At 43.3% G+C, this 71,747-nt stretch overlaps 4 protein-coding genes across 4 annotated transcripts in view; 2 read left to right on the plus strand and 2 right to left on the minus strand.

The window, feature by feature from the left end:
* Positions 1-3,417, minus strand: part of tes (testis derived transcript (3 LIM domains)) — an 11,561-nt gene extending 8,144 nt beyond the window's left edge. Inside the window, exon 1 of the mRNA XM_079163668.1 lies at positions 3,228-3,417. Coding sequence (XP_079019794.1) covers positions 3,228-3,254 — 27 coding nt within the window. The 5' untranslated portion in view covers positions 3,255-3,417. The remainder of the gene's footprint in view (positions 1-3,227) is intronic.
* Positions 3,418-7,634: 4,217 nt separating this feature from the next.
* cpa5 (carboxypeptidase A5) lies at positions 7,635-11,974 on the plus strand. The gene is made up of 11 exons (XM_079163648.1): positions 7,635-7,719; positions 7,970-8,051; positions 8,158-8,292; positions 8,397-8,501; positions 9,208-9,309; positions 9,536-9,637; positions 9,736-9,846; positions 10,049-10,139; positions 10,703-10,902; positions 11,113-11,197; positions 11,634-11,974. Exons 1-11 carry the CDS (start codon positions 7,655-7,657, stop codon positions 11,819-11,821), a joined length of 1,266 nt encoding a protein of 421 aa, XP_079019774.1. The 5' UTR covers positions 7,635-7,654; the 3' UTR covers positions 11,822-11,974.
* On the minus strand, positions 11,637-18,652 carry cep41 (centrosomal protein 41). Its single transcript, XM_079163649.1, has 11 exons — positions 18,596-18,652; positions 18,234-18,297; positions 18,076-18,123; positions 16,749-16,810; positions 16,397-16,466; positions 16,086-16,230; positions 14,483-14,649; positions 14,318-14,385; positions 14,096-14,210; positions 13,777-13,989; positions 11,637-13,472 (listed from the first exon to the last, which is right to left on the minus strand). The coding sequence occupies exons 1-11, from the start codon at positions 18,626-18,628 to the stop codon at positions 13,339-13,341; spliced, it is 1,119 nt and encodes a 372-aa protein (XP_079019775.1). The 5' UTR covers positions 18,629-18,652; the 3' UTR covers positions 11,637-13,338.
* Positions 18,653-19,221: 569 nt separating this feature from the next.
* On the plus strand, positions 19,222-59,542 carry poc1b (POC1 centriolar protein B; the record flags this gene model as incomplete). The annotated part of the gene is made up of 12 exons (XM_079163748.1): positions 19,222-19,245; positions 19,890-19,974; positions 20,260-20,431; positions 20,918-21,097; positions 21,428-21,535; positions 21,923-22,038; positions 22,191-22,324; positions 22,924-22,992; positions 23,118-23,273; positions 23,778-23,855; positions 57,418-57,744; positions 58,774-59,542. The coding sequence occupies 12 exons, from the start codon at positions 19,222-19,224 to the stop codon at positions 58,930-58,932; spliced, it is 1,608 nt and encodes a 535-aa protein (XP_079019874.1). The 3' UTR covers positions 58,933-59,542.
* Between the last annotated feature and the right edge of the window lie 12,205 nt (positions 59,543-71,747).

Below are 71,747 nucleotides of genomic sequence, written 5' to 3' on the forward strand. Positions count from 1 at the left end.
TGAGGCACGTCGTGGTTTTGTATGTATACACACACATATCGATAGATAGATAGATAGATAGATAGATAGATAGATAGATAGATAGATGTAAGAAACAGAACAGGCAGAAATGGTTGGATACTAGTTTCTGTGCCAAGAGGTTAAAACAGATCATTTCACTAAATCTAATTACGTGTATTGTTTGAACTAGGATGTGCAAAGTACATCCAGTGTAATTTATCAGAAATATGATCAAGTCTTATTCTAGTTCATCTTAAAAAATGTACTGCAAGTCATTTATAAACAGGCAATGTTTGGCCACCCCAGACAATACATTCTCAGGCGACAACGGAGGAAATAATTCCTCTGAACTGACGACCAGCGACAACAAAAGTCAGGAAAATAAAGGAAACGACTGCGATCAGGAATTCTATCCTCTCCTCTCCTCCTCTCTCTCTAACGTCTGCATCCTTTTCCTCGTCTTCAGGGTCAAACAACGCTCATGTCCCCCGTAAGCCTTCACCGCTGCTTATGACCTTATATGGTCAACTGTTCCACGCTGTTTAACAGCCTGGTTGAGTCTCAGCAGGAAGCTCCTCCAGTCAGAGAGACGTTTTGACCCAAAAGACGCTCACAGCTGAGGAATGCAGGCAGACTCCTGGTTCAACATGATGTCAGTGTTTAGCTTCTCTCCTCTGGAGCTCAGCAGCGAGGTTTGTTTTAACAACATGTCGGTGTGTCTGATGCTCTTTAGGATTATTCATCTTTCACTGCAGCAGGAAGCAGAAACACAGTTAGTCAGTAGATTCTCCTCAAGAGAGTGAAAGAGCTGGAAACACAAACAACACGCTCACTATGATTCAACTAAATACAGTTCTCCAGTTCTCCAGTTCTCCTCTGACTGTCACTGAACCTTAAACACCATCATGGCCAATCTGTGCAAGTCTTAAGATTTTAACTCTTCAATAGAGGTTTGAGATTTATTTTAAACCAGTTGAATCATTCTTCAACTCAAAATCAAGTCGCACCAAACTTTAAAACTATCTGAAAATGAAGTAAGTTAAACTTAAACTGAGATTAAATTGAATTCTGTTGCACCAAAACTTTGAACTCCAGTTTAAATGTGATCCAGTATTATCTTTAAACTTACACTTGAGGACATTTAACTATTAAAAAAAAAAGATGCCTTTTTGAGATGAATCGTTCAGTTAAAATCTAAAAAAGTACGAGTTTTAAAGCAAGACGAGCGAAGTGTTCGCTGCTTGTGGACGTCGAAATATTTGTCCGAGGTCAGTGTGTGTGTGTGTGTGTGTGTGTGTGTGTGTGTGTGTCTTTCCTTGGAACACAGTTACACAAAGTTGATGACAGGGTGAATGAGTTCAATAGAAACGCTCTGCATCAATGATCAGTGCAGGTCTGATGAGTCATGTTCATGAGTCACTGTCTGGCAGCAGGCCTGAGCCCAAGACTAGAACCCCGGTAGTCACCGGCTGTGCAGCCGTTTAGTTCCAGCCGCCTGCAATCAGACTTCCTGTTTCTGCAGCACCAATAAGAAGCCTTGTACAACTCTAGCTGTGCTGTTGTTTGAGTTGATAGACGTTACAGTAGCACCTTCCTGCTTCACACTGGAGTCAGTTTGGTTTCATTATAACAATACTTAATATCATGTAATATAACAGCACACACGAATATACCCAGCTGTTAAAAAAATGATGTTTTAGTTCCAGAAACATTTTGTTTTCATCTCCGATTTCTTTTTTTTAAAAATGTGTCTGCTTTCCAGAGAAAGTCCCACAATGCAACAGAGAACTCTAAATAATCTAATCTGACTCACACAACCTCAGTTTAACAAGAACTGCAGTGATGATGATGTCCCAGCCCGGTACAGAGTGTGTGTTCGCTGTCACAGCTCATTACCTCGGGGCTCCGTTTTTTCTCTGTTGGAAGTCGGCATGAGCTTAATTGAGCGTAACGTCACCTAAACACACAGGTCGTCCTGAAAAGAGCAGCTACAGCGACCTGCAGACAGCTGGGGACTCTCTAACAGCTGAAGGCAGGCCGGGTCGGTGGGGCTCATCCAGCTGCAGGAAGCTGCACACATGCAGGAAGCTGCACACATGCAGGAAGCTGCACACATGCAGGAAGCTCATGCAGTAAGCTGCACACATGCAGTAAGCGTAAGCTGCACACATGCAGTAAGCGTAAGCTGCACACATGCAGTAAGCATGCACACATGCAGGAAGCTGCACACATGCAGTAAGCTCATGCAGTAAGCTGCACACATGAGTTTTAATGGAGGAAACTAGTTCAGGTTACAAACTGGTCTCACTGACCATCATCTGTTTGGTGATCCTGCTCCAGTCACAGTGTCCAACAAACAACCAGGAAGTCAAAATAACAGCAACATCTGGAAGGATACGGACCTCCAGGCCTCCATGAGAAATGCTTTTAACTGCTCAGCTACTGGTTATATGTTCCCGATTAGATTTCAGTTCAAATAATGAACGGGGAGACTTTTTAAAAAGCACATTTCTAATTGGTCACACTGCGCTGACCCAGGGGTCATAAGTCGACTGAGCAGAAGGAAAATGTCTGCAAGACAATCCAAAGACTGCATCACATGAGGGTCATCCATAATGAACTATATGATCCTAACTGAACATACAACGGACACACTTTAGTTTATATTCTAAATATAATCCCTGTCTGGGTAGAAACACACACATCCTGAGAACCTGCAGAACATTTTAAGTCACAGAGCAGACTTTCTTTTCTTGCATGACCAAATCCCATTAAAAACTCCCTTAACTGTATTTACACTTGGTTAAAAGCTGAATAGGAATACATAACTTCACTATAGAGAGCAGCTCTACAATTCAGCAGCTGATTCATTTAAACAGCAACTCTTTGGTGAATTAGTTTGCATGATTTTGCATTCGGTGAACCAACACATCAGTATTATAATAACTAGAAGGCTTTGTTGCATGATATCCATGCGGCACTTTGCATCAGTTGTTTTGTTAAATAATTGCTAACACGTGAAAACCCTTTTTTTATGAGCATTGAATTCCTGTTTTTCTCAATGAACGTGACTCTTTCGAGATAAAAGCCTAAAAACAAAACATCATAGTCGGTGCTGACGCTACTTTTCCCTCCACCTGCCCCGGGTCTCTGCACACCTTCTCAGGGCGTTCCCCCAGTCTGAGGGACCGAGGACACTAGGAAAGGAGGGAGGGTGCGACGCTTACCTTCTTTACTTCCTTCTCTATCTCCATTTTTAATTTTGGTCCGTCGGCGCGAAGTTTACTCGGTGAAAAACAAAGCGACGAGATGAGCCGCTGCTAAAAACAAAGTGTCAAAACCCCGAAAGTGACAGAAAACGGACCGGAGAAATACTACAACAGCCCGGTTCACTCTCCGGTTCTTTTCCTCGGAGGTCCTGCTAAACACTGGTGTCAAGTTAAACAGATTCATCTAAATGGTTTCCGGTCAGCACTTTCAGAATAAGACGCTTGTACGCAAGGTTGACCTTTTGGAATATCGTTTTACAAACTGTTCTGTAACTAATTATCTAACAAACTATTTGACTAATAACATTATAAAAACCAAGAATCAAGAGATTTTATGTGGGGCAAAAGTAAAATGTACAAGAGACAGAGAGATCATTTTAAATATATAATAATATGTTAAATAATAATAAGTAAAGACTCCTCAAGGGAGTGGAAATCTAATGTAAATTAACAACATAGATAGATAGATAGATAGATAGATAGATAGATAGATAGATAGATAGATAGATACTTTATTATTCCAGCAAGCTACAGCAGCAATTATAGTACAGGTAAATGAAAATAACAGTCAAAATATTAAATACCAAATGCAAATATCAAATGCACAATATATACAAAAAGATAACAGAGTAAAATAGTAGATATAAAATGCACAGTATATACAATGAAATAGAATCATATTAAATAAACTAACTAGACATTAGTGCAAAGATTTAACCAAACAAAACAAACAAACAGTGTAATTGTGTTATAGCTATTTTATGTTAGTTATGCAGTCTCAATTAAAGATATTTTGATGGTCTAATAGTGGCAGATTGAATACATTTAATCCACAGAAAAATAGCTTTGATAAACCCATAAAATAAGAAAGAAAATATATTATATCAGGTTAAAATAAAAACACACAATACCACTAATAAAGATAAAATTGACATGAAACTGCCTACTAAACCACACGGTCGCTTTAGACCGTTATTAACTTGCATATCATGAAAACTGCACGTATGGTAAAGGAGTATCACAGTTTTGAGTCAGGCATTTTTCTTTCTTTTACTTTGAAAATACAGATTCCTTACTTCCGGAAACACGTTTACGTCTTCTCTCGAGCTTGATGCTGCTCTCACTTTGGAGGTCCCGTTCACTTTTCATTGATTTTAATGGGGGACTTCCGCTATGATAGAGCTTCATATTGACCAATAGGAATAGAGAAAGTGGGCAATAGAGCGAAGGACGACCAATCAGAGAGCAGAAGGGGCGTGTTCTTGTCACACAAAGGATATGATGGTGTTTAGACCTTTTTGACAGATTCAACCTGTTTTAGTGGGCTACTGATTCAAGCTGTTTTATCTACCGAAGTGTTTTCATTTTAATGTCCGTGTCATGATGTTGTCACGACAAAAAAAGAGAGCGAGAGAGAGAAAGATGTCAGCAAATGTGGTGATATGTGTGTGTTTTAAAAACATACATTTTTGAATGCAGTATGCACATTTGAATTTGAATTGGACACACACAGAGAGACATAAACGACACAACAACAGCTGTTTTGTTTTGTGATCTGATGTTTTGGTGGTTCTGAATGAAACTCCTGTCAAACAGCTGTTGCCTCTGCCACAGGAAACAATGTGGTTTGCAACTTCCTCTGTGAACTGTTGCTGGCCTTCTCTAAAGGAAGCAACGCTGTCACACCCTTACAGGTCAGATGGATATTATGTTGTTCTTTCACATTAAAGGAGGTTTCCTCCTTTTTTTTGTCCCAGTAAAATAATTTTTGGGAAGTTTGTCCTTTTCTGAAGCAAGGGTCCAAGGACAGAAGATGTCGTATTCTCTACACATCGTAAAGTCCTCTGTGGCAAATTTGTGATTTGTGCTAGACCAATACATTTAATTGAATTGAATAAAATAAGTGGACGTAGTCACCGTGACGTCACCCATTGTTTTTGTCCACTACGTTTTTTGAAGCCTTGAGGTTGTCGTTTGGCCGTCGCCATCTTGGTGTTTTGGAACCAGAAGTGACAAGAGAGGGCGGAGCTAAGGACAACCCAACGCTAAATAAGACATCTTTAGGCGGCCAAAAATGTTAAATTTAACATTCATGAAGTGAAAACACACTGTGAAAGGGTTAAAGTTGTAAGACGAAAACACAGACAACTCTTAGACCGAACAAGAATGTGGTAGCGACCTGTCAATCACTGTGTAGCCCCGCCCTAAAGCATACTCTGCTTTATGGTCTGTTTGACTCTAAATGGACCATCATTTACTAAATGAACATCATGCTGTATTGAAGAAGACTTGAAACTAGAGATTGAGACCATAAACTCATGTTTACAATGTTTACTGAGGTAATAAATCAAGAGAGAAGTAGAGTCATTTTCTCATAGACTTCTATACAACCAGAGGAGTCGCCCCCTGGTGGACATTAGAGAGAATGCAGCTTTAAGGCGGTTCATTGGCTTCACTTTTCAGACCCAAAGGTTGCTGACTGGGTGCGATGGTGACGGGATCCATCTTGTGGTAGCTAAACTGTAAATCAAATGGCCATGAGGTGGTCAGGGGGGTTATCTGCATATTTAAATCAAACAAACAAATTACAGTGAAGTGACAATTGTCCTGACACATAAAACCAGTGGAGCTTCCAGTTCCTAAACTGTCCCGCCCCTCCCATGTCACAAATATTTATTGACTACATGTTTCAGCAGAAAAGATTACATCAAAATAAGGAAGTTAAATATTCTCAAAATGCTGTTTCATTGTGACCAAAGCAGACTTTAGACAAGTCTGTGTTTTGTGCCCTTGGCCGATTCCCTCACTGAAGCCTAAAGCAGGCAGGGAGGAGATCGCCGTCCTGCTTCAAGGACACTTCAGCAGGACACATGGACGTGGACGGACACGCTGTCTGCTTTACCGTAAGTCTCTGTGAATCACAAACTCTCCCGCAGGTGTTTTCCACACACTGGCGGACTCTTGTCTCGGCTTCTGTCTCTTTACTTTTCCTCTGCAAAGTCCTTATCAGCTGGGTTGCATAACACGGACTGGACGTGTACAGCACAGGGACGTCTCATTAGTGAATAATGTCAAAGGGTCCTTCACGTCGCTATCATGTGATCTTAAATGAGTTCATGCTCAGGTGTGCGATGCATATTTTGTGACAAGGACAGAAGAAGGAATCGAGTAAAGAATAACATTTTTATGTAGTCATTTTTAAATGTTATCTGAAGTCCGTTGCTCGATGATAAACATGCTCGTGCCTTCTTGAATGCGGCTCTTTTTAGAAGTAGAAGGCACATATTTTGGCCGGATGTCAGATTTTGAAACAAAACCATGCGAACGCACCAGATGTGAATGGTTTGCACTCTCACATGTCCAGTTGTCTCATATCTGTCTTGTACCGCCAACATGTTGAGTTCACAGTACACACATATCCAAAAAGCTGGTTTCAATTCAGCTGCTGATTGCAGTCTCGCCCCCGACTGAAAACATCAAAGAGGAAGCTGCAACACCCGGTGGACGCCGGCGGCTTCCTGTTGAGCAGTGAGACTCCATCTCGAGCTGTCAATTTAGAACTAAGACAATTTCATTGGTTTTCTTTTCATATCTTCATTCTGTAGATATTCTCACATTTACAGGAAAAAAGTGACACAAGTGATAAAGACATATTCTGAAGGTCAGATGGCATAAAACAAAGAATCATTAAAACGTTACCATATTGGATACAAGGAAAGTAAAAGCTCTTAAAGTCTGACAACAACAAATAGAGCCACATTTATTGAGGAGGGCAAATCTATAAAACAATGTTCAAATATTACAGCGAGACATGTGTTGTGGTGTACAACTGGTAAAACATGTGTGAGGTAAAGTGTTGGTAATAGTTTTCTGTAAATCCTCTGAATGCCAATAAAGAAAAAACTACTTTATATATAAAATACATGAAATATTCTCTGGTTCCAGCTTCTGAAATGTGAGGTTTTGCCGCTTTTCTCTGTTTTGTATAATCATAAATAAATACATTTATAGTTTTAGACAAAGCACGCACTTTGTTCTGTAATCTTGTGAATTTTCTAACATTTTACAAACCAAAGGATAAAACAGCTCATCACAAAAATAATGAACCTCAATGGACTCTACAGACAGACAGAAGAAGAAACCAAAGCCGGGCGGACTCTGTAGACTGAACACCTACTTTATATGTCATAAACAAGCACGGTGCAACAACCGCGGTGCAGCTTGGGTTCTGCTATCTCCATGCTGGGCGTGGGAAACGCACCAGCCGTTGAAACACACCTCGGTCACCTTAAGCAAGGTTGTGGGTTTGAACACGTGACCCCGGTATACGCTCGGCCATAAAAGCCTGTGTTTGGGCCCCGCCAGGTTCACACCACTGGATCAGGATGAGGGGGCTGCTCGCACTCACCGCGCTGTTCGTGGCCGTTCTCGGCAAGGAGACGTTTGAGGGGTAAGTGGGACCTGCCAGAGACGTCATATTTATTATTTTAAACTAAAGGCCACGGTTGATAGCTGCCAATGTAAACTTGCTTCAGATAAAGTGATAGCTCCAGTTTTATAATAAATGCAGTGGCTTCTATTTTCTCTGAGGAAGTTTCAGCAGAGAATCTTACTTCACCCCATGTGAGCCAACTTCTCTCTGGGTCTGGGCGTCGTGAGTTGAGTCAAAGGATGTTAAAACGTTGTGGTTCTCTTTTCAGGCATCAGGTGCTTCGCATTACTGCAAAGGATGAAGCCCAGCTGGCTCTTATCAAGGACCTGGAGGACATGGTGGAGTTCGAGGTCAGTCATTTCCCACTAACACGAATTCTAAATAAAGACACACATCTTCAAATAAGTGACAGTTAAACCGTTGTATATGTTGTATGACATCTGTGTTCTCTTCCAGCTGGACTTCTGGAGGGGGGTGACCGATGTGGCGACTCCCGTGGATATCAGAGTTCCCTTCCACAGCCTGCAGTCCGTCAAAATCCACCTGGAGAGTCTGGAAATGGAGTACTCCATCATGATCGAAGACCTTCAGGTACGAGACCCGCAAACGTTTCGGGAGTCTGAAGCAGATTTTCGGGGCCAAAGCTATAAATACATGTTGTATGTGTGCTGTGCTTAAATGTTATTATCCTGCAGGCGATGCTGGATGAGGAGCAGGAGGAGATGGAGTCTGCTGCTCGTGACGCTGAGCCCAGAAACACGGACAGCTTTGACTTCTCCAGGTACCACCCCATCCACGAGGTCAGTACGCTCACTCAGTATTAACACCACAGACAGCTTTCATTAAATACATGTCGACCCAATTCTTGGTTCTAACGTATTCAAATAAAAACAAATCAGGAGGATGTTTGTAGCATTCATACATAAGACAATGATAATTCACTATATAGTCGTAATTAAGGATCTGTCTGTGGTTTGGTTGTTTTGTCTCTCTTTGTTGTCATTTTGTGTCTCTTCGTGGTTGTTTGGCACCTTGTCATAGTTGTTGCGAGTCTCTTTGTTTCTCTTTGCAGTTGTTTTGGTCTCTTTGCAGTCTTTTTGTTATTCTCTGTGGTCAGTAATCTCTTCCTGGTTGGCACGTGTCTCTTTGAGTGACATTTTGTCGGTGAAGCCAGGGGGCCCCTGGGCCTGTATGCCCGTTCATTAATCGGGGCCCCTGGGCCTGTATGCCCGTTCATTAATCGGGGCCCCTGGGCCTGTATGCCCGTTCATTAATCGGGGCCCCTGGGCCTGTATGCCCGCTCATTAATCGGGGCCCCTGGGCCTGTATGCCCGTTCATTAATCGGTCCATGCTCATAACAAAGGCTCCTCAGTGCAGCACCCCAACTGGATTTTTATGTTGCATCCCAAAGTGTTTCAACAACAGATATAAACTCACTCAGGAGCAAACAGTGCAAAACAGAATTATGTCACAACCCTAAACCGACTATGGTCTCTTTGGTTTAGATCTACAGCTTCCAGGACATGCTGGTGGCTGAGAATCCCAACCTGGTCAGCAAGATTGTGATCGGTCAGAGCTACCAGGGTCGTCCCCTGAATGTGCTCAAGGTAAATGAAACCACCTCGATGAAATCAATTAAAAAAAGTGAAATACAAAGTAAATGAACGACCACAAATGGAACAAACCATTGTTCTTCACAAAGGCTCGTGGATAAGTTGAGCACTTGCTCCACAAAATGAAGCGATGTGTTCACGCTGACATCATGAGATGTTAAATAATAACAATTTAGAAAGTGTACTCGTAGTTTGACTGCGACTTTCCTTTTTCCCGTAGTTCAGCACCGGTGGAACCAACCGTCCCGCCATCTGGATCGACACTGGAATCCATTCCAGAGAGTGGGTCACTCAGGCCAGCGGCACCTGGTTCGCCAAAAAGGTGCTTTTTTACAATTCTCCCAATATTTTAGATTTTCATCACAGTCTCCGCAGAGCTTTTCACCTCTAACCGGCGTTCTTGCCATTTTGTGTGAGTAGATTGTGACTGATTACGGACGTGACCCCGCTCTCACCGCCATTCTCAACAAGATGGACATCTTCGTGGAGATCGTGACCAACCCCGATGGCTTCTACTACACTCACAACTCAGTGAGTCTCTCAGCGCTGGGTTGTTTTCACTGACTGATTTAAAAATGATTTCCAGCCACTTTCAGATTTTTAATTGACAATAGTCATTCTTTTTAAGGCTCCGATAGGGTTTCTCGACCCTGTTGAGGTCCCAAAGTACACATACAACACATGCAGTGATTTAAAAGTGACAAATTGTGATGAGCTGCTCTGATGATTCCAGAACCGTATGTGGCGTAAGACCAGGAAGCCCAACCCCGGCACCAGCTGTGTGGGAGTCGACCCCAACAGGAACTGGGATGCTGGTTTTGGAGGTAAAGTCTGAAATTGACGTACATGTCGTCATCAATACTTATTTTTGAAACTATTAGCCTCTTCCTCTGGCTCTGTAATTATTATTATCATTATATTTTGTGTACACTGGCCCTAATATGTCATATTGATAAAAAGCCCTTAAAAATACAGATTTTTACTCATTTAAAAAAAACATCTGACCTGTATTTATTACTTTTTTTAGTGACATTCATTGCCGTCTGCCATTGCCGTGCTCGATGATCCCACTAGATGATCCCAAAGTACCAAATGTTTAATTCCTACACACAGTGGCTTTAAACAGAAGGGACTTCTTTTCAGAGAGCCCTGGCCAAAATGGCGGCACACTTACACAGATTTGCCTCAAATTGCTCACCAACACGCAGATGACACAATTAAAAAAACTTCAAAAATATAACAAATATACTTTGATTATCACAAGATGTCATGTTTTTGCCCCTTTGTATTTCATGGAGATGCTTGTGTCATGAGTATTAGTATCTAAGGCACCAAGTGTTCAGAGGGTATCTATAGACAGACTGACTGTTGTTATCTCTGTGTGTAGGACCCGGTGCCAGCAGCAGCCCCTGCACAGAGACCTACAGAGGACCCAGGGCTCACTCTGAGTCCGAGGTCAAGTCCATTGTGGACTTTGTGAAGTCCCACGGTAACCTCAAGGCCTTCGTCTCCATCCATTCCTACTCTCAGATGCTCCTGTACCCCTACGGCTACACCAGGACTCCAGCCAGGGACCAGACCGAGCTGGTAGAAATCACACTCTTTGCCTTTAATGACTTTATTTTTTACCCAGAACTTTTATTATTTTTCATGATCAAACTGGGAAAACCGATTTCTCTGGGCTCATTAGTTTGTTCTACTTTTGACTGTTATGTCAGAAATGTAAGAATATGCAGCAGCAGTATGATAAACTATAAATAGACGTTGATATGTGATTGTGGTGATCTCTTCCCACAGCACAATCTGGCTAAGAAGGCCATCACTGACCTGGCTTCTCTGTACGGTACCAGGTACAGATACGGCAGCATCATCAACACCATCTGTAAGTCGGAAGTATTTCAATTCCACAAACTGGTTTTAACGTTTCTTCACACAACTGTTCTTACGATATCTTACGGACAGTTAGCCCTCATTTTTCACTGGTTTTCCTTTGAAAGCCAGATGAAATGTGGGCTTTTCTGGTCTTTATACTTTTTATTTTTCGTGGTGGTGACGTGAAGTCATGCGACCCTGATTCCAGCCTAACGTTATCTTTTTACTGCTGACGATTGTATTTATGCTTCAAAAATCATAAAAGTTTTTTCATTTGTAAAAGAGTATCATAAACATTGTTTGCCAAAGACTACATTTTTTGCTAAAATCCCCTAAAAATGGAGAATCCCGTTGTGTTTTTGAACCAGTGCGATGCTAACTTCCTGGTTATTATGGCTGCCATCTCTATACAGAAATACCCTGAACAGTACCTGTTTCAATCGTAGATCAAGCCAGCGGCGGCACCATCGACTGGACCTACAACCAGGGCATCAAGTACTCCTACACCTTCGAGCTGAGGGACACTGGCCGTTACGGCTTCATCCTGCCGGCCAATCAGATCATCCCCACTGCCCGGGAGACTTGGCTGGCTCTGATGGCGATCATGGACCACACCGCCAAGAACGCCTACTAGTCTCTGTGTGTGTGTGTGTGTGTGTGTGTGTAATTGGAAGTCCCTGTGGAGAGGATATTGTTGGCAAATGTCAGGTGTAAATACGTCCGCATACGTCACGACTCTTTAGACGATGAAAATTACAGACGAATAAATAAGCACACTTGAGAACTTCATGATTTCAAATCGTTTTAATTGGGTGCACGTTGTCCATGTTCATGCACATAAGATATGTCCGCATTTCACACCTTTCTGTATTATTTCCACATCCTTTAAACCGCTCTCTACTCAGACCTGGTCAAAAACTAACTAAATACATATAAAGTATAAATCTCCCATCGTGTCACTTTTTGTGTCAATCTTATCTTATGCTTCTAGATTTTCGTTTTTTTTCTTGTTTACATTTGTTTTTACCCAGATGTGATCAGAGTAAGAGGAGGTTACATTCTTCATCCAGTAAACTACTGAATTACATCAGCCTCTCTCTCAACAGAAGACCTAATTATAAGCCACTGAATATAAATCATTGAGTTGCTTTTTCGATTTGCTGTCAACATTTCTGACTCATTAAGACGAGGAAACGATACAGCAAACAATTATACACTTTATTTGACATTCATTTACAAAGAACATATTGTGATCTGATTGTTAGTGTGAGTTAAGACTGTCGTCCATATCTTCAATAGATGCACTTATATGAGACTGTGTGAGTGAACCCAGAGAAAACTGATCAACGCAATAAGTCACCAACATGCCAACAAATCCAAAGGCCACACATCAGCAATACTGTGCGTCAATGCGTCCGTCACTGAAGTGCTGCTTGTGCTTCGGTTACGGCCCGTTTCCTTCCTTCAGTGACGCTGCGACGATAACGATCCGTCCGTCTGTCTGAAGGCGTCGGCTCATCGGTTAGTGTAACTTAGTTTAACACACACACACACACACACACACACACACACACAGTCACGTCACTGCATAAGCGGCTGAAAAGGCTGCACATGAAGGCCGTCGGATTAGGATTCACAACAATGACAATGTGGAGAAAAATTACAAAAATACAGAAGAGCTTTTCTTAATTTTACAAAATGGATCAAAGCTCTTTGACATTTTATAAATGACATCTCATGTAATACATAGTTTCCCAGCATGTCCTTCATTTCACGAACGCCATTTCTTTTTGTTGGCTGTCACACTGATGGAGTTAAGCTGGACCTTTTAGGACAAAATAATGTTTAAAAAAAAGAACAGAATGAAGTCATCATCTGTAATAGTGCGACATGAAAAATGTATTTGAGTGCAAAAAAAACTCGGTTCTCCGGTTCACAGACGAGGCACTGTGCAAACATTCACATGTCCAGCATTTATTAAATATAAGAGAAAAAAAAAGCTTCAAGGGGAAAATACTTCAGTCTGACGTAATATCTCCAGAGGTGACGGAGAGCGCAGTATTACAATGAAACTAAAAGTCGTGATGGACTTTGTGTTGGAGGTACGTTTGTTTGTGTACTTCTGCGTGGTTGGGGGGGGGGGGGGGGGGGTTATTTCCAGGGTCTGCTGCTCTGAACCCTGGCGCTGTCCGTCCCAGATGCAGAGGAACTCTGTCGACTCCGAGCGCTGGAGGCTTTAGACGTGGAGCTGCTGCTGCTGCTTGATGCGCGGCTGGACATGCGGCCTGCGATGAACACACACACACACACACACACACACACACACACACACACACACACACACACACACACACACACACGCAAACACTGAACGGGAAGTGGTAGACGGGGCAAACGTAGCTTTTGAGAGTGCAACTTTCTCTAGTTCTAGTGCTCATAAATGTTGATTCATGACTTCATGGAGCAAAGCAATCAGGAGGGAAGGGCCATACCGGGTCAATAGACACTTGAGTTCGTGGTTTCAATAATTGTGCCACAAACACCAGTTTTTGTGTCTTGGCAGCTGTAAAAAACAAACGGTGGTCTTACTGTTGGAGTTACTGGGGATGAGTATCTCCTCCAGCTGATCCTGGATCTTGGTGAGCTCGTCTGAGGTGAACCGCCACCTCTTCTCTGCTGGTAGCGACGGCGGCGGCACAGAGCTCCTCTTCGCCCTCAGCGGCGTGGGGGAGGACAGGCACGAGGTCGGGATGGAGCCCGTCGTCATCCCTTCTGGAAACCTCTGAGCGATTACCTTTAAACCTGGGAGACGACAACATCCGTCTATCCTCCAAGTACGACGCTCGAGATGAAATCTCTACAGTGGATTAGATTACTTTTAAAAAAGGAAGCAACAACAATACTTTACCTCCAGACAGCAGGAACAGGTTTTCAAACCCTCGTTCACACATGACGGTGGCAGCCTGGATGGCCATTCTCTCATCCTCATCGTACATGATGATGATCTTCCCTGCTGTATTTTTCTACAAAGTTTGTGGGTTAAGTTCAGTTCACTGAGTTTCAAAAAGCCCCCACATTGATTTTGCGAGATAAAAAGCCGGACAGGTGAATGTTTAGTGTGGCAGGATACGTATTCCAGCACGTCTTTGGTGTAGGGGTTCATTGTTCGAGACAGCGTGGCGATGGGGAAACTGTATGCTGTTGGAGAGAGAGAGAGACGATTAAAAACATCTTTTTTATCATGAGAAGCCTGATGATCTGGCTTCATGTTTTTTTTTTTTTTTTAATCACCTACCGCTGATAATGTGGCAGCACTCGTATTGGTCGCGGTCGCGCACGTCCAGCAGCAGGTAGGGGCTGTCGGGGTACGGCCTGTCAGCGAGCTCGGGGCGCGACACCGACTCGTTCTCCGTCTCCTGATGGTTCCTGTCCACGTTCAGCTCCCCCACGCCACTGATAACACTGTAACAGGCACAAAGTTAGAGGCTGCAACACCGGTGTCCGAAATACAGAAATGTGTTGATTAAAGCTACGAGGCGCTTTCATTCAGAGTTGGTTTTTGGCGGTTCCTTGTGGACAAAAGCAGTAGTGTTCCCGAGCACCAGAGTCCCTTTAGAAAACCTCTCGCTTTACTGCAGCAGGGTCTGACAGTCCGCCACGCTCAGTCCTGGTTCTCCCGTGTCCTCCCTTCCCTCCAGCGGGCTCAGCAATACGGCTGTTTCTGGTGAACCATTTCTATCACCACGGCGGATTTTACAGGGAATCGGATCAGACGACGAGCATTAATAAGAGCTATGAAGAAATAGACAATATTCTCTCTGATGGCCTCCTTATGTAGGTCATAAAGAGGCATAAGTATTAGAATGAGACTGTTTCATAACCCTTTTAAAGTTTCATGTAGTACCTTTTAAATTAATTTATTAATTCATTCTCATTTCTTTCCATTCTTCTTGTTTGTACAGGTTTGGCTTTTTTCCATGGCACCAATGGTGGACACACCCGTTCTATACCCTCTGGTACCATCCTACTGTCTGTAACAGTACTGATCTTGTAACATAAAGCGAGGGAGGGGTTGTTCTCCCAAGTGTCGAAGCCAGTGAACGTGAAACCGGAGCCTCGAGGAGAAAGACGTGATCCTGGAGCGGAGCCAAACACCACTTTCCCCTGGTGTAGGTTCACCCCAGCGCTGCACTACTCTCTCTTTCTCTCCATCTGTCCTCCCCACAAGGTGAAGGTGACCGAACAGCTCTGCCATTACAGAGACCACAGATAGAGTTACACTCTGGGGGGGGGGACGCAGGTGAGAGGAAGGGGCGCTGAGAACATCTTGAGCGAGGTGATTGTGTGACTAACAGCAGGGTGGACATGAGGGACTGGCAGATGTCTTCAGGGGGGAAGAAAGGTGGATGAACCGTGTGTTGAGTGTAGATCCAGACGTGGGGGGGTGGAGGGTTACAGGTGTGGTTCAGGGTTGTGATTGTTGGATGCTGGGTGTGACCGAGTATGACAGTGTGAATGTACGGAACACAGTTAAGACACAGAACAAGAAGTTAAAGGGCCAGTTCACAGAAAATGACAATGATCTCTTAGTAGCACTTAGCCATGCAGATAGTATTGGTTTGAGATTTTAAAAGACAACAGAAACCACTTTCTTGAGTTTCTATTTGGTTGTCAACATCAAGTTGGGCTGTGTTTTTGGAGAAGTGAACTTCATAGCCCACTACTACTGAAACTCTAGTACACAAACGTTAACCAGAGAGAGTTGCAGCTGCACCAACGCCAGGCACAGTGGCACAATTCGCATAAAAGGTTGACCACCAAACTAGGAGCGATACGGTGTGTTGTGTACAGTGCGAGGTACTCGGTAAGGCTTTAAAGGGTGCAGAGCTGTTCAGTACCTCAGCAGTGTCGACCTGGCGGAGTAGCAGACTTCCCCGGTGTCTCCTGCATCCTGCTGATCTGAACGAGGCGACGCCTGTGAGGAGCCATTGGTGTGTTCAGACAGGCTCTCTAGGTCGGCATCAGACACCACGGACAGACGGTCTGCAAAGCAACGGGGAGTAGGAAATACAAGTGTCATATAGTACATTTACATTTAGTATATCCAGTACAAATACCGTTAGTGACCCACGTTAAATGTGTTTTATAATGTGAATCACCCATTTGGTATCAAGCAGGAGGTGAATAAAGTTGTAATTCTGCTAGTTACCTTCTGGGCCGCGCGATTCGCCGTCAATCTCACTTTCATTCAGGTCCGATACGGAGGCTACCTGAAGCACCTGGTGTGAAAAAACAAGTCCAGAAACCTAAGATGCACGTACTTTGGAAGAACAAATGCAAAGTAAGAGTGCCAAGAGAATGATACCCTGGAGTCTGTAAATGAGTTGAGAGCCGTCTGTCCAGAACCATTCACACAAGCAGTATATTCATTATTAATCACTGCATTCTTTCCATCACCTCCTAAATACAGGCCACGGAAATAACTGCCGGCTGGAATTATCCACCGAGTACGACACATAACTCTCACAGCACGTTGCAGTAATAAATGCATTAATGCTCACCAGTTGTGCAAACGTTGTCACCTTTAACCGCTTGAAGATTTCATCTTTTCGATACCTGTAATCTGAAAGAAAGGGGGAAATATGGTTACATTTAGGTCGGGTTACAGGAGGAAGGGGGCCTCAAAGCCCCGATGACAGTCTTGACATATCTCATTCAGAATGGCCGCTGTAGCTGAAGATACCAGCTTTGCACTCCGGAGTAATCGTTCAGTTTGACAATTGCATAATCTAGTAAAACAACCGTGATGATTTCTCCATCTATCCCATGCAGCCGTGCTACAGACAGCTCACCCGGGCCTTGCAGGTCCTCCTTCCCCTCATGCCCCTCTAAAGCTTCACTAAAGCTCGGCTCCGCCCTGTTTGTTCCCATGCTACCTTCCAGCCAAGCCTCCCTACTACTGCACCCACATCAGGCTGCTCGGACAGTTTTATCTGCGCTGTTATTATCCACGGTGTGACCTCACTGGCTCGCATACCACTGCTGGCACCTGACCAGCATGTCCTCCACACAGTCACACAGAGGAACACTTGTGGACAGCAGTGCAAATCCTCCATTCACGAAGGAATTAGTGTCAATTAATCCCTGAGAAATCAGAGGACGGGTCGACACAAAACGACCACCGTCAACAAAGAAGCTCTTTAACTGGGAAATATCAGCGGCTCAGGGCTTCTCCAGTTTACCTCTTGAAGTACACGGGCAGACAGAGAAGAGGAAACCACGCATCTTTGGGGAAATGAAGGGCCAAATTGGCTAATCTTACAGCAACTAACACTGCTCTAAGAAACAGACCCGTAGGAGGGCTTATTTAGCTGTGATTGGATCATGTGTGAGATTTACTCAATTCTGCCAAACAGGAGAATTTGATCCACCCGTTCCACATTTTGGCAAAGTAGAAAGTGTGTAAAATGGACTCTACTAATGTCACGGGTCAAACAGTCTACAGCAGCCGTGTCCTGGTGGACAGAGGGAGTGTCCGGTCCTCGCTGAGTCAAAGCTGCTGTATGTCTCTGTGTGAAGTGACATTGAAGCTGTTCGTATCTATAGGGGACCCATTGTGAATCTCAGTCACAGAGGTTAAAGTTTGAGGACTCCATCTTTATGCACGTGCCAAATATATTCCATAATCAAACACCTCCTGCTGTTTCTGAGATTACACTTGAAACTAAGTATTTTTTCTTCAGATGCTGGATTTCCCCAATACATCAAACAACACAAAAACATCTGAGATGTATGAGTGCACCAAACAAAGTACATGTAGTTGGGAAGTAAAATAAAAACATGATATAACTAAACACTTGCCAATGATGATTCAAATGAGTTACTCACTTTTATTAATCTCCTCCAGTTTTTCCAGATATTTTGAAAGGCTGCATCCTATTATACAAAAATGACAGTAAAAAAAAAATGTATAAATCATTTATAAACCATTTATTAGCTTATCACACAGTAGTAAGTTAGTTACGTCTGTAAATGGACTAAGTTACCTGTGTCCAGCCTGGTTTTGACATGTTGAAACTTTGCGTTTTTCGGTGTCCTTTTTGTCATGTACTAGAAAGAGAAGACAACCATGGGTTCATGTTAGCTGTATGACCAAAAACAAAGACGCTAGTTACGTTAGCATGTAGCGTTAAGCTCTCAGAAAGAGATAGTTTAGCTCACGACGTGAGTTGTGCAGGTCCACTTGCGTTGATATGGTAACTCAACACTGACCACAGCTAACTAGCTAGCTTGCTATGATAGCTACATTTGTTGGCCCGCGCCGTACTGACAGTACATGCTAATATATCGATAGTGCAATACTAGCAGTTAGCGGGGAAATAAACTAAGTAATGCTATAAAACATTACCTGCACACTGCCGATGCCCCGATTGAGCGACATCTTTACACACCGAAATACCCAAACATCAACTTCCAAAAGGTTAATAACAATCTCGCTGCTGATTAGTCGGTGCTGTTCATACGGCCCAATCAGAAGAGCTGATGCTTCGGAGCATCATATGATATGAGCTGGCTAGTTGCTTAGCAGCGATAAACGCTCCAGGTTTAACGATATGCTGCGTTCAATGTCACATAGGAATAACCGGAATCATTTTTGTAATATTAATTTTTAAGTTCACAAAAAATAGTTAAATTAAATAGACTCAGAATTTCCCAAAGAAGTTAGGTTACTATGCTTACAGCTTGAATTGATTTTTTTAAATTTGTGAATGGATTTTCTTTTATATCGGATTCTCGTGTCTAACGTTTTCAGTAGTTTTAATGAATGCAGCACCACTCTCTTCGGTTGTTGCAAGATCGAGCAGAACATTCGGGTTATCTGAGTTTGACAGCTCGGGTCTGAGACGGCTGCTAAAGGACTATCGAGCAGAACATTGGAGTTATCCGAGATCGACAGGTCGGGTCTGAGACGGTTGCTAAAGGCGCCCTGTTTGACAGCCATGGAAGTTTCCCTCTGACAACATTAGCTCTCAAATGCCCGTTATGGCGTCTGTTATGGTAAGTGCATTTGCCAATCATTTCTGAAATGTTTAATAAGGAAAAGTGCGTGTTACTCTGACAACGTTACACTTGTGCTAATAAGTAGCTGAGTCGGCGACTTTCCAAAGCTACTAAGAGGATTTACTGAGTGGGGCTGTCAAACACACCTCTGGTCTTCGCTATTACATCGTTACAAACATAGTAAACTCGCTTTTTATAACGTTTTTTTTGTGTGCTTGAAGTTGTTGCTCGTTGTAATGTCTCTTTAATTATTTAGCCTAAACGCAAACCAAGCAGTGACGTCATCCCATAGGGAGTTTCCTGCACAGCCCTCCACCACAAAGCAACACTAGCAGCACGTGTTTACAGCTCTTTCCCTCACATAATGCAACTGCTTTTAACACAGAGTGAAGTGAAATGAACATGGTGCATGTGTTTACATCAAACACACACACACACACACACACACACACACACACACACACACACACACACACACACACACACACACACACCTAGTCTCAACAGTTAAACGTGTCCTTCACCACACCTTTTTTCCCAAACTTCTCGTGAAATAAATGTCTTTTCGCACACTATTCCTTATCTGAAACTGCAGAGGAAAGGCAGAGTTTCCCCTCACTGACTCTGCATTGCCGTTGCAGGAGGACCCGGCCCTGGAGAGACACTTTAAGGGCCACAAAGATGCCGTCACCTGTGCAGACTTCAATCCAAACTGCAAACAGCTGGGTAATGTTTTTGCTACCGATGCTGTTTGGCAGGAGATAGCTGCCTGTCATCACATGTCACACTTTTGGCTCCCAAAGATCAACGTATTTGTTTACCACACCTGTGAACATCACAGTAATCAGGACTGTTTGTGTCATCGTCATGTCGGGTCAGTTTTGGGCCCTTCTGTCATATGAGACATAATTAAAAGGTTAACAGTATAAACTTAGCCCACTTTATTCCCTGTAATAGCTTCTTTTCATACCAGTCATTCAAGTTTATTGTGTAAGTCTTGTGTCCCTCTAGCCTCGGGGTCAGTGGATAAGAGCCTGATGATCTGGAATCTGGCTCCGAAGGCGAGGGCTTTCCGCTACGTTGGCCACCAAGACGTCATCACTGGGGCGCAGTTCTCCCCCTCCGGTTCCCTGGTGGCCACTTCCTCCAAGGACCGAACGGTCCGACTGTGGACCCCTTCCATGTAGGCTCGAGTCTCTTCTTTCTGCTTTAGATCAGGGCCTCTCTGACTCAGATAAGTGGGCCGTAATAACACAAACCCTACAAGCTGAGGCTGCATGTTGGCTGATGTTTTACAGGAAGAAGCTGGATATTCAATCAGTTGTATATTTAAGATAAGATAAGAAAAACAGAACTTTATTCATCATAAAGGAAAGTCTTTGATCAAAGATTACTACAGAAGAATAAGAAAAAACAATATAATACAAAGAAAAACATATTTGAGCAATAGTATTACATCTTTTACACTTTATAATTATTATTCTGACAGCATTGCCTAATATAAAAGTTATACTGTGCATGATTTTGAGAGTAATATTGGCGATGATATTGAAAATAAAGCGTTACATTGCACATAATATATTGAATTTAGGGAGGAGTTATACAGTTACGTAGCCACTGGCAGAAGAGACGTCCCGTGGCGTTCTACGTGTCATTCTGTGTCTCACAGGAAAGGAGAGTCCACGGTGTTCAAAGCCCACACGGCCGCCGTGCGCAGCGTCGCCTTCTCCCACGACGGGCAGAGACTGGTGACGGCGTCCGACGACAAGTCCGTCAAAGTGTGGAGCGTTCACCGGCAGTGCTTCGTCTACTCCCTCAACCAGCACACCAACTGGGTGCGCTGTGCCAGGTACCCAGCAGCACCGCGTCCCCAGTAACCTCGAGTGCAACTGAGTCCCATGAGCCAAGGATTGGTCCAAGGATAAACAGCAGGAATACGTTTTACAAACCAATAGTTATACACTCTTTTCTCAGTATTTGGCACCTATACTTACCTTTGAATCCGCCCACTCCACTGAGTTTAAATTGAAAATTCTGCCTGATATCAGGCGAGCACAGTCCTTTTTTTAATATTTTGATTTAGGCACGATGTGAAACATCTGAATGAGACCTGTAGATCAAATTCAGTGGTCTAGATTTGCTGCTGTGGGTGTAATTGTTTGTCTTTTCGTCGCTGCAGGTTTTCTCCAGACGGGCGTCTGATAGCGTCCTGTGGAGACGACCGCACCATCCGGCTGTGGGACACGTCCACCAAACACTGCATCAACTGCTTCACTGACTATGGAGGGTACGTCCTCAAAGTGTCCCGTTATGAGCTTTGGTTTTGTAATGACGTTGTTGTTTTTTGTTAATGAGTTAGATTTGCTCCCTTCAAATTGTATATTTCTGTGTAAGTTATTGTGCTCAGCACAGCCTCTGGAGATTTTATTCTTTCCCCTTTTTGTGTTAAAACAACCAATACATTTACAAAGAGGAGGTGGATCATGTATTTTCTGATTTCAGAAGGCCAAAACATCACTGAATATAATTAAAAGATGCGTTAAAAAGTTAAATCTGACTTGATTTAGTGGAGTCATTGCTTTTTCTGTCCCATAGATGGCGCTGTTGTCTGTTATGAACACACCCGCCTGTTAAACTGCAGCCGGTCACTGAGTGCTTTTTTTTGTTCTTCCAGATCAGAAACGTTTGTCGGTTTCAACTCAAGCGGAACCTGCATCGCGTCCTCGGGAGCCGACAGTTCCCTGAAAATCTGGGATCTACGGACCAACAAGCTGATTCAGCATTATCAAGGTCTGTCCTAATGCAGCAATGGTTTGGAAAATAAAGGAACCACCTGAAACATCCGCGCTAATATCTGTGTACCAAGACTGTAACTGCTGTTAATGTGTTTTTTGTCTCTGTGTGTGTGTGTGTGTGTGTGTGTGGCTTATTCCTTGGATCAGTCCACTGTGCAGGAATCAACAGCTTTTCCTTCCACCCGTCCGACTACTACCTGATCAGTGGCTCCAGTGACGGCACAGTTAAGATCCTGGACCTGGTGGAGGGCCGCCTCATCTACACCCTGCATGGACACAAGGCGAGGCACCAGCTCAGTTCACCCATCAGACATCAGACGCTCTGAGCAGCGTTATTCTACGACTGATAGACCTTTTTACCATTTGTAAACAATGATGACGTACGGAAGTGTGTTAATAGCTTGCAGACATAGACGCCACCGGTGTTTCGGCTTAACGAGTGAACGTGTTAACTGGTGACTCTAAGCAGAAAGTGATGGCAGACACCAACAGAGCATTGAGGTGTCCTTTTAAATACAGACTCATCTGTGTTTATTATCTGCGCCAACCTTTTACATAAGATACCAGGAGAAACCACGGACGCATTCGGCTGAATGTCACCAGTTAACGCGGTCACACGTTAATCTGGAACAACTGTTGCTGTCTGAATTGTTATTCCAACAGAGAACTCGAGTTCTACAGAAGTCAGACAATCGAACACATAAACAGACATTTTGATGCCGCGAACAGTTTCTGTCTCGTCTGGACGGCTGGAACAAAACAGCACTTCTTTTGATGACGCTGGCTGTAAAAGGGTTTCTATATCCCTGGATTAGTCCTTTAGGTGTTTGTTTGTTAGGTTAGGGTTGTTGTCACTAACCTTGATTACTTTGTTTTCCAGGGTGCTGTAATCACAGTAGTGTTTTCCAGGGCCGGAGACCTCTTTGCCTCGGGCGGAGCTGATGGTCAGGTTGGTGTTTCGTGACGTTGACCAATACTTTTAGTAACTTCAAGATTACATTTTCCACTTTCTGTCGTAGAAAATCTGCCGAGCTCTGTTCATGGAAGTTGTGCTGGTCTCCTCGACCCCCCCAGGTGCTGACGTGGAGGACAAACTTTGACACCAAATCCTACCAGGACGTCCTGCAAAAACACAGCCGGAGGGCCACCCCGGATCCCCCACCTCACCTCACTGACATCCACCCCAGAGGAGGACCCCACCTCCACCTCCCAAAGCCCACAGCCATTCAGGTCAGTTCAGTTTCACCCTGAACTTCATATGTCACGTTATCCCAGGATGAGGTGCTAGTTCAACTTCTCTGAAATCTAACATAGTAATACAAAAGCTTAACTGGTGTACTTCTACTCTCATCTACCGTACAAACCAACATGAAGACGGTACGACTCGACGAGACCAGGAATAAAAACACAAAATCATAGAAAACAAAAGCAGTGTCACCACATTAGGCCAATGTCAGAGGTCAGAGGTCAGAGGGCCGGATAGCAGCTCTGTGGGCTACTAACCATCAGCATCCTCCGTTTCATTATAACGGACCAGTGTTCACTCATTTTACTATTCACGTCCTTTACTGCACAGACAAAGACGTATGTAGTGAACACGACCGGGTCCACGTTCCACACGTAACATGTTTGTGTTCAGTAAATGCTACAGGTGAGAAATCAAGAGATGTGTCGTAAAGGTCAGAACGGGGAGCAGCTTTATGTGACTCTCTCTCTCTCTCTCTCTCAACACAGATCAGTCCAACGGTGGCAGACACTCAGTCCACTGATCCGCACGTCGTCGAGTTGGGCCAATCCGTTCACAGCAGCAGGGTAAGCCGGCGTAGCAACGCTACAGACACATCACAAATCACACATGACTTGACTGGAATAAAATCAATTACTCAGTTTCTTGAGCAATGGCAAAAGGACGACACAAGAAATCCAGTTCAAATGTATTTATAGAGAACATTTTAAAAACAACAGTTGTACAATCAAATATAGCAAAGACATAAAAACACAGAAACAACACAGTAAAAAAAAAAGCAACAAATGAAACAATAACTTATAAAACTAGTGGGAAAATGGATGGTGGTGCAAAGAAGTTGTTAAGTATCTGATAAAATGGAAATTGATCCGTTTTTGTGAGACTAGCGAGTAATGCCCATCAACGTGTATATTTCAATTTTGACATTTAAAAAAAATGGACACCACTTAAAAACATTAACTGACACAGAAGCAGCTTTGTCCAGCAGCTGCTTGTCATGTAAAAATAAACACATACAGGCTGAAATTAAAAGTTTGAGCCTGAAAGATTGACCTCGTTATCATGAGCGATAACGGGACAGATCAACAGATTTGAGGTTGTGTGTATTTGAGAGGGGGGTGTTTTTCCCCCCATGGCCACCAGGTGGCAGTGCAGACCAGTCGGTAGTTTGTTGGTGCTGCAGCACTGAGGCCTTTTCACTCAGTTCAAACGGTTCATTCACTCGACAGACACCAGGTGATTTCAGCAGGAAGAGACACGTTGACGTCCGTCTTTGCTCTTTAATTGTGTTTAAAGAAAACTACTCCAATTATAAAATACCGCACCTTCGCACAACCACATATCAGTGATTCATTGATAACATGTCCAGGATTTATGGATAAAAATGTGAGCTTAAACTTTTCAGCTCTGCTTTCGTATTCTTTTAACTTCTGACCCAACGCGCCGGTGAATGCCACGTTGCGTTTTTCCTCTCCGTAGTTTGTTTGTCTCGGCCCTGAACTTGAGTGTTCACATCATTGTTGTCAAAATCCTGGATGTGAATTAGCGCTATCCGCTTACTCCACAAACGCTGATCCTGGATAAACGGGCAGAAACCTGAGATTGCTGGAGGTGGGTCTTAATGTACAGCTTTAATGAGACCAGCACAGAGGTGAGGCTGGCTGGTTTAATGGGAGCTTTGTGGGAAGTATAGCTTATCCGCTGCCATGTGACAGACCATACTTCATTAATTCGTTTATTTCTAATAGAATAGTTCATTCTGACGTTTGGTTTCTAGCATGGAAAATGTCTGATCCACTGACTAGGTATTAAAAATGCATTCATTCCAACATCACAGTCATCGTGCTACTTGTCCTCTGGCCCATGAGTACCACATGTAACCACAGGTGACCTCTGCCCCCTGCTGTTAAACACTCTCAGGGCGTTGAATGGAAAAAGTCTGGTGGTCACAAAATACAATTTCTGTTGCTTTATGTAAATATTTAGAGATAAATATTACAGTGCTAATGTAGCTCTCACTGGGCATTATTCAGGCAGCCATCACTCAAACACCCACTAAACTCTACTTATACAGTACGCCATGAAACAATCAGTCTAATGCTTCATAAAGCAACAGTTTAATGAATGGTAAAGTTCAGGTATCAGTGTATCACTACAACTGAATATGAACATATTAAATAGTGGAATCGTTCATAGCATTATTTGTATATATATATATATCTATTTTCTTTTCCTGAGCGTACACATGACCATAAGCGCATGTTTGTTTGTGTAGATTCATAAACCGATGAACATAAACAGTTTGCACATGTTTTCTCTTTGGATTTGACAGCCTCGTCTCCTAAACACGACTTTCTCATTCAATGATCTGCTTCATGAATTGGGTTCCGAGGAGAACGGGGTTCTTTTGTCGTGGATTCCGTTTTTTTACTTTTGAAGCTTCACAAATACGCCGCGTAGGAAGAAGGTGCATGAGGTAGAAAACAAACAAGGAGACAGCTGTTCATGAGGTTTTCTACTTTTGTTGCGTTTGTTTTGTTTCAATTTCGTCGCCATTTTAAACCAAACTTTGATGTTTTTTACTAAACCGAACATTCTGTAGCGAGTTTTGCTTCAGGTTATAACGTTAACTTTGTGTTTAAAACTGCGACGGTGATCCAGGAGAAATACTTCCATCAGTCTAGTTGGATGGGAACATAATTTGGTCGGATAAGGATCTGGTCTAGAAAGTGAAATGGTGCACATCGTTTGCCTTCAGAGCTGTGACGCTTGTGCGACTCTAAACTAAAAGTAAAGTAGCGTGACGTCTTTGTCTGCACAGTTAATACGGGAAGATGTCGCTTCTATTGATTTCATTCTGCATTGTTATGCTCTTAGAAAAGAAAAGGGCCACTTCATTCTATGACAGAATATATTTCAATAAAAAACATTTGCTTTAAATAATCCCCTGATCTCTTGCTATGTTCCTACAAAACACACGTTTTCAAACTTGCAGCAGCAGTTCATTGTTCTGATCTTGCGTTCATTAATCATTCATTTAGAACCTCAACATTGTTGTTGTTGTTGTCGCTGTTTGACCAAAGACTGCCGTGTAGCCCTCCTCCTCCTCCTCTGTATATCCTGAAGAAGCTTTGCTCCCTGCATGAATCGCCCAAACGAAAAAACCTGTGAGAGCGAGAGTGAGAGAGAGATCACATAGAGAGAGAGAGAGAGATGGTGAAGTAGAGATCAGAGACATGGGGAGAGAGCAGGAATCCACGTGCCGATGCTCCGGCACGCGGGGGCCACAGCAGCCTCTCTAATAATAGAGTAGCTGGAGTTCCGGCTGCCTGTTTAACTCACTGCACCCTGTACACACACACACACACACACACACACACACACACACACACACACACACACACACACACACACACACACCGCTTACTTGATGTTGGTGTTTACATGTGTGTGTGCAGTTGTGTACATGTGCAAATTTGCCCCCAAGTCATGTGTATGAATGTGTGTTTTTATGGTCTGTTTATGTGCGTACATGAGCATTGGTGTGTGTGTGTGTGTGTGTGTGTGTGTGTGTGTGTGTGTGTGTGTGTGTTTGGGAGTCCTCCCTGGTTAAAGCGGGTCAAGGAGGGAGCCCCCAGTGCTACTCCTCCTGTCAGCTCTGGTTTCCATCACTGAGGAGCTCCTCCTCTCCTCCTCCTCTCCTCCTCTCCTCCTCCTCCCCTCTTCCACTGTTTTCTGTGTCCTCGGAGTGCTTTCCCTTCCTTCCGCCCTGCGTGTCCCCCCTCCTCCTTTATCGCCCTGATGGGTCCAAGCGTGGGCGGAGGAGAGAAAAATGAGCAGAGAGAGAGAGAGAGAGAGAGAGAGAGGGGAGGGACGGGAGATGCAAATGTCCTGAGGTGGGTACGTGGGTGGATGGGGAGGTTTCCCGCTGCCATCGGTGACCTTCGTCTCCTTAAGTTAGGGCCCTCTCCTCCTTTTCACTCTTTTCTTTTGACTTCAGTGACTCTAAACTAGAGTTTGTTCTCAAAGTTGTGCATTTAATTTGGGCTGCACGAATTATATAACCCCGATTATTTTGATCAATATAAAGGACGGGGTTTATTCGTTACTTTTTTGGGACGAATTGTCATATTTAAAGAAACAGAGCAATGCTTTTACTTCCATGTTGAGCTACGTTCATGCTAATTACCAACTCTTTGCATCAAGACTTAACGCAAGACTCTTCACTTGAATTCAATGCATTTTTATTTTGCTCACAAAAACTAGTAATATACAGTTGCAGTATATATTCCTCTTCTACTCTGGACTGCAGCTGCAACATTTTAAACGTCTAGACCACAGTCGGATCATGTTGACGTCATATTGGGAAGCCCAAATCGAGATTGCGATTTACTATTCGCCTAGTTGTGCAGCACTAGTTCTTAAATGTCCTCATACAGATGTCGCACTGTTTTGTGTTTTTGGATTGAAATTAAAACATTTTTTTCCCTGGTGAGGGCAATGAAGTGAGATCTTTCTGCTGCTGCAGCACACAATGACAGATTCATCTGCAGACCACTCTTAAATCTGGTGGACAGCAACATGTTAGCGCCTGTAGTTCTGACATGTTTAAGGAAGGGAAGCCAAGAACAATATCCCAAAACAATTCAGCTAATTATAGCAATAATAATGCACCTACTGTACATGAAGTCTGTAGGGCATTCAGGAAGCTTGTATGGACAGGGAGGTGATGTCAGTGATGACACTGATTTGGCATCAGCTGTGTTTTTGCCCCCCCCCCCCCACATGCATTAGCCATTACGCTCTGCAGTGAGCTAGCGGCACTAGCAGGGCTCAGCACTTCTTCTGAATGGAGTGTTATCAGCAGACATTACTACGTCGTGGCGGAGCAGCTACAGGCCCAGGTTGGTGCCCTCACTCTGAGCTGACTTTACAGCGCTCTGACATCCTCACCAGCAGCCGTCACGTGGAGGATCTCAGCCGCGCCTGCATCCATCGTGTCCATCAGCTGCTCCATGTGTCCTTGAGCACTCAACCCTTTCATTGCTTTCTCCTTGGAAACTGCTTAGGATAACCGATCGACGGACGAGCATGAATATTGCAGTTTTAAGACTTTGATGCAATCTGGAGGCTCCTCCAAAGGCTCCCAGAGCACCGGCTGCTAGCTGAATAGTTTATTCTACTTGCCTGTGGCTAGCTACTACTTATTTAATCTAAATGCCACTGAATTGATGCGGTATGTGGGCAGAAAGCAATACATGTAATTCAACTGATGATAATTTGCGGTCCCCTATTTTTAGCGGGATTTCCCAGGTTTGAAAAACCTGCATACACACATATACGCACTTATTTTGGTGTGAAAAGGGTAATTTTTGTCCTTTTTTAATATGCACAACCTACACGTCATTTACCACTACTCTGCTTTAGGAGTGCATTCAGCACTATGCCTTTTAATAATAAATAATCCAGTAAATAATAATGAGCTACTGTCACGCACGTTTTTACTAAGCAACCAAAAGCATGTGCGCTGGAATGACGACGAAGAAGAAGTTGCGATGACTTAGCAGTAAGCCTCACTGACTAAACTATACAAAAGATAAATGGATTTCAGCACCATAATTCCCTCACAGTGGCTTTACTGCTCGATTTATCGGTGACCTTTCGACCGGATGCTGCGACGTGAAGCAAGTGAAGTCTTCTGTGGGACGGATAGTAAAGCTCCGGGTAGTCGTGGACTAAAATGATTAACTTCTCCTCCAGAAATGTACCGTAGACCGTTGATTACGGAAGAAAAGATAAAAGATGTCTGACAGCAGCATTCTGAAAATGTAACTTTTCTTTCCCCTCGGTGTGCAGCCGTCGCTCCCTGAAACAAAAACATGGCGCTTGAGAATGCGTGCAAACCAGGAGGACGTCGCTTTTGAGCGCAAAATAAATTTGAGGGCGCAAAAAAAACACAAACCGCACATATGCCATTGTGTGGAACGGTGAGACCGGGCGGCTCTCGGCTGCTGGAGTCTCCCGTTAACGTGGCAGCAGAGAGACAAGGACAGCGTCAAACCCATTGCACCGAACAGATATCAAGTCAGCTGTGAAACACATGAAGAATGGAGAGCGTGAAATGAGGCCAACAGTGTTATAATGCCTGTGTGTGTGTGTGTGTGTGCACCTGTTTCATAAGGACTGAAGTTTCCACATGGGTAAGTTCTCCAGAAAGGAGAGCCGGTTGCAACAGTTTGGGTTGGTTCTGTTAGAAGTTAGGCTCGGGTTGAGGTGAAGCATCCGGTTATTTAAAGTGAGCGTCACCGCGTCGACGCTAAATGTTTTCAATGATGCTGCTGATGAGCGGTCGAAGCTTGAGAGGACCAAATGTGTGTTTTCAGAGGCGATTAGATAGCAGGAGGTTAGATTTGGTTACTTGAGTCGTCTCGCGTGTCCCTCCGGACGTTCGCTGTGACGCCAGTCTGACCAGACATGGTGTCCTCTACGGTGACGGGGCTCCGGTGTGTGTGTGTGTGTGTGTGTGTGTGTGTGTGTGTGTGTGTGTGTGTGTGTCCCTGTCCCTCCAACCTTCCATTGAGATATAATCCTCATCACGTGTGAAGTCATGTTAGCGTGCTCTTCCATCAGTTGTAGGGACTCTTTTTTCAGGTGCATCCATCAACTAATGGCCGAAAATATGCAAAATATGGCCGAGTATGTTTGTGTAATTGCAGTGTTTACTGTGTGTGTCTACATTTACCCCCCCCCTCTCTCCACCCACCAGCTTCCTGTGCAGTGGAAGTACAGGATATTGGATAGCCCGGAGGTTTAGATACCAGATTTAAGTGCTGCCAAGGAGAACAGGAGTGGCAAGACAGGACGGAAATGAGCTAAAGATAGTAGCACTGCTCCGAGGGGTGGGGGGGGGCGTTCAGAGGCTGCATAACACACACACACGCACACACGCACACACGCACACACGCACACACGCACACACGCACACACGCACACACTTTTACTTAAGTCAAAGCCCAATCAAACACGTTCATTCATATAATTATTCGTACTGTATCTCCACATGATATTGCATTGTTGCAAAAGTTGAGCCTGATTTTGGCATTGTATGCATTTTGGATTTGCACCAGATTGTTATTTTAGACCTACTTTGTAGTGCAGTTTCCCCTCGGGGATATTCTTATCGTGGGCAGAAAGCCCCGTTATTGCAGCTGGAAGTGTTTGATGAGGCCTTGTGGAATATTCCATGACGCCTCCCGACCAGCCGATCGCTCCAGCCGAAGCGGAAGCCCGTCATCGTGACTCCGCACAGGTCTCCGTAATGCTGCGAGACTCCCTGTGGCGTCTCCGGTCTCCCTGGCGCTGGCATGCAAGGTGTCCAAAAGGTAGAGCTTCCTCATCAACAATACAGGAGGAGGGCAAGCCTGATCACTAATTCAAGAGGATTCTCTCTTCGGATTCCCACCCTTCCTTTCTCTCCTCTTGCAGCTCTGCTATCTCGACCTTACACAACGCTCACTTATCAGGTTTTTCCCCCATTCTCGGATTGTTAGGTTTAAAAATATATTTTTTTTTTACTGTTTTGCAGGTTAAATTTGATGCAACACGTCCACTATGGACAGTATTTACATTACAGCTTATTCATCTCTAGAAAAACACAAATAAATTAGCTTCTCGAGCTAAAATTACTTATTAAATGTATTCCCTTAACATTTACAGGTTCCAGCTTGTTTGTTATATATAATTTTTGTTATTTGGGTTTTGTAATGTTGCATGGACAGAATCAGTGATTGGAAAATAGCATCTTGAACTCTGGAAAAAAATGTTAAAAGAATTTTATTTATTTTTTACATTTTAGAGACTAAATAATGAATTAGTTAATGAAAGAAGTAAGTAAACAAAATGATTAACAGATTAAAATATGTGTTTCAGATCTGCTCTAAAACAAACCTAAAGGACCTAAAGTTTAAGGACATGGGAGTCTCTGAATCCTCGTGATTTTGCACACCGCCTTGTTGTGAATGTAGAATATGTAGTCGGTGAGACACGTGGAAGCATGTGAGGATGATGTGGCGCTGGTTCGATCTGGATCTGTTTTAGCTCTTTAGAGTCACATACCAACAAGGACAGATGTCAGTATCAGCTAATTATTAGTTTATTTATAGTCTTATTAAATCACTTTAAGGTGATTTGGTCTAAAATTCATGTGGTGGGCAAATCCATGTGTTGGTAATAAGCATTCCGTCATATAGTTTCACGTTCACCGCAGTTTTTCCCGCATTGTGACACATTTCCACTATTTCCGAGCTGTTTACCTCCATCGCCGCTACTCCAAGGGCTTCCCATCTTCCACCACACCTCCTCCATCCTTCCACAGCCCTCTGAGCTCTCTCTCTCTCTCTCTCTCTCTCTCTCTCTCTCTCTCTCTCTCTCTCTCTCTCTCTCTCTCTCTCCGTCTCTCTCTCTCTCTCTCTCTCTCTCTCTCTCTCTCTCTCTCTCTCTCTCCTCTCTCTCTCTCTCTCTCTCTCTCTCTCTCTCTCTCTCTCTCTCTCTCTCTCTCTCTCTCTCTCTCTCTCTCTCTCTCTCTCTCTCTCTCTCTCTCTCTCTCTCTCTCTCTCTCTCTCTCTCTCGGGTACAGCTCGTATCCTCGGGGAACGTGCTGACAGTCGCTCCGTGCACAAGGCTAAAAATAGCACGGCAGGTCTATTACAGGTACCGGGGACACCTGAAAGGCAAATGATGATGTGGTGTTACCCCTGCCTGGAGGCTGGGAGGAGAGATGAAAATAGAACTGAATGAATAAAAGAGCAGACACGAGATTTGACTGTAATGTCATCTTGCCTGTAAGACCTTGGAAAGAATTTTACAGAATATTATTTTACATTTATTATTATTATGATTTTACTTGTATGACACCCAGAGGGAGAGTGACTTCTTCTTTCTCTGCTCTGGTAAAAACACGCCGTTTATGCTGAATTGACTATTACGCCTTCAGATGTGCCTAAACAGGAAATAAAAACCTTCTTGCTCTATTTTCTGGGATCTCTATATCTACCAGTTAGGCAACCTTATATTAAAAGATGTTTGGCATTGTTCATTACCGCTCTGTCCTGTGGATGATACTCATGTTTTGCTGATTGATCGCCTTTCCTAACGCGTGCATCAAAATCCATTCATGGCTGTTTAGTTTGAGAATCTCTTTTGAGTCGCAGCTCCAGTAGATGCTCCGTTTACTGATGATGTTTATTCCGATGCCTTATAGTGAGACTTCATACGACTGCAGCCGGTATAAAACACCAGTGAAATAACAGGCTACCTAAATATCTGGCAGTGTTGCTCGCTGATGCTATTTTCTCCCTGAGTGGAGGCAGAGAGGATGTGGCCCTGTGAACCGCGTAGGCAGATCAGACGCCTCATGGCTCATCTGAGTTGTTGATTTTGCTGAACTATTTTATTCCTCTTTTTGGAAAGCAGCTTCCTGCAAATCTTTAGAGATTAAAAGGGGAAGAATAGCTAAGGCAGATCTATACTTTTGGTTGACTATCAGTGCATTAAGGAATGGATTTTTTTTAATGCTATCTTTAGTTGGGTGGTGGGTTGAGAATATTCGTGTCCGTCTCATCTTTTTGCTGGAGGTAGAAGCACCGGCTCATTTCTGTCTGTGGAAAAGAGCTTCTATAGATTATACTGCCAGAGCTGCTAATATGAATGTTTGAGCATTTTAATTGTTGTTCATCTCTAAGTATTTTTGTGTGTGCATCACCCTCATACGTGTGTCCGTGAAGGGAGGATTACTGGGAAACAAATCCATTTCCTGCGCGCTGAGAAAGCCATGAGGTCATGGTCTCTCTCCGGAGGTGCAGCCGTAACTCAACACTGCCTCGGTCCCAGGTTAACCCCCCCCCCCTCCTGTTAAACTCATAGTCCACCTGTTAGGAAGTCGTTCATCTCTCCGATCCCCGGAAAGGGATAACTAGATCCCCCACCTCTGACCACAGCTGCACTGATGGACGGCTTTAATGGGCTTTTATTGTATGATGTATCCTCTCTCTCTCTCTCTCTCTCTTAAATCTAATCAGCTCTTCTTTATATCTCTTTACTGCTCATGACTTAGCCTTTTACTTAATTTTCTCTTTTGTGTTTCTTCCATTTCCTCTTGGCGTATGCAGCTTTACAATGTGACTGTTGCATCAATGATGGTCTCTGACCTGTAGGCCAATCAACAACTTATTCTAAAGTTTTACGTCCCTTCCATGCATACATTTCCATTTTTCTGACTGCTATCCAATCCCCAAAACTCTAAGAGCAAAAATGATTTGATCACCCCGCAATACAGGCACGAAACATAGAAGTGCTGCAATCCAGAGACTACAGAATGAACCAGTGATGGGAATAACAATGACTTTACCAGTGAGTGATTCTCTGAGGAGAATCAGAGTTTGGAGATCTAGGTTTGCAAATGTAATTGTTGTTTTTTTTCTGACCGGTAGCCAACCATCGCTTACCGACAAGTTTAGTGTCCAACAAGCCGCTCAGCTTCAACGATTACCTGACGCACAAACAGGTTGAATTCATCATTTATAGCCAGCTGCAGTGTATGTGCAGTACAGGCAACCGAGTCCCAAATTCACCGGTCTGGGAGAGTTAGCGGTCATGATCTCAACCGCATCCATCAGTCGTGAGGGTGCGAGCTTCAAGGTCCGTAGCCGTGTGAGAGTATGAAGTTAGTAGTAACGTTATAGCGGTGCAGTGTGTTTATATAGTTTAGGCTGTTTGTCGGAGAGTAAATGCTGCAACTCCTGAAGACCCAAACCAAGTTCCTGTGTTTCGCTTGCTACCCGCTAATTAAAGTGACGGTAGTTAGGCACAAAGTTGGCAACGACTCCGGCCCACGCTCCTTTTAGGTGGGCTGAACTTTAACGTAGACCAGCCATTTTAGTGACAAGCTGCTCCTCTTTTTTTACTGAGTCTGGGACCTCACTACGTTGTCCCATATTGTAAATTACAAAACAGGTCAGATGTATGCAATCACATATTCCCAGAGGCCGCCATGTTTCTACAGTAGCCCAGAAAGGACAAACCAAACACTGGGTCTAGATCGGGCCTTTTGTGTTTTCATACCAGTTGGTTGCAATCTGCAACCTCACCGCTAGGTCGTACACACCAGCTCTACAATAACCACCTATTTCCATCTACTTGACCCTCTAAACCTTTGAATTTACAACAAGTAGTTCAGCTTATGCATCATATATTTTGTATAACATTGCTGAGGATTCTATACTGAGTCACTGTGCACACAGCTTGCCTCTTTGTTTCTGGGCTGCACTGATACATTTTTGATCTTTTAAGACGGTCCCGTCTTCAAAATCTGATGTAGACTTGTAGACTATAGAAATGCATTTTTTTTAAATGCAAAAAGAGGGCATTGTGGTCTGCATAATATATCATGTTGATTCAAAGTCCTAACAGCATTAATATTGTTTTTTGTTTGACTGTTTGTCAAGGTTTGGACGTAAGCTTCTTGTTTAAAGACGCTTAAGTGTTTTGCGTTGGCCGTGAGCCCGGTATGTGTGGGAACATGGGAAAACGTTAGGTCGCTGGCATAGTCTGAGAGGGGGATTAGGGGCTAGCCTTCAGCTCGCATTGTCTTACAGTGGGACAATTAGAAATTAGCAGTGGAGTTATTCTGAATGGCAAATGAGTTTCCCACAGGTGCTTTGCAGTCCTTTTGGTATTAGCTTAAGTGCTAAAGCAGATTAGCAGGCATTTGTGTGGCAATGCAGCTCAATCCAATTTCCCCTGTGGATGCCCGCCTGTTCTGGCAGTATTCTTGTGAGAGCCACCGCCTTTGAAACGGTAGGTGTAGTGTGTGTGTGAAGACGTCGCTGGCTTTATTGCATTTAGAGTTTCTGATGTTTTTGTGCACTCTTTTCGTATCCGTCACAATCTGAATTGGCAGCAGATGAGCTCCAAACTACAGTGCAGGATTTCACACTTTCGAATCACCACGTCTGCTGTTCGTCCATCCTCTGTTTACTTCTTCTCTGCAAGTTGTTTACCTGTCCACCAATCTCCAGGTTAGCTTTCTCAGGGATAAAAGGATGAGAGTCATGCTTATGGTTGGATATGTGTCAAGATTACACAGAGAGATTAGCCTCCTGCTGTCCTACATACACCTAAGCCCTCCATATGGCGACACATTCCTTTCTCCAGTACAAATCTCGAGTGTCTTTGAGTTCAGCTTTAATGTAAATGGAAAAAAAGAAACGTATGTTTCAGAGCACCAGACCTCTTTAGACCTCCAGCCATGTTTATTGTTCTTGTTGACACAGTAGTTTAAGTATTAACTGTGTGTCGAGCTGCGCAGTATTATGTAACTGCCATTCAGAACAACTTGTGAATGGTCCGTGTCACAGTAGGCTGCTTGGGACTACAGTATTGCTCGAAAGTTCACACATGACTGATGTTTCTGGGAAAGAAAGATGCTTACGGTGTCAGTTAGCAGACTTTGTACAATGATTGAATGAATGATTTTAGTTTTGTCCCATTTGAGTGGTATTTAATTCACCAGAACTAGAGGGCATCAATGCTGGGGTTGGCCATCGATTCATTGTATTGATTAATGAAAGTTAAAGTTTGGTCTTACTGTGGGAGGAAATGTGTCAACGCATTTCCTGCAGCATGGGATAATACAGCATTTTTTGAGGTTGTAGTGTAAAACACCCATCATTCTTGTGCAAGGCAAGATGGAGAATATTCATGTTAGCATAACCAAAAAGCTCTAAATCACTTTTTATTAACAAATTACGGTTTGTGGTAGCACTGATTTCAGCTGATTGGGATCAAGCCTGAAACCAGTTTCCAACCACATAGTACAGACATATTTATTTAGAGGGAACAAATCTCACAAGTGCCTTCACAATGAAAAAATGCTTCCGTAATTAATGATGAAAAATGCCTTTGCGGAAAGGAAATGTATGTATATACTGAGTTTAAATTGGAATAAAATAATTAAGTAAAGCCTATGGGCTCAAAATAATCACCCTCAATCAAAAAAGTTAGGACAGCAAAGAAATCTCCAAAGGGGCTAAATACCAGAGTTCCTGGCTGAACATATCTGGTTTTTCGGCTGTTTGCTTTAAGTCGAGGAAGAATCAGAATGCTTTGGTTGTGAAGTCTTAAAGAAACGGCGTCTAAAGAAAGGGCGTCGACACACTCTGATCGGACAAGAGGGGAAGTGCACCAAGCTGCTCTCAATTCTTGATTAGGACTTGGTCCTCACACCCTGCACAACAGGTGATCTGAATAACCCTCCAATTAACTCAGGGGAATTGTGACGTTCAGCTAAAAGAGTTGGGAACAGAGAAATGACTGCAAGTACCAAAGAATACGGGACCGAGTTGACAAAGAAAAGATTAAAAAAAAAATCTGATTCTTTAAAAGTCATTTCTGACATTACAAAAAGACAACAATGAACATGTGTATCATCTTGATAGCAACAATAATAAACTATGGATTCATATTTGATCTCAATGTGCATCTAGGACATCCTTAAATTAATTAATTTAGTTTCTCATCATTAACATTGAACTATGAATGCATTTGACAGAATGTTGTATTTAAGAGCCTATTGGATGGAGATTAACTGTGTAAATGGATCAAACTGAGCATAAATATCCTCCCGCTGACCCACCACTGTTCATTTCCTGTATATGTCCACATGCCACCTTTTGTGCAGCAGGTCCCCTTGTGACCGGCTATATTTAAGCACTTAAGTGAGCCTAATGAAAGGAAGTCACCCTTTTCATTTCCCTTTGTACAATTAGTTATTCTTAGAAAGTCCCTTTGGTGATGAATCCGAGGCCTCACTCTGAACCGACATGGCCCTTGTCAAGAAACATCCGGTAGTCTTGTGTCACACACCAGGAGCTATGTTTGGAATGGCTCATGTGAGGGCAATTGAGAAGAGGTCTGGTCAACAAGGGACACATTGATGGCCCTTAATTTCTAGAGCTTGGGTTGGGTCAAGAACTATTGCTGATACAAGAGATACCTTCCTGCTTTCCACAAATGTTTATTGAGCATTTTATTGGAGGCCTTTAATCCAAAATGTACAACCGGCAGGTAGGGATTCTGATGTCTTGCTGAGGAAAACTTTGACAGAACCACCTGAATACAAGTGACCTTCCGGTTACAATATGATTTCCCAATCCAGTAATCTTCCTGCTGCCACTTCTACTCCATTTATTCTTTGCGTCCAGTCTTCATCTTTATTTTTCTGTTCACACCTCCCAAACTCTCTCCCAGTGTCTATGTTCTGAAGCAGTTGTACTTGATGATAGACCACATTTCCTTTTTTTTCCCACCACTTATTGTCGAACACAAAAGCCTTGGTGTTTGGAAGTGCCCAGGAGGAAACACTTGACAGTCTGTTGATCCACCTGTTTCAGGACAGAGTGGGCTTGTAGGCTTGGCCTGTTTGGCCCCCTGGACCTTGTGGAGGTGGTACCATGAAAATGACAAGAAGGGCTCCACTGTTTGAAATGTTTTCCTCGTCTCTCAAAGTTTTCCTCTGGTTCTGAGAAGTTTCCCTAGTAGGACCTCTCCTACCTCTGGAGTATTTTCCCTCCTCTGCAAAGTCATCTTTAACTCTGCGATATGCATTTCTCCCTCCTTAAAATAACACATGAATACAATATGCCATAGAATACCGGTCTGCAACCACCAACACAAATACTCCAACGCGGCTGACATTGTTTTTTCAGGCTGTAAAGTAACTCAGCGTGGCTCCAGAATTCAGAAATGGACCGGAAACACAACGAGAAATGAACTTGATCCCGTTGTGGTCCTGCAGTGACAGTTGGAAGGGCAATGTGATTGATATGGCCAGTCCCCTGGGATCAGAGTCTTCGGCACGGTAGTTTTTCGCTGGCTAAATCCAGTTGCTACAGCTAGCTCTTTGCTGGCTGAAGGTCCGTGTCCTGAAGCTACTGCACGTTTTCCTCTCGGGGAAGTACTCTTTCTGGTGGTAGAGATGTCAAAACAAAAAATACTGCGAGTCTTTTTCTTGTTCCTGCCTCTTTGGATTTAGTCCAAAAAACGACAATTAAAGCAAACGGACTGTGTAGTAGCACAGTAAGCACAAAGATGACTAATGTAAACTATAGGCTGAAGCCACGCGTGAAGATTATAAGAAAGACGTTTTATTTTCACCGTTTTTGGACCTGCTGAGAACTATTTTCATTCTTAGGACTCTTCAAAGGAGCAATTTAGCCCACAAAGGGTCATTTTACAACCGCCAAGGCTGAGATCTGGACAGAACCAGGCAGAGCCCGGGCAGGAACCTGGACAACCTGTTCAACAAGATATCTTAGCAATACACACAGAATGTGATGTAACCATCCCTTGTGGTATTTAGATTGAACGCCTACATAAAGACCTGGTTTTGATGGTAGAGGAGGTGGGTGAGCGCAGGTGTTACCAAAAAACAAAACAAGAAAGCATCTCCTCTAACAGCTTATCTCTTCACATCCCCAGAAATACAAAAAGTAGATGCTCTTCCTCAGAAGCACCCACCTACACCACCCACTTCCAGCTCTGCTCGACTCTGAGCTCACCGTTACAACCGTCTACACAACCCTGACACTGCCTCTACTTCTGACTTATTCGTACATAACTCACTTCATGGTAGGTTTTGAGTGATATTTGATTGTGGGTCACTCTGATTTGTCACTAATGTAGTTCATATATTAACAGAACGCCTTTAAAAACAGACTGAAAACAGGTCAGATATGACAAACACCACCAGCTTTCTGGAAAATCAGCTGTTTTCTGGTTTTCCCTGGATTGCAAAGTTTTAGCCCCCAATGTCCTCACCTATTACCAGAGTAATGCGTTAAAGGTTGTTTTCATGGACTGAAGAATTGCTATTCTCTATATAAAAATATCTCAAAGTATCTCAATTATAAACACACTTGTACAAATTGTACGAGTGCCTTTTCTTTGATTCTTTAACAGTTGTTTATACTATTATCAGAAGATTTTAAAGAAAGGTGGCCCGCATGATGTGTATGGAGCCGCCGCCCAGTTCAGCCGCTGACGACGGTTTAGCAAAACATCCCGTCAACCTCTAGTGCTGCACTTATGTTTGTATTTTCAGTGTGTCCGTTGTCGACTGCGGTTTCCATGAATACTAGCTCACACACACTCTCTACATGGAACCTCTTGTTCTCAGGAAATCTATCACGGTCCTCATGCATCCCATCGTTTGATGCGTAAGGTCTCAGCAGCGGATGTCAGCCTAATTTAGCTCTTTCAGCCGAGGTCTAATCTGACCCCTCAGGGCCACCAGAGCAGAATGTTCAAGAGGATGAGACTCAAAATGAGGAGAACAAATAAACTATCAAGAGTTTCTGGCAGACGCTGTGACCGTCAATTTTTTGTTTTATGTTTATGTTTGACTGTTCTGGCAATCTGCCGAACTTTAAGAGAACATTTCTAAATGTTTCTTATCTAATAGTCAGGATGGTACATACATGATTAGAACGCTATTGTGTGGGACAACCAATGTGAACCAGTCATGATAGAAGAGGAAGAGACACTTTATGTGCTGCATTTTTATCAATCGGAACAATCTTGAGCTTGTGCTTCAGTCTGAAGCAAATTTTGTGAGACACTGATGCTACTATTTTAGAAATTGCAAAAAGTTGGTCTGATGCTGAACGTATAAAAAGTCTCCTTCCATACCAAGGATGACATAACAAAAGAGGCAAGTGGCAATTTGCTCCCAAACCAGGGTTATTATTGTAAATTAAAACTGAAACTATAATGAGAATAAGCTGTGAAAAACATTGTTAATAAACTAAAACTTAATAGAACTGATATCCTTTAAGAAAAACTAAACTGAAGTGATAATACCTGCTTAAAAAACTAATAAAAGTAAAAAAAAAAACGTCAGCTTTTGAAAATGTATAATATATCAGTAACGAAAAAAGGAGACTGCATGAATTTCCGTCAACTCCCGTGACGTTGAACCACAGAAACTGAACAATTGACATTCCAAGAAGTGGCACTTTGCCGCAATCAGTGGCTAAAGTAGCGCCAAGATTAAATATTTAACATTTTAACTGTCCTACACAGTGTATTTTGTATGTATATGTAGCTACATACTTCTAAGACATTATGCCCTAACAAAAACAAAAATTACTGTACAACTAAATATATAAAAACCAAAAGAAACCTTTCTGAAGACCTGAAAATGAGCTAAAACTCGTAAACACTCGGGCCTGGGCTGCCCACCAGCTGCTAACAGGTGACGTCAACTAGCTTTCCTCCTGCCAGTTTCAACAGAGATTTGTTGATCAATTCAATCAGAGCACCATTAATTAGCAACACTGCAAGCTCGGAGATGGTGTGGATGGGGGGGGTTTAACGAACTTTGCACCGTAATTGAGTTCCTCAAACTTCTCGAGCAAACATTTCAGCCCTGACAAAGATATTAACAGGAGCAAAGCTGTGAAGATGCACACGGATATGGAAATATGCGGACACCCACATGGACAGATAAGCCTGCTTGTTTGTCTCTCTGATAGAAGAGTGAGAGGCGGCTTGGTGCTACAGGACCCATGATGACAGACCACAAAGCCCACCTGTGGCTGTCGGGGCCCTGGGCAGCTCAGTCTGCTCCCTCCTGCCTGTACTGTGAAGGGCAGAGACGCAGCATGACCTCTAACCCCCCCGCTGCTCCAGCTGCCAATCAAGCAGTCCCCAAAGCCCCCCCCCCCCTCCTTCCTTCCAGGGCTCCCTCCCTGTGATGCTACTCAATGGTGGCCGGGCTAGCTGCTTCCTCTCCGGCCCAATCAGCTGGCCTTCCTTGTCATTCGTTTCGCCACCTGCCACAGTGTGAGTGTCTCCCACAGGTTGGCATTTTGGAGTGGGCCTGGAGAGAGTTTGTGTTGTCTGTGGATCGTTGTTGACATTTCTGTTCGCCAGCCCGATATGTCATCCTCAGCCACGATAGATACAGATAGCTTTCAGTTAATTACCATTTGTTTATTATTCTCTCATCCAGTGCTGCTTCTGATTTAGTGAAGTGGATCTGGCCGCTAATTAAATCAGGATACTTCCTCAACATAGCGTTTACACAAACGCTTGTGTGGGCAGGGTGGCTAACGTAATTTGTCTAAATGATTGCGGAGCAGTGTGTCCCCTAGGTTGACTGCTTTGGCCGGGCGAACACAATTACACCACACCGAAGTCCGTTCTCAACTTTAACACTTTGAAGTCTTCTTAAATATTTACCAGCTGCTTTTCGAACTCCCCATGAACCTACTGGCTGCAAACAGGCTCGGCAGTTGGTTAAAAGAGATCGCTCACGTGGTTTTGCCCTTATTGTTCTCCTTGACGTTTGCTGGAAGTGATGTGATGTTTTGTTGATACCCACTATTTGTTCTTGTTTTGTTAGTACCAATTGATTTCTGGGATTCACCAATGTTTTGTTATGTTTCCTCGTGTCTTTGGTAAGAGATAATTCTAGAGCGTTCGAGGGCACTCTTACCAAGACAAGAACAAAACATCTTGTTTTCACAGTCCACACATTGTTTGACCAAATAATCAAATTTCAATTATTTTATGTTTTAGAATGGGATGGAGTATGAGGCTACTGAAACACTATTTCACCATTGATCCCAGTTAAGACTATAGAAACCCTTGTATGATATTGCATTCGTTCAGCTTCTAAATGGTTGACATACTGTTCTTTTTGATTTTCCTGGAAAGCCTGCACTGACAGAAAATCACATGTTTACCTTCAATTTGTTTAACAGCATCTCAATTCCACTGCTGCTTAAGTTGTTCTTCTTACAGCGTTTATTTGGTGGCATCGCTCCATTTCTTGGGCATGTACCAGAGTATTTGCACACGGCACAACACCTGCCCCGATGTTGTGTTTAGGGGGCGGGACCTTTGCTAATAATAAACAATCGGCCACATGCCTCCAGTTTATGATCAAGAGGGAATTCATCATCACGCACACCTGGGTACGAGCAGATTTGCATGGTTAAGAGCATTTGGTGCATCTGGAGTTGACTTCTCTTTTCTTTAACAGAAACCGAGCACAACAGAAATGTAAGAGAATGTTGCTGCATTGTTATTATTAACAATATTACAGTATGTCTATTGTTGTTGAAAGCCATCAGTATGACCATGAAGAGCCTCCGTGTTTTGGCTGGTCCCTTCTATGAACCTGCTTCCCCTGAGTGATTGTGTTGGCCTTTAAGAGTCACATTTGCTTGTCATATACTTTTCATATGTCCATGCTCACTCATCTAAACAGGTACAAATCTATATGTGTTTTCCCGATTTCAATAATGTCAATACTCCTCATTGTATTCGCACAATACTCACACTTGAGTGAGGTCAATGAACCTTGAAATTTCTTCCGTGGCATTGAGCCTGCTGCCGTCTTATTACATTGCCACGGATTTCGATTTTAGCCAGCATGTGTGGGTGGGAATGTCCATTAAAATGTGAATAATGTGGGTAAATCTTACTCAGGGGCTTTAAAATGGGCTAATCCCATGCAAAGCCACAATGACGCTCATTCACTTCCTCGCTGTGAAAGGATTCGCCTCCACTTGAGACTTTGGTGGGAAAGAAACCGAAGAAAAAAAACCTCTGGTTGGGATATGAGTTACTCAACTTCTCAGCGAAAGCCTCATTTCCTCGCTAACAAGAGACTTTTCTCAGGAACCTCTGCTGTGTGGTGCCAATCCATTCAAAGCTCATTTAGAAGAATGTTATCCTAAAGCTGTAAAGCGTAAATCACCAACGCTGACACTGTTCAGATTGGTTAAATACATAGTGGTTTTCTGGTGTCTGTCTTTTACTGTTGGCTAATGCCTCACGTAGAATTGGAGTAATCCTGACTTGCTAGCCCAACATGAGGAAGAGAAAATGTTTGCAGTGGCATGTAGCTTATCACGACTCAAAACTTTAACTTTAGCATAATGAATCATAGCACATAAGGGTTTTGCAACTTTCTAAATATGTTTGTCTTTGTTGCCTGGGCAATGACCAAACAGGAGACATTAATCACAAACACCGTCTTCCCTATTTGTGTCTGGGTTCAGTCAGACGTCCTATGTGGGTGATTAGCAAACAGTTACTGCAGAGTGAACCCAAAGATGCAGGGAATCCGATAACATGAAGAGCCACTGCCACTTGGCACGTAACAGAGTGAAAAGTGGACGTGTGAAGAGGAAGTGTAGTAGAACAGAGAGGGAGAAAACATGAGCGAGTGATGAAACAAGAGGAACCAGCGTTGCTCACTGACTCATAGGATGTACAAAGAATAGAAGACAGAGCCAAAGAAAGAAAGAACCGAAAGTTCCAGCTAAGGGAAACAAAATAACCCTGTTCTCCGGTGTGTGTCTGGGTTGACGACCTAAATTGTTGGTCTGCATTTACTTTTTGTTTAAAGCGTGCGCCTGAGGCCAATCCCTTGCTCTGTGTAAGGTTGTTAGTTAAATGTTATCCACATGTGCAACATTGATTAAACCTATCCACCAACAAGCGAACTTGCACAGCCAGGTTTCACGTTTGAGTCCCCATGACAGTAAACATCCTGCAGATGTGCCCTTGAGAAAAACACTGATTACGGGGGTACTGTTCTGCTGCTGACCTCCGACCTCCCTGGGAAGCGGGAACAAGAAAGAGGATTTTCTCTTTTAAAATTATAACGTAACTACTGAATAATACAACAATAGGGAAGAGCTAAATAGGAATGATTTACTTATTATTTACTGACCTTTTGTAAGAGACTGGAGGACATTGAGGCCCTGACACACCAAGGCCATTGATGGATGTTTTGCTGTCTTTGATCTGTGGCTGACCATCAGCTGTAGTCTTTTGCATTGTGTTCAGCACTATTGGCACTAATAGGTTGGACCATATTGGTGACTTTCTGTTCAGTTGCGCATGTAATATCCATAGACTGTATTTAAGAAGTGGACGTAGTCACCCCGACCTCATTCATTGTTTTGTGGACTGCGGGTTTTGAAGCCTTGAGTCGCCATCTTTTTCTTTTGTTAATGCAACCAGAAGTGACGAGTTGATGGAGCTAAGCACAGCCAAACGCTGAATAAGACATTTTTAGATGACCATGTGTACAATATTCACATAAATGACTAAAATGACCAACAGCCTTCCACTATTTCAGTCATTGTTAAAAAACAATTGAGTCAATAACGAGAATAATAATATTCCGCGACGTCTGTCTGGAATCTCGCCTGCATTTCCAGTGGAGGAATCAGAATCTAACTTTAGTTTTTCTGCTACATTTCCTGGTCCCCACAAAGTCCCTGCACTAGGGTTTTATTGTGCAGAACATCGTTGACTGGTCAAACACAAGCTTCAGGCTTTTAACTACTTGGGTGGTGCTTCATTCACACCTTAAGCAAGCACTGGGTGCCAAATATATCATGTTATGTTTATGGTGGTTATAAAGTCTGGGTGTGCAAATTGCATGTCAAACAATGCTTTGCATTTGTTGTTAGTCTAATGTACCTTGTTTTCTCATAGTACTTCAGATACAGAGGAAACACAAACGGTAATGTGTAATCAAGTTCTTGATTAAGGTCCTGAGTTTAGTTCCTTTGGCCCCTCAACTGGAACCTGGAACTATTTCTTTTCAGTTGCAACTGTGCATTGAAATTGTAGGTTGGTGTTTGCGACGGTGAGCTTACAAACACAAGACTATCAACTTGTCATTTTGTGTCATTCAGGGACACAACGTTCAGTATGTGCTTGTCAGCTGGATGCTGGCGGTAGTCTTTGCAGCACGTTCACATGCAACTTTTAGATAAAGATGGGACGTGACGTGATGGGTCTGCCTCTGCAGCGCTACTTCTTTTTGAGGTTAGTTTGGTATGTCAGTGCCCTATTACAAGAGGATATGGGTTATAATTCAGCTTGCCTGGTACTAAATTTACAGCTGAGATTAAATTAGCTGGTTTGACGGAGCATCCAGACTTCCAGAGTCTAAACAGGACTCCAGACTCGGAAATAAAGAGATTTTGAGGACAGACACGATTCCTCTTGGCCATGGCAACAGACCAAAGGTAAAAAAACAACCTGGCTTAGGTTAAACACATTAAACAGTAGCTCTGTACCTCGCGGTAAACACAATTAGCCGCATCGGGACAAAGGGGAGAATTGTGTGTGGGTGTATTTGCTTTGGTGTGATCCTGTATGAGTGTGTCCTCACGTTGTCCCAGATGTGAATGTGTGTGACAGTGTATGGGTTAAGGCCTCCAAAGCACACGTTCACGTTAAGATGAGCTTATTTGCTCTGTGGGTGTTTGCTGAGTGAAATATAGCCGAGTCAGAACAAACATGTTCCTGCCACCTCAGCCATACTCGTGTTAAATGTCGGTCTTTCTTTTTCTCTGTCTCTCCCCCTCGCCTTTTGCTTTTTTGTCTCAATCTCTTCCATCCATCTGTCTCTGGTGATAGAGGGGGCACTTACTGACTTGTAGTGAAGTTATCATCTGGATGCCAGATCAAAGTCAAAAAACTGCAGAGCCAGAACTGACCTACTGTATTTTGTCCCGTTTCGACCTTGACTCTGTACATTTAATCTTATGTAAACTCAACACCTTGTTTGGTGTAGACATTGGAGTGCCCTTTAGTTGTCATAATCCCGGTGAATGTAGGCTATGTTTGCTTTGTGCTCTTATCTGTGGTGTAAAGAAAGTCGCGACAGGACCCGAGTGGTGTTTAACGTCAATAATCAACGAGATTTGTGTCAGGAAGTGTTTAATGTCAGCTGAACTTCTGTAAAGTATGTCTCACCTTTGCTGGAGCTACACAATTGCGGCTTAACACATTTTCAAAGTGATCATTATCATGTATTGTAATCTTTATGATTTCGGGAGAAAAGTAATTTTCCTGCTTCTCAGATGTGTAATATGTCTTCAGCATGTTCCGTTTTCACAAAATATGCAAAGTGATACAATTCAAATTACAGGCAGATATAATTCTAAATGTATTCATATAGCTTAATGATCTCACCATTGATTTAAATTGGATAAAGAGGCTTTTGGAAAACACTATAATACCAATATGAACATCTTAAATGATTTGACCCCCTTGCAGTCATAGCGAGACGTTGTTCCATGGAACCATCTCTCCTGTGTTTCAGGTGACACAGCATTAACGACACTTGTTATTCCCTTTATTCCTTGTCTTCAGCAGCTTCCTTAATTATGCTGCTGACGCTGTTAAAAATGATAGACTTTTGCTGGCACATTGCAGCGTTTCTCTGCATGTTGCCACCGCCGTCATTTTGACTTGTCGGGTAAAAACTCCAGCAACACTTGTAGTATTAAGTATAAAGTCATAAGTTTCAACCTTTGGCTTTCAATAAGAGCGAAAACGTGACGAAGTGATAGAAATAGGAAGGTGTCGCTGGAATGTTTACCCTTTTTAAGACCTTAAGACCCTTTAAGAAGGAAGGCTTTCTATTTTACGTGCGATTAGGTTAAGTTGGGCCAAAAAAGCACGAGCCCACTGAACAAAGAAAAGTAAATCAAGATAAGAAAATGTTCTTGCATGAGGTCCAAGGGTTAAAGCCACACGTGTCCAACGCTCCAACTCAGATTACATTTCACACCAATGGTCTCCATGTTTCAAAACTGATGTGGGCAAACAACAGAACGCACTGGTCGCACTGCGTGTCCTGGTCAGTCGAGCATGCTAAGACTTAGAAATAATTTCATATCCATAAAGAGACAAAAACAACCAGCCCTCAAAGCTGATGATGAGTCTGTGCTCTCTATAAATGTAGAACACATGGAATATGAGTGAAAAATATATCTAGGAGCACAGGAGCTGTGGAAAGCCATAATAATCAATTACCCACCGCGAGCGACGGCTGGGACATAAACTTCTCAGAGGCAGCCAAATTTAATTTCCTGCCCCTTGTTGGTCTGGTAATGCCATGTTAATAGCTTCCTGCCCTCATGCATTACAGCCACACAGCCACACGTGCTTGTCGATTTCCACCCCAGCCTGCCTGCCTAAGCTCACTGTTGCATGAATGACCCGTTCTCAGCGCCGAAATGTACACAAGCACACACAATTAATATGATTCGGTTGTAATAATTGACTACATCACGCTTAAACTGCTCAATCGCTTGTGAAGTTCACACTTATCCAGCTTTCCAGTGAATTTAGGGTTAAAAATAAAGCTGAACACAAATTTATCGAGCAAAGTGAATTTTGTAAATCTACTTTGTAGTTCCAGTTTGACCCTCTGTGCTGACTGTAGTTCTGCAGTTTTGCACTGAAAGAATGATTACAGTAGAACTGCTGGGTTCTTCATCTTTGTTGGATATAATATGCTTTAACTGCATGTGTTTCTGCACTTCTCAGTGTTTAATTGCATTTATATTATTAAGGCCTAATAAATGTGATTAATGTGTTATGTAAACGCATGATTACAGATTCTAATTTAAAAACAAAGTTATCCATAGAAATACCTTGTTTGTTTTTGTAATAGATCAGTGCAGCCGGGCCCCTGATTAAGCTATTTTAACGCTAACGCTTAAAGCTAATGCTACATTGATCCAACACAAAAACAAAAAAAGTGCAAGCGGCAAACTCCGGTTCTGCCGAGTGTAGCCGATGCGGAATTGTCTTAAAGCTGCATTCTCTCTAATGTCCACTAGGGGGCGACTCCTCTGGTTGTATAGAAGTCTATGAGAAAGTGACTCTACTTCTCTCTTGATTTATTACCTCAGTAAACATGGTAAACATGAGTTTATGGTCTCAATCTCTGGTTTCAAGTCTTCTTCAATACAGCATGATGTTCATTTAGTAAATGATGGTCCATTTAGAGTCAAGATGGAGATGGCCGTATTCCAAGATGGCGACTGCGAAATCGCCGGACTCAAGGCTTCATTAAAAGAAAAAAGCACAACAGTGAAATGTGTGTTTGACGTTACCGCTGCTTCTCATCTGACTTGTTGGTGTGCCTTTTCTATGTTCGTGTGTTCGTCTGTGCTGGTGTGTCTCCGTAGGTGGTTCTGTGTTCTTGTACCTGTATGTTCTCCGTTACATCCCTAAACATGAAAGCATTGCTGCGTTCAACGGAGCTGCAGGAAGCTTAACCTCTGTGCCCCATGACGATGACTCATCTTTGGAATGATGCTATTATATAAGCAGGTGGAGTGTCCTCTTAAAGCCGGGCACAGGGACACCAGATCACAGGCAGAGGCTTTTCTTTTACGAAGGCAGGCGAACTGGACTACCTGTATCAACACATGGCTGGCTATACAGATTAACTACATCACCTGCACTTGTGTTGTAGTGTCATTTATGGTCTTATAGCAGTTGCAATCTGCACTACATACTATTATGATAACAGTTGTTTTTTACATCGGGCCTTTGACTCCTATGAGGTTATGATTTGCACACATTTTCAAAAGTCTGCTCTCCATCTGTGAAACCAAACCTTTTCCTTTAGTTTGTGTCTTGAATTGAATTAATAAGGGTTTGTAGTCCATTCATCATGAGCATTAGTCCGTTGTTTTTTTGAGACAGACTGGTGATAATGAGGGCTTTTTCACCAGGCAACGGTCCAGATCACGACTTGTGCTCCGGCGTGACTCACTCTTAAAAGGAAGGAGGTAAATTGAGGGCGTCTTCAGACCCGGAGCGGGGAAGTGAAGAGAGGGTGGGATATCTGTCGCTGCCTCGTGGTCCCAAAACAATCCACTTCACGGCCAACAAAGCCGGTTTCCACACCAACGCCGCGAGTGCTCGTCCAAATCTAATGAACACTGAGCAACCTTTTGGAGGATGCTTTCAACCAAAGCCCTCCACTGGGTCCATTTTTAGCATGAGTGGGGACCTGTAACCCCATCAACGTAAGTGCTGTGTTCTACATCCATTGGCACACCGGATTGAGAACACCGAAATATTTCATCTTTACACATCATATAAAACTGTGGATTCATTATCTACAACTTCTAAATGGCAGCAGGTTTGCAGTATTTATTATTATTAATGTTTTATTATTTGAGCCTTGCTTCTTTCAAGGCTTTGGCTTCAGGTACACTCAGAATCAGAAAGTATATTTGTACATATAATTTGACTTTGTTTATTTTTATGCACCAATCACCCAGAATAATATTATACAGACATAAGTAAAAATATGATAATTAACAATAGAATATATAAAAACAAAGGAACAAATATAAAAAAATCCGTTAGAATGTCTATTATAGTGTCTGTACACTATAATAAGTGTACAGTTGTGCGTCCCAGGCCTTGTTGATGAGGCCGACTGCAGTCGGGAAGAAACTGTTTTGTGGTGTGAGGTTTTGTTCCTGATAGACCTCATCCTGTCACTAAACTAGTGATAAGAAATGCAACATGAAAAGATTTTATACAATAGGTATATAGGTCCAAATATGGACCTTGTGGTTTCACAAATACTCTCTCCTCCTCCTTCTCCTCATTTGGTACAGCAAGTTTATGTTTATGTTTGCTAACTTATTTGACATAAAGTGCTGCAGGAATGACGTATTTTTGGAAGCCGAACCGTAAGTTAGCATCGAACTAATCTCTACAAACAGATTCTGTAATTCATATTCTCCTGTTGGCTCTGGTTTTGTCTTTGTTTTTGTGGTTCTGGTCCAGAAACACAGTACAATAATAATAATATTTTTTTTATTTCATATGCCACTATCTAGTTTATATATAAATGCATTCTCTAATATAAAGACCATATAATTCATTCACTGTATATTGAAGCGAATCATTATTCGGGTTTAGAATACGTGTTGTACAAAATGTTCCATCCGTTACATAAGACGACTCGGTCTCCTCTTCTGCAACTCTCACTCTCTCTGTCTCCATCTGCTGCTGTTCGCACATTTCCATGGATACGTCTTCTCTGCCATCAGGGATCCACAAATCCACACCTTCAGTCCAGAAGTGGCCTTCATGCATTACTTCTCAAATAAACGCTGACGCCGCGGTACGACGGCAGGGCCAGCGAGGCACCCGGTTAAAGCCTCGGGAGGGGCCAAGCGTGGGTTATGAATGAATCTCTGCGGCGCTGCATTCACTTAATAGAATTATGGAGGGATTGTTGTTTGTTTGTATTCGGCTCGGACACAGATTGTTCCTCATGATGTGAGAATTGCGTGTCTCCTTGTAATGTAACAGAACAGATACAGTACGTGTGTGTATATTTGTGCTTTCATCTGCAATTGTGAGCCTCAGTGAGTGAGTTCTATCTAATTGTGTTTTATGTGTAGTTGCAGTTGTTTTGTGCTTTTTTTGTTTTTCGTGGTGGAGGTGTTTACCGTCCCCATTCATGTGCGTGATGCGGTCCGAAATCACAATCCTCCGCCGAGCAGGATATTTTTGACTGAGCGAGTGGGTGGCTGCTGTGCGGATGTCGGAGACAGACAGATACGGGAGGGAGGGAGGGAGGGAGGGAGGGTGAGGACTAGAGAGGATGTATCCACTTCCTCAAAGCCACATGAACCATCAGCTCGTCTCTCAGCGTTTTGAAAACCTCTGACAAAAGATCCGATTAGTGGTTCCAGCTAAGTTATAGTTACATGTGACTGTTGCCTCGTCTGATTTTGGTGTGTCGCTTTGCGTGTCCACATGTGAGTGAGAAACATCCTTACCTGTGTGTGTGTGTGTGTGTGTGTGTGTGTGAGTGTGTGTGTGTATTTTGTTTGAAGAGCTACAATGCGGGTGTTGATGGAGCACCGGGGGACATGACAATTAAGGAAAATGAATCCTCTGATGTGGCGTTTTGGCAATACAGACAGGAAGCGGAGCCGTCAGTGGCTTCAGATCTCTTGCCAGTTTTACCTGCCAGCTGACTTCCTGTTAAAGGTTAAAGGTCGGCAGAAGATATTACCACACAGGAGGCAGGTTGATTCAGTCTGTACATAGAGCACTGATGCTGCTGCTACTATTAGTACCACTAGTACTAACGCCACTGTTCCCTCTTCTGCTAGTACTGCACATGCCGTTATTTCTGCTACTAAAGGCCCAAACCCACTGAAAGTTTTGACACACGTTTTTTAAGTACTCCTGTTTGTTTGAGTTTACGGTCTTAATCTCTAGTTTCAAGTCTTCTTCAATACAGCAGGAGGTCCATTTGGTAAATTATTGTCCCACTTAGATTGAAATAGACGATAAAGCAGGGGATGCTTTAAGGCGGGGCTACCTTGTGATTGACAGGTCTCTACCAGAGCCGTCTACGGCGTCTCTATGTCACTCCTCCTCAGTCCAAATATGGTCACTTCTGTTCACTGGCTGCAAAAATCCAAGATGGCGACGGCCAAAAATGGCAAACGTGAGGTTGAAAACCAATAGTAAACAAACCAATGGGCGGCGTCTTGACAACTACGTCCACTTCTTATACAGTCTATGCACCAAAACTGTGATGACACACGTCAAACTGCCTCTACTCCGACCTTGTTGTGATATTAGAGCATCAAATGACGACCCAGCGACCAAAGCTGTTTGATTGGAGCGAGCTGAAAGGAATAAAAAGCTAAGAATTTCTCCCTACAGGACTATAGGAGCATCAATGGACGAGCATTAAATGAGGCATTTTGTTTATCGCTTCCAGTACAGCTGTGCCTAAACACTTCTTCTCTTTCTACTGCTGCAACTAGAACTGTTACATCCAGTGGTACTTTTACTAATACTGATACTATGATTAAATGGGCATTCAGACCAAAAACTGTTGTTTTAACGGTGTGTTGTTTCAAGTACCGGTGAGGCAATGAAATATGATCCAGGAAGTTTGACCATTAAATCCATGAGTTTGAAGCTTATCAGTGACAATCATTGACTTGCAGCAAATTTGAGCCTGGTTCCACTTTTCTTTTTTCTGTTCTCGCAGTCTTGTGAAACTGGACCCTGCTTATAAAAGCTGACTTTCGGGACACGTAATGTCACTTTGGGTATCGATCTGGACCAAGTATGGGAGATGGAGGGATACCTGCTCGAATTAGTTGGGCTCACATTTCCACAGAGCCTGCTGTGGAACCAGGAAAAAATGGCCGCATTACTTTTTCGATGGTCTGACCGAGCTCAAGAGCTTATCCTCGATGTGACCGAGTGTCGAGGAGAGCAGGGCCCAGACCGCTGCTAGTAATCAAGGGAAGAATTCTGGAGAGTGACTCCAGCTGTGTGCGGTTGTGTCTGGGTGTGCGGTACTAGTTGTTGAGTGAGTAATTGTGTGTGTGTGTGTGTGTGTGTGTGTGTCCACCGTTTGGTCCGGATGGCAGCCAACAGTGCTTGTGTGTACCAACACCATTGATGTTTGCTTGGAATGCGTTTGTGTCCAGAGGGCAACCATGTGCGAGTGTGTTGGTCTGCAGAAGTAGAAAAGTGAAACCAGGGCGGCGGGTCAGGGCCGGCTAATGCCTCCTTTGATTTCTTTTTTTTTTTTTTAACAAGGACTTCCTGCCTCCATGGAGCCTGCTTCATTAGCGGCATTACATGGCGTCCTGTGACCAGGAAACGCTCCAATTTCAGCTCAACACCAACCGTCTAATACAGGAAAGGAGTGGCGAGGTCACTTGATGGGTACACGCTCGACTTAGGCTACATCCACACTATACTTTGTTCCTGTTTTAAAAACAGCATCCGTTTCAGAAATAATCTCCGTCCACACTACCACGCATCACATGACCAGGGCTGATCGCAAAGCTCTCGGACAATAGCTCGCCTTCTGAGCATGTAGCCAGTAGCAGCATTATAAAATGCGGAATTTAACTGCGCAACAGTTGCTAACATAGACAACAAAATCGTTATCAATGTTGAAATGAACCACTGGTAGTCGAGGCTGATGTCGTATCAAGTGAAGAATCGGGGAGGGCCACGCCATGACTGATCAGGAAGCGTAAATGTTTTAAAATGAAAGCGTAGTAGTGTAAATGTAGCCGTAGACAAATAAAAGTGTCAATATATCCTTTGACCATCATGTTCTAGTTTGTCGAAACATTCCTAAAATGAATTCTGCTTTTTTTGTTGTTGCGTAGGCTGAAAAGGCGTCTCTCGTAAATGGTTTTATACATTTTTCATTTTATAAAATTGTTCCATTTTGATTAATTCAAGACATTACACAATACAATATGCAATCACTCAAACTGAATCAACTCCATCGTATCAAAATGACGGTGACACAGAGCGGCCAATTTCAGATTTTTTTTATCAAAATAGTGCTCAGTCACAGAGCTGACTCACCAACATGCTGGTGGACAACACGTCTCTTTTTGCATCTTTTAGAACTGAATGAAAGTTCCTCTCTCGCCGCTCACAGCCTCCCAGATCAAGCCGGGCTGTTGTGTCATCACGACATACTGGATGAAAAGGCCCAGGCAGTGGTTGATTTACCTCTCTCATGACAGAAGCTAATAGTCCGATTCCTTGAAGCTGAAAGAGCTTCACAAATATTCATTATTGGACTGTGTGATTGTGTGTTTCACACAAGAAAGAACTGGAAAGAGATGTGTGTAGGTGTGTGTGTGTGTGTGGAAAATGGGAATACAGAATACTGTTTATGTGTTTTGTTCCAAAAACACCATCCTGGACGAGAAGATTCCTGTTTTGCTATTCGGCATGGCTGCTCCCCCCCCACAGTGTTATTTATGCTGATGTTAATAAATGAATACATTTTTTATCACATGTCTCAAGCTTTGACATGGCACGATTTCAACCTTGGACAGCTCTTGTTCCAAGAGGTTATTCTGCTAATTAATTTCCAATTGAATACATTCGATAACCCCCTATCGTATAAGTAGCGCTTACGATGTTTGTTTGTGGTCAGCATGTGAACCCAGCCAGCGCTTGGCCTCACGAGGGCTGGCAGCTCAGTGTGAACACTAACCATCACGAGGCTCGAGGGCCCATCTCTGTCCTCTCCAGTGGACCACTTCATGAGGCACGCTCGCCCTGCTCATTTACATTTACTGTTTCTAGCCATTTAGTGTCACGCACAAAGTAAATGATGTCAAAAAGTGATGTCAATGTCATCTGACAGAATGATTATTGATAAACGGTGTGGGTCAAGTTCTTATTTTTGATTTTCAATGTTTTTAATAATGGCTTCAGGTAGAGCGGGGGAGGCGGCAAAACATCAGAGAGGCCCTTCAATTAAGATCAAACGGCACCAAGAGAGCGCAGCTAATTCTGCTGGTAATTATGTTTTTGATCAGACGATCAGTGATCAGGGAGGGTTTTCCTCTCGAGGATCCCTTTTGATCGTAAACATCGCCGCTAATGTTGACATGTTAAATGCGAGCTCCTCTTCTGACAACGCTGCCGTGTTTGGTACGTCTGACCCAAAGCGTCGCCACCATTATTACTGATCTACGAGTCTTTCACCAAACGTTCTGCACCGAGCCCCCTTTATCCCCACAGAGTCCAGTGCTGCGCAATAGTCCCTTCGTTCGCAAACGCCACGTAGAGAAAACGTGGACACTGTTGCCTCACTATCACCACTGCCCCACCTCCCTTATTATCACAGCGGCTAGTTCTCTGCTTTGCCACCCCGGCCCAAACACCCACTCATCTCCCATCGCACGAAAACAACCCTGGCTGGCGTCACGCCATCACCACATTCCCGCCACTGCCGGCCGCGGTCACGGCGAGCCATGACCCCTGACATTCCACAGAGCTTAGTAGAGATGAGTAGAGTAAAGATGACCGTTCAAATGATGGGGTTTATTGTGTGCCTTATAAGTACTATAATCAATCGTATCTATGCACGTACTGATGGAGATTCTGTCTAATATGCTGGACGTAATGGGGCTTCGGTCAGTACATTTGATTAAGTGAACTAGTGCGACTGTAGATCTGCTTGTTCACATCATTTAGCACGCTCGCCGGTATATCTGATAGTGTATATAGCTACCAATTAACACGTTTACATGCCTCTGACTTTTGAGTATTTTTAGGGATCATTAGTTTCGTAAAATCACGTGTGTGCTCTTTTTTTACGTGTTTTGAATTCGCTTGTGCGCACTGATTTGACACTCAGGCCATGCAGCCAGGGTACCCTGCCTGTTAAATGTTTGATTGCACCCAAACTTCCTGGCGAAGGGGAGAGGGGGGGTGGGGAGGGTGCACATGGAGGTCTGCATCTGCCGAGCGTAAATGAGCTGAGCAGATGTTGGCCAGATGTGGCCAGGGAAGAGGGGAGGGATGAAGAGAGAAGAAAATAAAGAGAGAAATGAGCGGAGATAGAAAGAGAGACTCACCATCCGCACACTGACAGCTTTGTTCACCTCCACTCCGGAGTTAAGAGTGACTCTCCCTCCTCCTTTCCTCACACACTCACGCTCCTCCTCTCCTCTCCTCTCCTCTCCTCCCTCCTCTCCTGTCTCCCTCCACGCTCTCTTTGAAGTGAGGACAGTGCGCAGGAAGCGAGCCGGAATCAATTGCCCCATGCATTAGGCCAGGAATGTGTGACACCCTCCTCTTCCTTCCTCCTCCGTCCTCCCGACACATCCCTCAATTATTCCCCCTCTGCTCCTCTTCATGCACTCCAGACACAACCTGCCCCCCTCCACCGTTCACACTAGACCCTACTATCATTTGGGTCTGTCCTTTCTTCCCTTGGCTGGCTGTTTATGAGTAGATTCCAGACACTGATCTGAGGACAGCGGCTCAAAGTGTCACAGTTTCTGCTGTTTTTGAGAGTGTGTGTGAGTGCTGATCTGAATGCAGAGAGATCAAAATTGCAGCGTATAGCTAACGCTATTAGTTTGATTCAATCTGAAAAGTTATTCTTGACATTTTTGTCTTTGTTCTAGAAATGGTATTTCAACTTTATTCTCAACATGCAAAAAAAAAAACACGTCCTCCTCTGATTTATTTTTTCTCTTGCCCGGTGAAAAGGACTCGAAAAATACTAGTTTGAATTGGAAACCACCAGTAGAATAAAGTGCCCGTCCTGTACAGCTTCTGTGTGAAACTGTTTAAATGTGAAGTCATTCTCAGTAGTCTCTGCCCAGATAAGTGATGAGCTTAAACTGAACACAATGTTCTCTCTCTTTGTTCCTTCTCCCACCATGTGTTTTTCTTTACTCTTGAAAAGAAATATAATCTCAATAAAAGTGGAGGTCAAATAAAAACCGTAGATATTCTCTGCTCTCCTGCTTCAGAGTGCAAATAACCTCGTGAACTTGTCTTTTGCCAGCAAGTTAGTCAGTCGGTCACAGAGTCCGTCGTTCAGTCAGTAATCCAGCAGTGTGAGTCATCCACCTCCTTCAGTCTGCCAAGTTACAACGAGCTCAAGGTCTACTCCACTGACAGACCGGAGAAACAGGAAGGATGAATACACATTAGCCAGGTGAATTAAGAGTCTGATTCCTGCATATTTTAGACAGTCTTATTCAATTTTAAGTTCATATTGTGCTCACACTTTGACTGAGCTTTCAATTTGTCTGAGAGTTTACATTTTTACCTTCACTTTAACTTCTTTGAACGCTCACACTTAGTTCTGTCACGATAACTGCTTTAGTTGGACGATATATTGCCCCAGAAATAACTGTGATAAATTCTATTAATACGTTTTCATTGTTAAAGATATAAAATCAAACAATCAAAAAATGAATCAAATGGGCTCTGTTAGCAAAAATGCGGAATGTCTTTGCAATGACCAAGTGTAATAATAGTTAACCTCGCTGTTTATTCTGCCATCATGTAACAAACAGGCATGTTAACACAGCGGGCGATATCGAGTTCAGCCAAAATGATTGAGGTCATCTCCATATATCCTACGATGAGTCAATAACGTTGCTCACGGTTATAACCATTTATCCTGCAATAAAAAATTATTAAGGTTTTGTTCATTTATCATGCGATGAGTTGATAATTGTTTTTAGTGGCATGTCCTCAATTAAATGTCAATGTCAAGGTGTTATGATAATGATTTGATATAATGTGGGTTTCTTCTGGGATACAATGCATTTGATGTGAGAAAGAATTCATGGCGGACCTGAAAACGCCCGCACAAATATAGGAGAGCACAATGCGCCGAAAGTCAAAGTCTTTCTTTCTCTCTCTCGTTTTCATCTCCAGCTCTTAAACGGTCGAACACACTTGACGCCCTCGCAGGCCACCGCCAACGGTCACCACTCCAACGAATTGCCGGCGCGTCACGTGACCAGTTCAAGAGTGGGAGGATGGATGGGAGACGAAAGTACCAGCAGGGCAGGTGCGCCTGTCTGGAGCCAGACTGGGGACGGCGGGGGAGGAAGAGGAAGGAGAGAAGAAGAGGAGGAGGAGGAGGAAGAGGAGGAGGAGGAGACAGGGCAGACGCACCCATTAGAAGTTCTCTCCGGTCATCCATCGAGTCTGGACTCTATCCTGCGACACATTGTTCAACAGTTGGATATTCTCACACAGGTCAGTTGTTAGTAAAGGTCCAAACTGTCGAATCAATATACTGTTGGGGTACGAGATCTCTCCAAAAAACATCACAAAAACAGAGAAATGAATATGAAAGTGTGGGAGGCAGGCTAACGGGCGAATGTTGAAATTAAAAATGTTTCCAAATGTCTTTGATGAAAGATCTAGATTACAATCTGATATATTTTTCTTAATAAGAAAGTCGGTCGAAGTAGGTTTTTAATCCCCTCCGTCAAACTCCATCTGAGGCCAAGTCGAATAAAAAAGGCATAAAATGAAAACAGAAGTATTTATTTTTTGTCCTTTTAAAGGGACTCTAGTGCTCCTTAAATACTACCGCATTTGTCCACAGGGAACGCCAAAATCAACACAAAATGATCATTCCTCATAGTAGCTTTGAATATCCACACACAACAAGTTTGAAAGGTGGAACACAAATCATGAATTGGGGGGAAATGAATGAACAATGCAAACTATTTTGTATTTGTATTTTGAGCAGCTATCGTGAGTTTGACATATACCAAAAAAAAGTCCTGATGTGTCGTAATGTTTTCAAATTTCACTTGTCATATACTAATCAACAGCAAACATAAAATGTATGCACGCAAATGAAAACCCATCAGACAAGTATGTCCACATTTTAAGGTTTGCGCTGCATTTGTTACCAAAAGATCACCTCCAGAATAAGATAAAGTCCATCTTCTGCTTCCCGTCTTTAAAAAAGAATTCATGAAAAATGAAGCGTAAGGAACTGTAGAACGTTCTAGTCATCATACATATTTTAATGAAAAAAGAGGCTTTTAAACTTTTGGTAGCAACTCTCAGCATCAAGTCCGAAAAACGAAACAACGTGATGTGTCACAAGAACTAGAAACCCTCTTCTGTCTCTCTAAAGCTCTCATGTTATTTTTCCATAACTGCAACAGGGTTAAGGCTATGATCTCAGATTTTCATATTTTCAACTTCTATAATTATATATTATAATTATTGTACCCTTCCTCCTCCTCCTCCCACCTCCTCAAACAGACTGTTTCAGTGCTGGAGGAGCGTCTCACCCTGACCGAGGACAAGCTGAAAGAGTGTCTCCTCAACCAATCCCAGATTCTCAAGGACGTGCGATCGTCGGGAGGACGGGGGAGGACGGAGAGCGAGGAGACGGACGGACCACCTGTCCATTCCCCCTGAGGACCAACACACCGACTGAAGCACAAACACACAGACTGATGCTTGACCCCAAGACTGCTGGACGTGTGTGTGTGTGTGTGTGTGTGTGTGTGTGCCTATGTACATATGTGTGTCTGCGTGTAATTAAAAATGTCCACCTTGGTGGTCTCTCTCTGGGGTCAGTGGGTTTATCAGGATTTGTGTGTGTGTGATACGTTCTCCATGTCTTTCTTCACCTCTTGAGGACATCCAGCTGTACAGCCAATCACAGTCTGGCTGGGACATTCCATTTGTGTGTGTGTGTGAATGTACTTGTACAGCTATCTTTGTGAGGACCAATGTGCGTTTTAGACCTTGAGAGTGAGGACATTTTGGTCGGTCCTCACTTTGGGACAGACCTGCAAAAGGCCTGTTTGAGGGTTCACACTTGGTTGGGGTCAGGCATTTAGTTGTGATGGTCAAGGTTAGGGTAAAGGGCAAGGCAATGCAATGTGTCCTCACAAAGATAGAAGTACAAGGTTATGTGTGTGTTTGTGTGTTGATATGGATGTTTCGTCCAATCGGGACAGCTGCAGCTATGAAAACAGATGGTTGTATGACCTCTCTTTGTGTGTGTGTGTGTGTGTGTGTGTGTGTGTGTGTGTGTGTGTGTGTGTGTGTGTGTGTGTGTGTGTGTGTGTGTGTGTGTGTGTGTGTGTGTGTGTGTGTGTGTGTGTTTGCACATGTATATTTGTGCATTAGCACATTTTAGCAGTTTGTAGCGTCTGCAATTACGTCTTTGATTGTAATCTTTTTTGCATATTTGTTTTGTAATTTTAAAACGTGTTTTGCATTGCCTCAAATATAACTTATATGAATAAATGATAAACTATATTGCACTAATGTTGTTAGTATCGTCTGTGTATAAGTCGAGACAGAAGCTGATAAAAACCTGCTTTTCTTTATTTGATAAGGGCTAATGTTCACACGTGTCTGCAAGACTTGAATATGAATTTAGGTCCTTTCAAGTTTGAGCAAAGTGAAACGAAACACTTACAAATCATTTCAATGCCATCTTATCTTTATGGGTCAGAAATTGTTTTTGTTTTTGTCTGAATTTAATTGAGAAGTTGCTGCTGTAACAGACTTTTGTTCTGATAGTTCATACTAGTTCAATCTTTTTCACAATATCGAATCCCAATACTGTAGAAACTACAATAGAAATAATGTGAAAAGTTGTGAATAATAATTGCAAATGATTTTGATTACTAATTGAAAACGATGAATCCGTTTTTCAACAGTTTATCTGGAAACCCTTACTGGACGTGAGACGTGAGCGGCGTTGTACACTTCGTCTCCATCGGCTCGTTAATTACTGAATCAAAATAGTTTTCATGTCGGCTCCAATCAAGTGTTTATATTGATTTACTTATATTTATCCTAAAATATACTTAAGTCAACATTATGACTTTGTATCAAGCGAGATTTTCTTATATCATAAATATTTTTTCTTAGAATTTAAATATAAGTAAATAATAATTGACTTGCAATTTACCCTAAATATGAAGATTTTCATCAAAACGAACTAATCATTGGGTTTAGCTGCGGTAGCGGGCTTCCATACCGCCGTGTAACTCTGGCTTGTTATCTGGTAAAGCTTGTCCACGTGATTCGTGTCACACCGCCTCTTGTCTCCACCAGCGACTGTGAAATGTTTTGGCTCGCCCTCGCCCGGCGTGGAGACTTTAGCTGTTTATGTTCTTCCTGCGGCGGAGATGTGGCGAGCGATGCGGCCGAGTCGGGAGGAAGCAGTAAAAAAGCCACACAAAGGGAGAGCTCTCCGCTGGCTGCTGTTGGCTCTCCACACCACATCCTTCGCTTCCTCTCTGGCTTCACGGCTTCTCCTCCTCCTGCTGCATCTTTTGCTCTCTCCTGGTTACATAAAGTGAGGACGCGAGACCAAATCCAGTTCACCCACATCAGAGAGGAGACGGTGGAATAGTGGAAGGCCTGGGGTTTCATGCACCATTTAAAAGACAAGAAAAGTGTGAAGTACGGACCCAAGTTTCTACTAGTATCTTACGTTAAAGCTAGCAAAAAGGCAGCTATTGATATGACAAAATACATTTTGGAATTGACCGTGACTCAAGGTCCACTTACTCATTTGTTCTGGAGCTTTTGACCATATCACATCGTCTTGAAAAGCTCCAGAAAGAGCCACTAAGTGGACCTTAAGCTGAGATGGTTTTGCCAACCTTTTAGGAAGGTCAAGACCCAACTTACAAACTCAACTTTTGAACCAAAATGGACGAAAAGTCCTTAAAGGTGCTAAATTTGAAATTCTATTGCCTCCACACGGCTCTCAATACAACAGCTGAGCCAGCGGCTAGCAGCTAACAGCGCTAACAGTGCGAACAACGGCAACAGCGCCGACTGGGCTAACAGTGTTTACCTGAGCGGGAAGCGGACGGTGGATGCTCCGAAAATACACTGAACTCCATGAAAATTGGTTTTTAAAAACTGTATGTGGACTGTTGTTGTAAACCTTTTTGTGCGCAAAAGCAGGAGAGCGAGTCGCAGGCAAACATTTAACAACCACTCTCCACCTCCACTTCCACTTCGATCTCATTAAGTGCACACAGGCCTTGGTTTACAGTGCAGTGTGTGTGTGTGTCTTCAGTGCTTTGTGAACATGATCCCATAACTTGTTAATAGCTTCCTGGGGGAGGAGCTTCCTGTTGATATTGAGGAAGGAGCTCCGGGGCTGTTGACTTGCCACCAGACGAGCGCACGCTCACAGTTTACTGCTGAACCGTGTGCGTTTGTGTTTGTCTGTCGGTGGAAGTATTTGTGAGAGCAACTCTGTTCGACAGAAATATATTGATTTGTCAGGCTGCGGTATTGACTTTTAATCCAATATCAGTTTATCAGATATCGATACCTTTGTCTGCTGCTGATGTGATCGATGTTTAAACATGAAACTAACTTATAATGAGCTTGAATCTCCTTCAGATTGTTTGTTCCTTAAAGGGTCAGTTCACCCAAATCACAAAAGAAATCTCTTGATCTAGTTTTAGTTTAGTTTTATTTGTTCAGGATTTGAGCAATCAGCCATGACCCAACACAATGGAGGCGATTGGAAATTCGTTTGTGGTGTTCACAGCATTGAAAATAAATGAGATTTAAGATAAGTTAACAGCCTAAAGAATGCCACAGGTACTCTGGATATTCTACAGATTCCTCTGCCAGCAGTTTTCATTGGAACTCCTTTTTACCAAAGGAAGTTAGATAATAATAATAAAAACTGTTTGACTGTGAATTGAGTAGGTTTAAAAGTCCCCCAGCAGTTTAATGGGTCAGATAAGTCACCCTGCTTTTAAATAGCTGGTGATTCTAGAATAGTTTCAGTAGTCGGGGTTTCTCTGACACATGTCAATGTCCTCGGGGGTCCTAGATGCTTTTTTCAGAGGTTTTTCTCATCCTGACAAGTAAAGACTTCTGGTTCCTGATTGCTTCTACACAAAAATACAACACAACCTCTCTGTGTGTGCAATCGTTTTACCCCAAACAGTAAAGTTGTTGCCTCATTGCCGGCACGAGACGGAAGCCAAACATTATCTTTAGCTATACCAACTGAATCAACAGACCGTATTTTTCTCCTCTTCTCTTCTACTTCTCTGCCGCTTCCTGCCCGTCTCTGAAAAAACAGGAGGATCATCGTTTCAGCAAAATTCCCCCTCAACCTCCTTCAGGGGACGCGGCGATAAACGGAGGCCAGGGACAAAAGGAGGAGGGAGTGGAAAGAGAAAGAAGAGCGGGAGGAGAGGAAGACCCACGCTTATTGAGTTACAGTGAGTCTCACTCTGAACTCAGGATATGGCCTGAACAATAATTGATTGTAGTTTATGTAATGTACACACACACACACACACACACAGTGACACCTGTTCAAATAGGTTGCAGAAGGGGAAAGGTAAACAGTGAACTGCACACTGCCCAACTAATGGCTCCCCTGTTTGTTTTCTATGTTTGACTTTTCCTCGGCCGGAAAAATGCCGCCTGTTTGCCAGAAGGGTTGAAACAACCTGCTTCCGTTGCCTCTCGTTAAAAAAAACAGAAAAACAAACAAGCTTTTTTGTTTTTACATGATTGGCAGTTTAAAGTTCTTACTGCTGATCTGGTAGAAATAAAATCCCTGTTTTCCTGACAGAAGACACACGAGACGCAGGAAGGGAGGGACGGGAGAAGCAGGATATCAGACCCTGCTGCAGTAACATTAGAGCTTTTATAAAAGGGAAACTACCGCTTGTGTAGTAAATAAAAGATCTTCTCGGTAGCTTTAAAGCTCAATTTCATGGACTGTTGCAGATGCGTTTTATGCATTCGGTCAGAGCGAGTGACGTAGTATATCGTACCAACGTTATTCAACGTGACATAGTATAATAATGTGTATAGCAAGCAATAAAGTCCACTAAGGGTGGGTACTAACTATGCTATGTAAAAATAAAACACAGGACTTTCACCCAGGAGACCAGTATTCTCGTATCGTGTGAAACCAAAAGTAAACGTAGACTTTAGGCTTGTTATGTAATGCTACGATAGAAAGTCTGCTAAACGCGGTCGCTATTTATTTACACTATTACATTGTTACGGTATTATTCTCTTTTTTTTTTAACCGAGCCACTCGTTTCACGTTAACCTCGTTGCATTTGTGCATTTGTGCGAGCCTGATACGAGGCGGATGTGAAACATAGCTGTATCATTGGTTCAGAAACGTCGACATTTATCGTACTCGTGGTTTGAAGAGAACATATGCCAACATCTGTTTTGGCGGCTGGGTTGATGCCAGTTCAACCACAGAATGATTTGTAATTCCATGCTTGATTTTAATATTTTAGAGGCCTCTAAAATTCAGAATATTTCAGTTAATCCAGTAATTCATGAGGAAAAATGAATGGAAAAACCTACATTCATACATAATGAAGCATAAATGTCTATAAGAGTCAGAATATGTTCCCCCGGGAGAAGTCTTATTGCTGGAATTATGTCATCTGTAATTTTATGCTGGGGGAGTAAATAATATGCTATTTTAATGTGTTGGTCATTGTTTGGCTACAGCAACCTATTGTTCTCCTGGTAGATCATTTCAGAAACTGAAAGTAATCTAGCTCGACCAGTAACACCCATCATGTCAGAGTCCTCATTAGTCAACTTTATGTGCTGCATTTCCCCGTTGATAATAAACAATGAAGACAAATCGAGGACGCACAACCAGAGGAAACACTTTTTTTCAGGGACACACGGCCCTGAGCAGCAGCAGCCTGATGCAGCGAAGCATGCTGGGACATCTTTGCGGACTGGTCTCCGCTTAAACACTCGTGGCCTGTTTTTACAAGGCTTAGCGTGTTGAAAGCTTATCTCCGGTGAAAAGGGGGGGGGGAGCGGTGGATATAACAACAACAAAAAAAAAAGTGAGGGAAAGAGAGAGAGAGCGAGCGCAGGACGAAAAAAGAAAAAGCTGACTTCCGCACGGGGAGAAGGTTCAAAGGGACCTCCGCTCCTGTGTGATCTGTTTGTTGTCATTTGATCTCTGAGTTGATTTTCTCTCTCTCTCTCTCTCTCTCTCTCTCTCTCTCTGGCTTCCTGTTCCTCTCTTTCACTCACAGGAAACAGGGATGCATGTACACAAGGCCTCTGACAACAGGTTCACCCTTTTCCCTTCCTTTGGGGGCCAATAAAATGTTATTTGTTTCTCCTCAAGCTTCCTGCATCCTGGACACACAGTGTACTGAACCCTAAATAGTTTTACCTCCATGACATTAAAACCAGCTCGGGTTCATAACCGTCTTACCAATAAGCCAATAAGTGCTTTTTAGTAATACCAATCCTTTTTCTTGGAAAAAGGAATTAACTGTGTTAAGCACTGGACGTCTACGTGCATACCTTTGTTTAAGTTATTTACATAACAGGTCCAGTGACCCTGAAATGTTTCCTGTGCACTGTTTGCAGTCTGCCCAGTCAGCAGTTTGTGCCACCACAGGGAGCAAACCGCTATCTAAATGTCCTCAGAGCGCTTCATTTGCATCTGTCAAAGACATGTTTATGAACTGGCTTAATTTGGTTTCATCTATGTGTCACTGACAAAACCTTTCAAATCAACCACAACCACATGGAGGCGGAGGCGTAGTACAGACATTAACATCACGACAGTGAGAGGAGACAAACTACCAGAATCACAATTTTAGACTCCAGACTGGGACCTGAGTCAGACTTAAGTTACACCCAAACACTTCAGACGAAAAACTTGAGACAACAACTGCAACAATAAAAACAATAAAAGCTTGCAAAGCTGCACACTTTTTTATTAGCATATGCATTTTAAGAACTGGTTGTGAAAAAGACAGTATTAACACAGCTTTGAAAGAAGAGTGATCCAATGCAATATCATCACACCTGAAATGCACTTTATCTTGCATTTTACCAACAAAGCCTCACAGAGCTCGGTCTCTGCTCGCTTTGACTTGTTCCAAGGAAAGAGAGAAAATAAAGAAACACAAATCTGTCCCACTCCCTTCCCATAAACGCTGCCGCGCTTCCGACATGGCTCGGTTTTCAGTTCTTTTATCTGGTTATTTTTTCTCTCTGGAACAAGGGCCCAAACGTGGGAACAGCCCGTCTCCGTTCCTCAGATAAGGAAGTGGCGGACTTCCCGGCATCTTGGCGTGGCATTGGTCCAGAGCCATATGGGTCACAGGTCACTGCAGTGTATCACACATCCTTCCTTCCTGGCCGCCCACAACCTGTTTGGTGAGGGGGACTATTATCATGGCCTCCAATGTGTATATAGATATATATAGATTTTTTTTTTTTATCAGACTTTTTATAGCCACTATCTATTAATATTTAGACTTTTGTATGTTGTAAGTGTGTATACTTTGTATTTCCTGTAAATCGTGTAAACATGTTTTTTTTGGAGGCAGCATCTAGTGGCCATTAGAGGAACTGCAGCTTAAGAAACTTGGACTAGCTAACGTCAACCTACTTCCGCTAAAGTGTGTGTGTGTGTGTGTGTGTGTGTGTGTGTGTGTGTGTGTGTGTGTGTGTGTGTGTGTGTGTGTGTGTGTTTTACGGGAAGTGCCCTCTGGGACATGTGTGGCAGCTCTGATGGGCATATCCTATTTACCCTTCACACACACTCACTCACCATCCCTAATTCACACACACCCACACACCCACACACTCAACATAATACTCATCCCTTCCTTCTCTGTTATTCACTTTGTTCGGTCTCTTTTATTTTAGAGTCTGTCTTGCTTTACTTACAACACTTACGTAGGCCCGAAATGTCAGTTGATAAGTTCATTTGAGCAATCCCGTTGCAAATACTCCAAATATATTGAGCCAAAATGTGATGTAAATCTACCAGGAGCCAAGTCTTTACCGTTAAACTTATGTGCTCGTCATTGGAAAAGCACGTCTATAATATCTGCCAATGTTTCTTGTAGCCAACTGTACCAGCCAGTTTACATGACGTCTTTCTTTTCTCTCTTCTCCATCAACGTTAAGCCGAAAAAGAGGAAAGTTAGACTTTGAGATCAATGAGTCATAACCAAAGAAATACCAAGGCACGCTGTTTTGCAAGAATTAAAAAGTATTGAATAAGTGGTGCTCAGGACACGTGAAAGAGATCAGCCACGGCTGGTGTCCGCTGCGAGGTAGGCGTGTACATACATAGGTCACTTCTGACAAGCCATCAATATCTTTTAAGGTTAACAAATAATTAATACCATCAGATATTCAGACATTCACATGGTAAAATATTGCAAAAATGTGCATGTCATTTGCATGCATCTCTTCATATGTGAACTCATGATCCCCCCCGCAGGCTTACGTTTGCCTGAGATAATGAATCAACATGGCCGTATAGCGATAGTAAAGAGCTGCAGCTCTAAACTAGTGATTCACAGAAGGTCATACTTTCTTTCCGTTGACAGATGACAAGAAGCTTAACCTGTCGGGTAAACGTGCTCACCGGCTCGCTAATACCAAACACAATGCATGCTGGTACATGTAGGCCCTTGTATCTATGAACTGCACAGATAAACATGTCTAACCTAGTTAATATGATCTGATCTCAAGCTTTTTGTCTCAGCTGTATCCGAAGCTCTCACACGTCGTCTTCAGCCGTGTGATTGACAGACGGCCTGATAGATCCTGAAAGCGTGATACACTCTCTCTTCTTCCTGTGAGTAACTGTCACTTGAATCATCTCCGTCCCTCTGTCTCTTCTTCTCTTTCCTCTCTCTCATCAGGCCTCCGTGTGTCTGTTCACTCTTGTGTTTGGCTCCAGACTCAAGGATCCTCTCCTGGTTAATGGCTTTTTTTATTTTATTTTAAAGCCTGCTGTCACAGCCTGTCCCTGGGTGGTCCTCCTCTGAGGTGAGGCAGCACGGGATCACACATCTTGAATATGTCTCCTTGGCTATATACTGCGAGTTGAAGGATCAGAATTGCCGGAAACAATGTGGGCTCAAGTGCAACAAATGTGCAGAAAATGAGACACATTGGCAATTTTACCTCGTCATACAAAATCCATGACGTTAAAGGTTTAAGGGCAGTAAGATGGAGACAATTTCACTCGTTTGGTGCCAAAGACACTAAAGGAAGTGAAGCAAGATTTTCTTTTAATAAAAATGTTTCTCTTTAGTTGAGAATTAAGATAATTTTCGATTAATAACTTTCCTAAAATGGTGTAGCCAGCAAATGGTGACCTTTAAAAAAAAAAAATCTTTTTTGGCACCTTTTTTTTAGAACATGGAGACGCTGTCACTGTAAATATCCTTCAATAATAAAATAAAATATGACAAAGCGATTGTAACTTTGAACCCTTTGTGTTTTAGAGCAGCGCTTCTCAAATCGCTTTGAGTGACCAGTGGTTGAGAAAAGCTGATCATCTTAATTAAAATCTAGTAAATGAACATTGAATCTTCAGTTTTTACGAAGCCAAAGTCCTTTATGTAGCGTTGTATTGGGCCTCTGGGTCAGCTCCCACAATGCACCTTTGGTACAGCCCACTTCCCAGTACATGGACTCTGATCCCTGGTTTCTTTCTTCTCATCCCTCCATCCTCTTTACCTTCACTGATTGTTTGTGAACCGCTCTTGCTGCTGTCCTCCACCGCTGATCTCTCTTATGCTGTTTCTACTCTTCTCTACAGTCACTGTTTTTATTTAGTCCACAAGCTTCATTTAGCGTCCTCTGATCACTCTTCACTTTTAGCTTGTGATGTGGTACTGTATACAGATGAACACTCAATTGTGTGAACACATCATTTACATCAGGTTCCTCCAATTCACCATGACGTATAGAACGCATTTGGGTTAACATAATAAAGAAGGGTGATGTCATTTTTTTGTGGGTTTACATGACGTGAGGTAAAAAGCGTCTCTTTGCAGATGATGTGGTTCTGTTAACTCGTTAAGACCGTGACCTTCTCCAGGCACTGTCAGAGGCCGTGGTTCTCTGCCGTAAAAGAGTTTGAGATGGACAGGAGGTTCGATGCGGCGCCAGCATTGATGCAGCCGTTGTACTGGACCGTTGTGGTGATAAGGGAGAGGAGTTGGGAGGCAAAGCTCTCGTTTCACCGGTCCATCTATACGTTCAGACTCTCACCTGTGGTCATGAGCTTTGGGGAGCGACCGAAAGAACGAGATCGCGGATACAAGAGGCCCGAAATGAGCTCCCTTCGTTGGGTGGTCTGGCTCAGCCTTGAAGCTCAGACATCCGGAGGAAGCTCAGAGTGGAGCCGCTGCTCCATCGCTTCATAAGGGGCCCAGCTGAAGTGGTTCAGGGCTTCTGATGAGGACGCCCCCTGGACGCCTCCCTTTAGAGATTATCCGGCCACGTCCAGCTGGTAAGAGGTAGAGAGGTAGAGCCAGAACACGTTGGAGGGATTATATTTCTCTTCTGGCCTGGGAATGTCTCCCCAGGAAGAGCTGGAAAACGTTGCCGGGTAGAAGGACGTCGGGGATACCCTGCTAAGCCTGCTGCCCCTGGAGAAGCCGAACAGATAATGGATAATTGATTGATGGGATTGATAATTGATATATACAATAAATGACTACTTACAATTAAATCCCTCAAGGCAATGACAACAATAGCCTTTTACGGCACTAATTCACCTTTAATAACCCTGATGTTTGTGTTTGTGTGTGTGTGAGTGTTTTTGGAAAAGCCGCACTTCCCCAACATCCACTCCAAGCCTCTAATCTAGCAAGTTTCCAAAAGAAAAAAATCTTTCCTCCAGAACACAACAGAGATCCCCCCCAAACCCCCCAAACCCCCCCCCCCCCCCCCCCCCCCCCCCCCCCCCCCCCCACCCTCCACCCTCTCAGCCCTCTCCTACTTCCTCCACCACATCATCCCTCCATTTCTGGAATCAAACACCTCTGCTTCGCTCGCAATAAGAAACACTTTTATATCTGGCAACTGCTGTTGTTGTTCCTTCCCTTCTGGCTTCCTTCTCATCCAGGTCCACCCTTCTCACCCTCCTCTCCCTCTCGTCTCCCCCGGATGTCCTCGGTCCGTCTGTCGGCGCGTCTATCTCCGGACTGGAGAAAGGGAGGGGAGGGGATGACAGATGAGAGAAAGCGAGAGGAGCAGCCAAAGGCCTCAGATTATCTGTTAAAAGTGGCTCCTATCTTCCCCCTGAAATGATAAACATTCATTCTTATTCGCTGTCGATGTGAACGCCCCATGTCAGGTGACTTTAATGAAGGAAATGACCCAAGCTCCTCGGTCCCTGCTTTGCCAACAACAGACTACGCTGAACCTTAAGTCCTGCTTTGAAGTTCACTTTTTATCTGATGGCTGGCCAGCCTTTGTAGATGTAAACGGTTTTTCCAAGGAGCTTTTGAGTAAAAGCATGTTTTTGGTGAAACAGTGATCTCCCCATAGGGAGAGGAGAGTGTCTTCCCCTGTTTTTCCCCTCCGAGGCCTTGATTTCACGCATCATCAATCCTGACCTGTGTAACCCAGTACGAGCCCTTTGTTCTTTACATCAAAGAGGTCCCACCGGACCAGAGATCAATCAGCGATTGATAGCGCAAAGCGGATTCCACCCATTTGGAAAGCCATCAATACCGTGACCAAAGGAGGGGAATCCCTCTTCAGAGAGCTGATTGATTGATTAGGTGTCTTTCCCCTCTGAGTCCCAAGACAACCGGATTCTTTCACTGGTCATCCGCGCGGAGATTTTGTTACCAGGATGTCTTATTTTTATTCATCCTTCGTGAACCCGCGGGGATGTTTCCACATTGTTCCGGTTTTCCAGGAACGTATTTTGTCTTCGGTAACTTGTTCCATAACAGTAACATCTGTCTCTGTGTGTTTTCAAAGTCATACAACCAGCAAAAACATACAGCTCAGAGACAGATTGTAAAGAGTCGAGGAGGATTAGTTTGGTGAGCTTCCAGTAAAGAACCACTGTCCTCCCTGTATCTAATGAAAGACCTGCTATTTTCTATTGGGGGGGTCTCTGGTCCTGTCATACCCTGAGAGCCAGGCCATGTCTCACCATGCTAAACAGGCTGTGACCTCATGACCTCGCGGACGGTCTTCCTGAACAGAGGGCGGAAATGGCAATGGAGGCCCGTGTTGTGGCTAACTCATGATCAGGCGCCAGGAAAGCAGGAAGTGGATTGTTTCACATAAACACTAAACGATTCAGCACTTTTAAGCGAGACACAGAACAGTTTGTTAAGCATGAAGCACATAAACAGACAAAAATAATAACGATAAGCATGTAACAGTGACTCACACATCAGCACTGGGAGTTCCCTAAGCAAGCACTATCTTGAAAGTTGCGTCACTCATTCAGTGGTAAAGAAACCAAAAGGCAGCACACAGAGAAGGTCTCTCTGAGGACACTCCGACGTCCACTGAACGAACCTCCCCGTCTACCGACAGGCCTTTTCTCTAAGGTGTTACTAATAACACCAACGATGGCTCGGCTCTTCTCAAAGGGTTCCAGTGAGAGTGACACGGTGTCGCAGTCAAGACCACCTCAACTCCAGACCAGGTCATGGGCGAGACAAGACCAAGACTTTGAGGAGTCGAGACCAAGTCAAAACCCGAGGCCAAGGCAGGGCGGGTTCTAGTCCTAACCAGGACCAGGACCACGTGTGAGTCCAGAAATGTGGAACATGCAAACCAGGGGCACTCGTCCAAATTGATCTGAAAGATCCACATTCCCATTAGAATACCCCCAAAAAGACATTGAGGTGAATTTGATGTGGGATGGTTCCTTTTGTTTTCTATAAACAATCATAGTAATGATGTTGACTACAACAGCGGAGTCGAGCCAACGCGCACGGTGCCATTAACCGGAAATCTAAGCAGCTAAAAGGAATTCAGAACATCGTTGATTTCATGATTTACACCTGTGCCAGGTGCCTGTGCTACCGTGACAAGTCAAAATATCTCCTGTGAGAAACGCAACCTAACCAACCTAAGAAAGCCAGATGGGCGGTCACAGTCATGGCGGGAATCCACAACATTAGAGACCATTAGGGTTAGTCTCAGGCAGCGGTGTGTTTGGATTTGATACTGTTTCTGTCACTATCTGTGTTTGCACACATGTTACGGTACAGTCCATTTGGATTACATCTTTTGGAGAGAAGATTCAGTGATGTATCACTGATTCCCTTAGAGATACACCAGTATTCCAAGAATGAATCAACAACTTTTTGACCTTTACTCAGAAGTTAACCTAGGTCAGGTAAAAATAAACAAAAGCACAAGCAGCAGGACCTCTGATCTCCTCAGCATCACGTCCCATCAGCCCTCAGTCTTGCTTT

The sequence above is a fragment of the Pholis gunnellus genome, assembly GCF_910591455.1.
Source record: "Pholis gunnellus genome assembly, chromosome: 7".
Taxonomy (NCBI): Eukaryota; Metazoa; Chordata; class Actinopteri; order Perciformes; family Pholidae; genus Pholis; species Pholis gunnellus.

Bases quoted from the DNA above. Each gene is read 5' to 3' on its own strand.
- cpa5 (XM_079163648.1), top strand. From the start codon at position 7,655: ATGAGGGGGCTGCTCGCACTCACCGCGCTGTTCGTGGCCGTTCTCGGC. The intron at 7,720-7,969 runs GTAAGTGGGACC...TTCTCTTTTCAG, and splicing joins GGCAAGGAGACGTTTGAGGG to GCATCAGGTGCTTCGCATTA. The intron at 10,903-11,112 runs GTAGAAATCACA...CTCTTCCCACAG, and splicing joins CCAGGGACCAGACCGAGCTG to CACAATCTGGCTAAGAAGGC.
- cep41 (XM_079163649.1), bottom strand. From the start codon at position 18,628: ATGTCGCTCAATCGGGGCATCGGCAGTGTGCAG. The intron at 18,298-18,595 runs GTAATGTTTTAT...TTCTCTTTCTAG, and splicing joins GGGGCATCGGCAGTGTGCAG to TACATGACAAAAAGGACACC. The intron at 13,473-13,776 runs GTAAGACCACCG...TGTTCATCGCAG, and splicing joins CATCCCCAGTAACTCCAACA to GCCGCATGTCCAGCCGCGCA.